At 40.5% G+C, this 72,089-nt stretch overlaps 1 protein-coding gene across 2 annotated transcripts; it reads right to left on the bottom strand.

The window, feature by feature from the left end:
- Positions 1 to 22,266: 22,266 nt before the first annotated feature.
- On the bottom strand, positions 22,267 to 55,865 carry WDR36 (WD repeat domain 36). Of its 2 annotated transcripts, none has more exons than XM_074570153.1 (23): positions 55,624 to 55,865; positions 53,618 to 53,645; positions 50,648 to 50,748; positions 50,037 to 50,154; positions 49,009 to 49,141; positions 47,317 to 47,371; positions 46,344 to 46,476; positions 44,522 to 44,697; positions 43,817 to 43,937; positions 42,261 to 42,326; positions 41,216 to 41,299; positions 39,255 to 39,409; positions 37,991 to 38,105; positions 36,529 to 36,694; positions 36,133 to 36,241; positions 35,256 to 35,335; positions 31,215 to 31,322; positions 29,947 to 30,044; positions 28,311 to 28,453; positions 27,545 to 27,661; positions 27,227 to 27,308; positions 24,682 to 24,869; positions 22,267 to 22,878 (listed from the first exon to the last, which is right to left on the bottom strand). In XM_074570153.1, exons 3-23 carry the CDS (start codon positions 50,702 to 50,704, stop codon positions 22,729 to 22,731), a joined length of 2,454 nt encoding a protein of 817 aa, XP_074426254.1. In that variant the 5' UTR covers positions 50,705 to 50,748; positions 53,618 to 53,645; positions 55,624 to 55,865; the 3' UTR covers positions 22,267 to 22,728. The 2 variants fall into 2 exon arrangements, with proteins under 2 accessions (XP_074426254.1, XP_074426253.1); XM_074570152.1 differs by lacking the exon at positions 55,624 to 55,865 and adding an exon at positions 54,692 to 54,914.
- Between the last annotated feature and the right edge of the window lie 16,224 nt (positions 55,866 to 72,089).

Raw genomic sequence — 72,089 nt, 5'->3', positions numbered from 1 at the left:
ATTTTTGATTCTTGAAAATTTACTGCAACTAATTTAACTCTCAGGAGCAAAACCAGGTTAGTTAGGCACCACATCTGCTCTCTGATAAGCATCCACATAAAGACTTTTACCCTGTATTTATTACAATTCAAGAGTATTTACTGTAAGTCAAGAGTGTGCACAGGGATACCTTACACTAAGCTGCTGATGAACTGCAAGGTCTTATTATTCAGCAGCTCAGAATCATTAAACCTGCTGATAGAGGTGCAGGGTTATATACATACAGCATAGATAAATTCTGCAGTTTTCATAAAAAAATGACTTTTTTGGAAATACCTAACAAATTCAGTCATGATTCAAGATCATAGGAGATTATACTTCCATAGAAGGTATGCTACGTCCTGTAAAACAAAAAAATCTGAATCCCTCCAAGGCAAAACAGAGCTTAGCATTTCCCAGTCATAGCACTGTAGTTTCTTCTCTAGATAATATATGTTTATATTCTAACAAGTTACACCAATAAAATTGTGCATTTCTAAGCACAAGAGATGAGTTTTATTTGCACTTTGTGAAAATCAGCTGCAGTTCATTTCGTAGAAATTCTCATTTAGCTAAATTTTTAAAATCTGTCCCCCTTATTTAATTACAGTAGTGGGAATCAACAATGATGATCACATTTGCAGACTGAACAGATGTATTATTTTATTACTATTTTTGCCCCTTCAACTACTGTTTTTCCAATAAAATTGGACAAGGATTAAAGGAAGAATTATAAAGCAATCTGGTAGAATTTCCAGTGGAGCTAGGTGAATATCATGTATAGAGACTGTATTTCAGAATCTCCATCTTCATGTCCCAGCATGACCTTCCTAAGTCAAAAGCAAAGCAAAAAGCAGAACAGTTTCATTGCTTATGTAAACAGTTCTCCTTGTTTATTTCCCACTCAGTAGTTTGCTACTGTATATACCCTTACCATAGCTTAGACCCTTGATTTATGTAATGTATCTAAAAGCTTTGGTAACATTTGACTTGTACAACGCATTTTGCTGGACTTATAAATTCCTTTTATTGCCATTAAAATTTTTAGACGCACAATTAGGGGCATTCTTGTTTCCTCAAGTAGTATTTACGATTTTATTTTTTTTTAATCTGAACTGAAATGCAATCAGTGAAATACTGAACATTGAATTCAGTGAAGAACTCTTCACTAAATCAAAACACTATGATCACAAATTAGTATATTGTTCAAATGAGTCGGTCCATTTTTTTGCTTAAATATTCATTGATGTTCAAAATATTAAAAATAAATTAAAGCTGCACTGGGCCAGTCTTCATGGCAAAGCTGAGTTCACCCAGAGGATATAAATGATCTTTCAGTAAATGACAAGATATATATGTATGTAAAAAATCATGCATAATTTGGATGCACGTAATTATTATAGGTGTACAGAAAGCTTTTGTACTTACAAAACAATTCCTCCAGCTTCCGTAGAGCTCCTGTGCAGCAAGGCAATATTAAAATCAGTAATCAGTATATGGAAACAAACCAAAATATTAAGCGCTCTCCAGGCTTATCCTTGCTGCATGTTTCTCAATGCTTCTTGCCTTCTGTCTCCTAGATAGAGGCTTTTGATACTATTTTTTTTGTCTTGTTAAGGGTTAAACAATTATTTGTGTGATTCAATAACACATGAGAAACTGCTGTTGGTTTTGTTTATACTTATGCAATGTCAATGAGCTCTAAGCATATCAGCAGATATAAGTGAAAGACATATTTGGCCAGACACTTTGCAGGAAGTTTAAGAGTGCCAGCAGTTCCCTTCCAGTGTCATCAGTTCTACAACAGATCTCGAAAAGGATGGGATTTTTTGCAACATCAGATGAACGGTGCACTGATATTCCTATATCTGTCTGCTAACGAGCTCGTCTTGCCTTTTCCTACACAAAGTTTCCAGAAAATAATCACACAAGACTGCTTCCATTTTACTTGCCACTTTCACATTTCTCTAGGAGCTGTAGAAGACATGTTACGAAAATGTCAGCAGTTACGTAGATAAGCATCTTAACTCATATGGGGAAGGAAATGTGAGCTATCTAAAGTGAGCTGAGGAATAGCAGAGCTCATTATGTTTCACTGGCTGCATTTGGAAAGAAGTGCTTTCAATCTGAAATGAGAGAAAACAACAAAGAGTCTCTTCGCTCTTCAGCAGAGTGAAGACACTGTGTGTGTGTGTGTGTGTGTTTGTTCTTTGTCTGAGACTCGGTCTGCAAGAGACTTCCTGGTTGGTTGGCCAATCCCAACCAAATCCCAAATCCCACAAACTTATTCAGGGCAACTCGAAATTAGTATTGTTGGGTCTTGCAGCAAAATGCAAATGACTTGTTTCAAGTAATCAAAATACTTCATCTGACTCAGTTCTGGTTGTCTCTTTCAATAGAACTTTTATAACAGTGAAAGTTAGTTTTGAAGCAAAATGTTTAACTTCAGAAGTACCAACGCAAAACACTTGACTGTTTCCAGCATTGTTTTTTAATACAAAATTATTTACTGAGCTTAGCTCAAAAAGTACGCTGGGTTCCTCCCAAGGCTTTTTTTCTGTGGAGAAGCTGTTGGTTAAAAAAGTCCCCATTTCTATGACAGACAAGCAGCAGCAGCACACACAACTAAAAGAAACTTCGTTCCCAGCAATGTAGAGCTTAAAAGACAGGAAAGTGAAGAACCATCTGTTTGGTAGATTTATCTTGGCTGGCTGTGGCTTTTTACATCTTTCAGAGTCATGCAGCTTAACATGGCAAAACACAAGACGCTTCTCGGTAGCACTCGCTGCCATTTTCTTGCGTAGTTCTTCCCTGTTGGGAAGTCAGTGGGAAAACTGTTCAGCGGGTCATGAGAAGAGAGACCAAGGAAGCCTGCATCAGCCACTGCAACATTCAAGCAAGTGGAAGTAATAAAAAGAAACGTGAGTGCAAGTGCTGTGAAGGTGTGAAGGTTTTCCAGGCGTGATGGTATTTAGAGTTTAAGGGTAATCCAGTTGGGTTAGCACCTTGTCATGAGAAGGACCGAGTGAAGTGGATGCTGTAGCATCAACATAAATACTACATCCCCAAATAGTATTTCTCTCAATAGATCTACAGTTATTAAGTAAGAGACTGATTTAATACTTTGGAAACCACACAGGTCATCTATATCTTGATCCATTAGTTAGCCTTCCTCTGACCCTAAAATTGTGCAATATTTCTGAGCAAAGTCTTTAAGTTCTTACAGGCAAGTTAACTTGGAGGCCACCTCAGTCACCCTGTTGTTAGAGGATAAAGTTAGGCAAATAGAATACTGAAATTCAAGGTATTCTTGGCTTTACAGCAATTGACTTAATTCTATATGGGATGCTTTTCTCAAACCCCCAAACTTACATCTGGGCTTATATCTAACCTACCAAAACCAGAATTTTCCTGTGAAAGTCACTGTGACATGTGTAAAATGTTTAAAACAAAGCAAAGAAGCTAGGTCTGAAGAACAACAGACCAACCAGGAAGACAGGTAATATTGTCTTTATTCTAACTGGACCATGACAATAAGCAAGCTTAAGATACAGTTTTAAACGTGTACGTTGTGTTTATGATCAGCTGCTCTTAAAGAATCTAGTTTTCCTGTTGTACTATTGTCAGATTTGTAAATCCTCAGCAATTTGGTCAAGAAACTTAGCAATTTTGTAGAGCAACATGGCAGTTTATACACCTAGAATGACACGCTTATGCAGAACTCTAATACTGTTATTATATCTTGGCAAACCCCAACAATTTCAACACAAACTTTGTTCTCAATTAAAAAAAAAAATACCAGGGTCAACTCTTGATTTAAGACCACTTAAGGAAGTGTTTTTCCTCTAGAATTCCCACTCACCACGACGTAGGTATTTTCAAGGATGCAGGTTATACCACTGATACTAGACTAGGGATAGATTGTCAGAGCAAAAACCTTTTCTTTTTCTCTAACTGAACACAAAAATCACTCTCTCAGCAAAAATATAAATTTTCTACTACGGTGATGCATGTAGAAAAAGACAGCGCCAAAGGCTGCAAATGAGAAGAGAAAAGTGGAATGAAGTTGTGATAGCCAGACTAGAAAGACAGAACAGAAAAGAGACAAAGAGCACTTCTGGAACACCCTGTATGCAACGTGTGCCTGTGACAAATTAGAGCCAGGCAAACGGGAGGCTGAATGCCTGGTCCCACTCACGTCAGTGGAGTTTGTTGCCATGGACTAAGACTAAAATGACGGGTGTAGATGGTATCCGTACAGACCATGCATAGTTTCATAAATACAGGCGCAGGTGACCAGCTCTTGTAAACAAGCTAATCTGCTTTTGGTTTGGCCAGGGCAGCACAGAAGACTGTGCTAATCTGCTGAAACCACGTGCGTTGGTTTCAGTTGAAATTGGATCATGACCCAATCTGTGGGATTCTGGGAGCGCACCTGCGTTATCAGATCCCCTCCCTTGTAATCACTGGCAATTTTTTCAGGATACGTTCTTCCCAGAAATGCTTCTTTAAAGTTTTTACCACAGGAACAGACAATCAGGAGCTTCAATTCCTTCTGACTGATTATAGGTGTCTAATTAGCATGTACCACACCAGGAATAGGGCGGGTTCCCCTCTTTTCAGCTCCAGTTCACTTCCACTGCATACACGTCCTGGAAAACAGGCTCTCATTCTAGATCTAGTGTCTTTATTTAGCAAGGCATCAAAAATGGGCTTCAATTCATGACATTGATTTTATTGGAACTTGAGCACAAGTGTAAGCACGTACATCTTGCTGAACAAAGTCAAAGGCTAAGTAAGTGGACTGGTGAATACAAATTTAGGTCCTGACCTGCCCAGTATCAACATTTTCAAATTTTAAAGAAACAGATTTAGTTCCATGCCACTGTTCAAACAGCCTCCCCCATCAACGTCCTAAAAAATGCAGATACTTTAAAACAGCAGCTACATGAACTGCAAACTTTTTTTATAGACTACAGAAACTTTCACCCACAACCAGCAGTCTCTACCATGTTTTCTTAGATTAAAAAAAGTGAGCAAATATATATACACATATATATTTAAAAAAAAAAACAGAAGCCAAGAAAACAAAAAGGCCTCTGCCTAAGTAATATGTACGTATTACAATTTTCTGAAACAATCATGTTTACATACTGAATTCTTAAAAATGCTGATTTAAAAATGGAAGCACCGTCAACCCCTAAACAGGGCAGAAGCAGCAGGAGCTCATATCAATTTCGGTGTGGAGAGACTCCAGGGACTGGCTCTACTACTTACTGTACACATTTGCTGGATAGATGTTCTCCATCTCCAAGATTTAATTACTTCATAGTAGTTCTAATTCATTAAAATACATCTATGAACAATCAACCATAGTTCACAGACTTGAAGTACAGGCAGGTTCAATTTTTCCATGAAAAGGATAACTGACATACAAATAGAAAGCTGCTTCTGGAGCTGAGTCATTTATATTTATTATTGAAAACAAGGAGTCCTGTGCGACGATGCCAAATTTATTATGGTGTATTCAGCACATCAATACAAGACAACTATTTTTCTCTGCAGTCTGATATGGCAGTGATGCAATATATTGTGCAGGCCACGCTGGCTACATTTTAATTTAGAAGGCTAGTAGTTTGCAGACTGAAGAGGTACAAATTGGAAACCGGCCGAAAAGGCAGGAGGAGCAGACCATTGCAAGCGACAGAAACCCATTCCCAGGCCCTGCCCTTGCTGCTGGTGTCCTCTGGCTGCCGCACCAGAATGAGCATCCGCAGCTCAGAAAGGCAAGCACGATGTGGCCAGCCCCACCACCCCCACAGGGCCATGAGTGCCCCAGCCCTGCCTGGCTCTCGGGAAAGAAAAGGGGAAAGAGGCCACCTCGGATGGGAGCTAATCCTGGCAGCGGGAAGGAGAGGTTTTTTGGTGGAGGACAAAGAGGCTGTGGAGGGACACAGGTGCTGAGACTGCTGTGACGCTCCATGGGGTAGGGGAGAAATGTTCATCAGGGACCTCATTTGGGAAACAAAACAGACACTACGACAGACCAAATCTAAACTTCTTGGCCCTCAGTGTGGCTTTGGGCAGCTTCCAGTGGCTGAGAGTCTGTTCCCCATGCTGGTCTCCCCCACGTGCTCTTAAACTGCTTACAGTATACCCAAGAGTTTTATAATCAGAATGCAAACTAGCAGATGAAAGCAGAAGGATACTAGCGGATACATGTGAGTTACAAAATTATCTTCAAGTGGTATCTCGTTTTCTCATTAAATGGTAGGTCAAAAATATCTGTTGCCTCCTGGCAATGTAAGGAGAGTACCACCAGTTAGATGCTATCGACATGCTCTTTTTTCCCCCCGCCTTCCCCACCCGGAGCTTCCTGATCAATTTATCACATATGGTTTATCATTAAAATCTGGCAATCATCAGTGAATTTACATTTTTGCATTGCAAGCCTGCTTAACTCCCTGAAAAACTGTAACACTCGCACTTAGTGCTCACGTCGTTGCTATTACCGACACAGCACACGCTCCTTTTGTAACAGCGTTAGCTAGCATGGAATTTTATTCCCAGCAGGGGTCAAATAATTTATCGTGTGAAATTACCAAATACTGTTTGAGACTATGAGATAGCAGAGTTGCTGAAAATGTTTTATAGACTAAAAAAGATAGAGGCAGAAAACATAATGAGTTAACATGGCTGCCAATCTTTGCTGCCTTGCAGCAGGTGAGGTTCCTTTAATTTGCAGACCCAAAGATTTTAAATGAGTGACGCTCTTCTCCAGTTTAAAAACAAATCCTGAACAGATTTTAGTCTGTGAACACATAACAAGAATTATCTAACACATGGCAGACAGCACACAGAGCATTATTAAAAACTGACTAGGTACACAAGCTTGTCATTACCAGCATGACTGACTCTTGCGGTATTTTGTCTTTTCCCTACAGCTCCAGAAGCTGCCACTGGACTGTAACCGAACTCAACTTTCAATTTCAAAGAGAAATTAAAAAAAGGAAATTTTTATGGTTGTGAGTGACATTTATAGGAGAAAAAATTGAAAAGTTAGAATCTTGAACGCAAGAAAGAAAAAAAAATCAAGTTGTTTTATAAATCTCAAATGTTTTATAAATCTCAGGAGCCTTCACTGAGGATATGCTCCCACCTCCCCTCCGTCTGCCACCTCCAATTGAAATGAACGGCAATCCCCTATTGAGTGATACGTCTTGGGTTAGGTATCCAAGCATGAAGCTGGCTGCTAAAGAGACCACATTTTCTTGTTCAAGCACTACAGACTTCCTTCTGCTATTATCACTTTCTAACACCAAATTCATGACGGATTAGGTTTTTTGCATTCAGTATCACAGACAATGCCTGACCTCCAGCTCCACTATATCCTACGTCAGATTTTCCTTTTCTTTCTCAGGCAGTATCTCAGCAATGGTGAAGTCATTGGCTTTTGCAAAGTAATCCAATTCCTTCACGCAGCTATAAAGTGCCATAAAAATATCATTCTTAAAGCACGATGATGCTTACAACACTGGAAGAATGTCTGGACTTTTTTTAAACTAAGAAATTAGTCCTGGACAGACTGACCACATCTCCACCAAAGTTAATGACTTTTGTCCCTGAGGATCTCCTGGACTGGATGTACCAACGGTGGAAGAAACTGCGCAGTGATTCAGTGCTGTGGGCAAATACATAACAAGAACTTGTCTTAATCATCAGAAGTTCCAGATGTAAAGGAGAAATGGGTAGGATGACAGCAAGGTGTTACTTGAAAGGCCTAGGACCTTCAGAGCAGATGGGGAAGCAGGAGAGCTGCCTGCCACCTTGTGTGTCAAGAAGAAGGAGCGGAGCTTACAGCAAGTCATTTTAGCAGATGGCTTAGGAACTGAATGTGTTTTTTAACGCCTGATTTCTTTGGATCAAAGCACTTTCAGACCAGTCCTCCTTGTAGATACCTTCTGAAAGACAGAAAAGACAGAAAAACAACACCACGTCTACTACCTGCTACCTGCTGCTAGATGGCTACCACATCTGCCTGCCGTCTGGGTCTTATCTATGACCCTGATCTCCCTGGCTGCAAAACACACTGTGTCTGTCTCGCAGATTCTTCCCAGATAGTATTTTTGGATATGTTTTTTCCTACCTATGCATATAACCCAAACTATTCATATCTCAATTAATTCAATTTCTGTTCTGGGCTTCAACAAATGCAATGTAGCCCTACTCAGAATGGTGCTGGTAGAAATCATTTCCATCCCAGACTGTTGGTTTATTATATAACTCCTCTAGTTCAAGCCATCACAAATGAAAATTACTTGCTTGTGCCTCTGGGTCCCTTCAGAGCCTATGACCACACTCTTCACACCTCTCACTCACCATAAAAATGACAAGTCCCCCCCTAGCTAGAGAGGATCAGACATCGACATTCACTGATTACGTCCATGTAGAATTTCAGCACTCTCTCATGTTCTGCCCACATGCATGGGGTGGCAGTCTTTTAACCACCTGCCATCAGAAGATTATTTCACTGTCCATAATGCAAAAGGCCAAACATTAAAACGATTCATAAATCTTAATATGCCTAAATTCGACACTTATGATCAAGAGCTGCCACTATGAATTTGTAGCAAACCATATGCTTGTCTGGTTTGAGTCAGGTCCAGTGATGTTTCCACTAGTTCCTGTAAAAGAAATTCCTGGCAAATGTTTTTCTCCACAACACACTCAATCTGAAACAATCCAGGTTATTGGGAAAAGAAGGAGCCTTGGAAGGCATCCAAATTACTCAATCATTCTGACAGTTATGGGAGGCCAACTGCTGGAAAGATTTTGTGAGAACGAAATGAAACTGTTCTAACAAGACATGTATAAGCACAATATGATACGCCGGCATAGAGGAGGCCACAACCTTTAGGTGCCAAAGTATTACTTGCATGTTGAGCAGGATGTTCCCTTTTAGTCTGCCACTTTGTTTTGCTCATTTTTTTAAAATTCCCTTGAATTCCTGTTAACAGTAACACACCGAGCATTGCTTCACTGATGAAGGAACTCAGGAATACATTACTGGTTTATTTATAGGCACTGAGAGATGGTGACTGATCTGAGAAAAGAACTTACAAGTTTCTGTTCCAGTTTTGCATGCATCACAAGAAAATTCTGCTTTTCCACAACGCCAGTCTTAACTGCAAGTTTTTACCTCCTTTCAACTTGCTCCTTCTTGTGGTGCCGGCCTCGTGTACTTGTCCTTACAGGAGTGGAACTGATCATGGGAATTAGAAAGACTTTAGGCAGCTCCAACCGCTAAACAGATAAAAAGATCAGACAAGAGCAGCCTGAAGTGCTACTGAGAACAAGTACCCTTAATGGGAACAAATACAGACCATACTCTGTAATTTCCATTAGCTTTGGGTCAGCACAGAATCTAGCATAATAAATGTCACATATAATTTACCAATACCCAGCATTCACTTTACAGCACTTGAACATTAACATTGAATATGATTTTTAAAGTTCGTACAGAGCCTCAAAGAAGTTAGTGGGTTCTCAAATACCATAAGTGATCCCATTAAATAATAAAAACATTTAAACACGTATGCAAAAGAGAGAACACAATAAACTATTTATACTCTCAGTGATTTTTCTACCTGTTTAAGTGTTAAACACCAGGTCCTACTTTGCAACACGGGTGCTTTGAGTTAACAGTCCATGCCAAAACGTGCTTCACCAGCTGCCAGCTCACTCCTCTACAGTGATGGAGAGAAAGCGTGCATTGATCGTGGCATCCCAAATGGCACCCTCCACCATTTCTGCTAATGGCTCCATACATGGCAGAGAACCTGCAAAAGCACAGTCTCCGTCTTTGCGAGGGTCTGAGCAAGGTGAAGACCTGCCCTCTTGGGCCAGGATCTCATCCAAAGCATTGTTTACAGTAAAACTTCCAAGGAAAACTACTGTTATTGTGAAATGGTCTTCCCTGCAATGAAATGAAATGGAGACTTTGGAGTTTGACAAGCTAGGGCATATTACTGACGAAAATGTTGATACATTCTGAATGAGGTGTTTTGGTTTTTTGCTCGGTGGTTTTTATTTATTTTTTTTTTTATTCCAGAAGCGATAATTGTTAGTTCATGAAGTACCTGAAAAAAAACAATTTAAGTTTGTTATGTGCAGTTTGTCTCTCATTTGCTCCTTTGTGAACTCTTTTTTAAGATACATCTGAAAACCAGGATACAGATTCCGAAAGGTTTGCCTGTGTTTTCCTTCCAGATTAATACACTGCCAGCTAAGAGGATGATGCAGCCAGTGACTTACTCTCTGATGTTATCCCAAGCTGCCTACAACTCAAGAAATAATCAGCCTTCGTGACTGTTTATCAAAGCATTTAAACCATGAAGTCATATAAAAATTATTTTTCATTTTCTAAATAAGATTGTCTACGCTGCTCAGTGTTCGTACATACTTATATCTACACTGCTTAGGTAGAAGTTTTTTCCTCCCCTTTACAAGGTCATCTTTGCAACCATTTACTTTTTAATTTTACCCAAACTAAATAGCTAGGAAGTCAAGGGGGTGGAAAACCCAGGAGAGATAAGATTAGTTGTTTGCTGCTTTTTTTTAGTAAAAGAACTAAGGGGAATGAGAGTTAGCAAGCAGCCAGCCTCAAAGCAAGCAGGAGGAGGTAGCTGTGAGCAGGCGAGCTGTGGAACTCCTTGCCATGGGATACTGCAGATGCCAAAAATGTAGATGGATTCAAAAGAGTCCAGGCAGATTAGTGAAAGACAAATCCACCGTTCAATGTCCCAGAGCAGTTAGAAATCACCTTTGCCTCAGATAGATAGTCTGTTGATTTCAAATTGGTAAAGGCTGAGAAAGTATTTCAGAGGAAGTATTGGATATGCTTGCTGTCTTTCACTGTTCTTCGGCATCTGCTTTATGCCACTTTGGTCATATTTAACAGAGCCGTTATTATTGTTACATAAAAGTTTCACATTTTTTATCTCAGCATAAAGCAAAACTTAAGACAGCAGGTCGCATAAATATATGATCTTACTGAAGCGATTTTTCCTATAGGCTATTTTCCTAAATAACTTTTCAGTTCATTGCAACGCACAAAAACTTTGTCCAAGAAAATCTCCTGCTGTGTGGGCACTTTCTGAAGACTGATGAGTTTGAGTCACAGTGAGGCATTTGCACAGCTAATTAGTTAGTTACTAATTGTTTATGCATATATCCTGAAGCCCACCAAATTTGGAACTCCATATGGTGCCTCAGTGTGGCCTAAGAGTCGCAAAGAAGTCTGCCATGGCGTTTCGGATGCCCCATGTTACATGTGTGATTGAAGTTACATGCAACTAAACCCAGATGCTTAGGGGAAATGTTAGGCCGCTTTAATAATGCATCACACTACAAGATTCACAGATAATAAATACCCTGAACACCAAGCACACTAAAAAACTCAGGGCATGTGACAAAAGCATATCTTCTCGCTTTTTTTTTTTTGCTCCTCCATGTACATTTACAACCCTTCATTATATGAACTCTGGGGATATGACTTGTGGTGTCTAAAGTGAATAGTCAGGGCCCCACAGCACAGAAAGGGAAGTACATGCACGGCTACATTTCATCTTCAGCTCTTTGTCCCCATCACTTAAATGTAAACTTCCTTTCATCATATGTAAAAAGAGTGAAATGGCTGAGGGACAGGGACACACTCTTTACTGTCACTTTGGCTATCCAGATAGCAATCTTCGTAGGGGAAAAGGAGAAAAGAGAGGGGACAGCTTTTAACAACATTATGACTAGATTTGTCAGCACTCACATGACAACACGATGACTCACATGACTGAAGTTGTTTGGATTCAGAGGGCAATTCCGCATTCATTGCATTTCTGGCAGAGTCAAACCCAGAGGTTGCTACCTATCCGCCTATGAATATGAACACTACTACATGAACCAGTCTTACTAGGAGCCAGACTTGACCGTTTAGTGTTCTTTTATTCTTGCTAGAAAGAAGTTGGCTTGAATTGAAGTAGAGTAAAGCTGTAAGCCTTTGACTGGATGGGTAACTGATTTTGCATAATGGTGATCTATCACTCTATTTTCCCTATAAATCTAGAAGTGCTTTTTGGAGTTAATACGGCACGGAAGTCTTTTGCCAGAGATGGAGAAGATAGGCTGAGTTATTAGGAACTCCTAGGTAAAATGCTTGAGCAGTGGATATTCACAAGAACACCATTGGTCAGATCTCAAAAGCACAGGTCACAACTTGGAAACTAAAAGACGGGGTTTCCTCTTGTTCAGTTTACAATGAACGCAGAAAGCTTCATTTTCACTACTCCTCTTTCTCTACCCCCAATTTTCTCAAGACAGGACTAATACTGAACGATAACACAAGGAACCGAGAGTTGGAATTCCTCTGTTCTGTTCCTGGTCATTCTGATGACTTGTTAGAGGACATTCAATCAAGACTGCAGGATGAAAAAAGCAAGAGATAGCCAAGCTAGCACCGAACTATTTAGGCCTGGAAGCCACAACTGCGAATCCAACCTCTAGCTAACACTCCTACATGACAACATACAGCTATTTCTACATGGTACTATGCTACGTGGTCCATTTTCCTACATATCACACAGTTCTGACAACACTTACCTATATTGATGGGTTGCTGTCAAGCTAAATTTATCCAAATCAAGTGCTGTAAGTCTTTGGATGAAAGGACCTCCCATTCAGCAAGTGGAAATTATTACCAATATTATAAAATGCGTGGGTGCTGCTTAGACTGAGAATTAGCTCTTCATAACGTGGTTGCTAACGAAATAACAATGGGAAAAGAAGCACTTGCCTTTCAAGTTAGTCTCTAACAGGAATAGAAGCAGACTTAACAAAGGATAATTGTTACAGTTTGAATCCTAGAGTGGAAATTAAAGAGATTAATGGAACAAATAAGATTTTTTCCTTTATTTTAGTATAATCTGAGGAACAATCTTGTCATTTTAGTAAGACACCCTCCATTTTAGTTGAAGGAGAAAAGTATAACTAAGCAGTGTAAAGAGAGAATGTTGCTTATGAATATGGAACATAGATGAGAAAAGGCTGAATTGACCAGATGTGTCCACAATGTTTTGTTCAGCCCTTAAAATTTCTGTAGATGATACATGGAAGCAGTGGGGTGAAGACTGCAAGAACAATTTCACAGAAATTGAGAGAGGATTGGCAGAAATAATTGGAAAGTTCACCAATTAATGCTAGTAAATCTTTGCTTTTCTGGTTTGGGGAGGATGATAGTTATAGCTAAGAAGAAGATCTCGAGAGTGTCTTTTGGGAAAAAAAGGTAAAAACAGATTGGAAGAGGAGGAAAATTATATAATTCTCTTAAGAACAGAATTTTAATACTTTATTAGATTTAAAATCTGTTTTCATTTGTCTGTTGCTATCTATACGTATTTCCAGTACATAGTTAGGTTAATATTTGTGAGAGGCAAAAAGCCTATGTCCATGTAGACTCATTTAAACAGAACAACAGAGACTGGAACATCATTCAAAGCTATCACTTGTCCTTTTCTATTTAAAGGCAATGGATTATTTCATTTAATATTCTCCAATGTACAGTTACTTAGATTTTCTGAATGTGGTTCTCAATCATGATTAATTAAGATTCAAGGACTTTATTTAGCAATCTTGTCTTCATAAGCTTTGCAAAAGTCTCTCCTATTTAAAGCTTTTACCCCAATCCCTTTTCAAAATAACATACTATTTTGTTATGGAAAGACAGCAGAAAGTTCATTTATGGCTTATTATAAAAAATATTATTTTCCCCTGTTATTACAGCAGACTGTCTTGTAGCACAGACGCCTGTTTCTTGTCAGTGGCTAGAGATTCACTGTAGATATCTCTAATCAACAGGAATCTGTCATTTTAATTGACAATTCACTTAGGGATGCGAGTTATTAAAAGAGGAGAGCTAACACAGCCTAACAGCTACCTGGACTATGGCACCTCTTTTAGGATTGTAACCAGTATTTAAAAGAGCATTTAAATCAGAAGAACAAAAAATCTGGACTAGCATATAAAGCTGTACTTCAGAGAGGCTGTTGTAACCACCCTCTTGCTGGTGGAACACACTGAGATGATAAGAATATTCTACCGCCACAGTTTGGATTTGGCTCCCTCACATCAGCATTAGCATCAACACTCCACTCCCAGGCACCAGCCCACAGCTCTTGCTAGATTCATTCAAATGAGGTTAGACTCATCTTATCTGAACCATTTTCAGCTGACGCCACAGTCACTGCATTATGTTTCTATTTGGGCTGACCAGGCATATCAAGGAGCTTGCGGTCCATGTTTACGTTGCGTATCAACCTACAGCGTTCTGCTAATCACGGAGCTCCAGCTCTGTTTCTTGGTCCAGAGACTTAAGTGGAGTTGGGCTGATAAAGGCAGGTTACTTTGAGATTACTGGTAGCATCTGTAATGATCTGGGGCTCCAGGATTTCCTCCCCCAACACATCAAGATCATAAATAAGCTGAGGAATGACTATCTGAGCTCTGCTGTGGTTCTGCTTGAAAAAAATTCACAAGATTTTTCAAAGCCTCTCCTTTCTGCATGAAAGGAAATGGCATGTGCCAGAAGAACAGCACCTCCTCAGTCGTGTCAAAATAGTCTGATTTATACGTGTATGCTATAATCAAGATTTATTCTTTAACTGCCAGGCACTAGGCTCAGTTAAGAAATATTCTCATACACATGGAGCAGAGAATCTAACATGGTTAAACTTTCATTAGCACATACTGTTTTCAGTGTCATTATCCCTTAGGATTAAAGTTTACTTCATCATTTTACCTCGAATATTTAATTGATTTTTTTCTTTCAGTTTGACAATTTCAGTATTTTCTTTCTTTACAAAGTAGATTAATCAAATACTTATAAAGTAGGTTAACAAATTTTCCAAACTCACAGAAACAGATATTTTCATGAAAAAATACATCTTATCTTAACCTCTACTTTGTAAAGACAAACCTGTTCGGGTCTTGACAACCCTTAGAAACATTCAGTATATCTCACTAATAGCTTCCTGAAAGGGAAAAATCGGTACATTTTCCACATAATTTCATCAAGTAAATGCTTTGACAATATCTTTGTATTTACCTGCTACATCATTTCTTTCTGTCACCCTTTAAGATCTTGACATTGGCTATCACAATACCCAGATACGAATCCCAGTTTATATAGAAAACCAGCTACAGTTCTCCGACAGGCTGAATTCCAGCTTTGGCTCCTCTGTTTACGAGGAAATCATTCCTCTCTGGTCCCCTAAGGAAGGCCAGGAGACATCTTGCAACTTGTATATGATATCCTCCATGTTTAACGTTAGCCAGCTGGGGCCACTTTTGGAGTCTGCGACCATGTCTAAGCAGAATTCCCCCTAGGAACTATGTAAGGCAAAGGGGCAAGCTCTTGCAGTCACCTTGCTGTGAAGGAAAAGAGGGCTTCAACAGCATGGCCACAACGCTAGGCAGGGAAGGGGAGGAATATGTGGATGCCTGTCTCTACCCACTGTGGGCTTTCAGCAATCAGATCCTTACTCTCCCGCAGGGTCACTGCTATTTACTTCACTGCCTCCCATTCCTCCTGTGTGAAAAGAGACTCTGCGCTCCTCTCGACCAAGCAGGCTTTTTTGTCCTAACTCCTGCTCTAGTATTCAGGTATCTGTTCTGATATTTTCACTCATTATTGTGGAAGATGCTGCAAAAGGGACAGCATCACCAGACAGGACATCCTCTCCTGGGCCAAGTACCACTGTCCATCCTGACAGCTTTCTGAGCGCACAGGTTCTTTACACCACCTCAGGCGTTTTCCTTGCTAAGGAGTGACATTTAATTGCAATAAGTCCCCAGCTCCTGAAAAGACATATCCCAGCCTGTTTCTTTTACAATTTTGAGATTCCTACTGTCTCCAAGGCTAAGCAGCAGAGTCTCGCTCCACAAATACATTTCTAGACACTACCTTTTCCCTCAGACAACAGCACTTTGTGTCTCTCTCTCAGCAGGCTACGTGCTTTTACAGTCTCTCTTAACAGCCTTTCTTGGACCTCTCACCATTCCCAGACTAAGTGCCTTGTACCCTAGGAGCCCTTGTCTTTGCTCAAGCACAAATTGTGTTACCAAATGGTTACAAAATAGTCAGGCTGTAGAAGCTATTATAAAAAGAAGAAAGATCTATAGCTGCAGCAGGGGACATAATACAGTAGTGATACAGGAGAATGAAACCTCCTGTGATAAAAGGCAAGAACTTGTAAAATGGTCAAATGTGTTGTGGCACCCACCAATTTTAGAATAATTTTTATTATTATACATTCACTTGAAATACTTTCAACCCGTTTGGCAGTATAATTCTTCTACGCCTCGCTGCAAATCTCTCGAATGCCAGTGGCGTTATTCAACATTGCTGCATCTAATTTATTGAGCTTCTTTGATATGGGATATTTAACAAAATAATAATGCATTAGGCATAATTAGAACGTGACTAAATTAATTTCTGTAATGGCAATTATACTGGATTACTGTAAAAGTAATTCCCACCTCTATGCTGTAGACCTAATATCATCCATAAGGCAGCTCACTGTATAAAAGATACACGGTGCACAGAATGCAATGAACCAACACCAGAATTTGCAAAATCTTAACTGAGAGCACGCCTGTTGACTTTAACAGTAGCAATTTGCAATGTTTAATAATAGACTATTAGTAATTACATACTGTTGTACTTGCAATGAATTTTATCATTAAATTCACGTCTCTTCCTTTGTCCACCTAACCAGTCATTTCATCCTAGAAGGCAACCAGCTTGCCTAGAAGACAACAAGCATGGCTTGCCCTCATGACTCTCTGCTGGTTGTTGTAATCATTTTGCCCTTTGTGCACTGCAGATGGATTGCAAAAGTACATGCAGCACGTGCTCCACGATTGTTTGGCAGACTGAGATAAGTTTGATCAACCAATAGTTCCCTGGATCCTCCACTTCACCTTTTTTAAAAACGGGCACAATAGCCTCAATCCAGTTGTCAGGGACCTCCTCAATCAACAATGCTTTTTTATAGCTGGTAGGCAATGCTATTGGGTTGGACAGAATTTATGGTACGCCCTGTGAAGTCTCATGGTTGTAAGGTGACCTCAGAGCACAAACTCTAAAGTCTTTCTTTCTAACCCACTGCTCCCCCATTGTTGGCGTCGCCTCTCCTTCAGAAAGGATGCTGGTACATGCAGAAAATGGAAGCAGGCTTTACCTGTGAAGACTGAAGCAAAAAAAGGAATCAAGTATTTCTGCCCTTTCCATATACATCAGTAGGATGCCATCCTCAGTCGCCAACACGAAGGGAGCTTACTGATGTAAGCACTGCTGAAATAGCTTACGTTTATTTTGATGTTGTTGAAATGGAATTTTTCAAAGAGAATTGGGCAGTCACCCCTCACCCTTTCATCAACCCAAAGCAACAGGCAAATATAACAGTTAATCTCAAACGTGAACAACAACCATCTGCACAGCCCTCTGTGATCAAACCCTATGTTCAACAAAAAATGTAACCGGACACACTCTGAGAAGACTTTTAACTGGGCTTTAGACTTTGCCCCACATGACAGGAAGGATCACATTGCGATACAACAGGCTGATGACTTTTCAGTTCCAACCATGCCAAAGCAATGCTAACATTTCCAAAGCAGTAGCATCACTGGTTGCAAGAGAGGAAAGTCATAACCACTTTTTAGTGAGCCAAGTTCACAAAATCCTTTTGAGACATGTGAATCTCAATAACCCTTAAGGAGAGTTCAGGGTGATAATGGATGGGATAAGTTACTAAATTCACATCTTATTATGAGAGCAACATTGGGCACGTCAAGAGACAGTGGCAGATCTTCAGCTACGTAGCTGTAAGGCAACTAGCAATTTGGCTACAGGCTAACACAGGATGAAGGAATCCTCTGGACCTAATTTAAGTCGGTTTCTTTTTATTTCCGTAGCCTTTACAAACATAGCAACTGAGTGAGGATTCTACAAATACATTATTTTATTCTACCTTATTCTGATTTATTCAATGGGTGATTTCAGGTAGTTGCCGATCACCGAGCTGGATCTGATCCTTCAAGGGGATGACCCTTCACACTGGCACACTCTAACACTCCCAGAGCCAGCACATCAGGCCTTTTAACACACTGGAGAGTCAGGGCAAGAGCACGTACCTCCACTTAGCCACATGGACTGTTCTGTGAACCAGCAGTACACACACCAGTGGAGAAAAGGTTATCTTCCAGAGACTGCCATTAACTGGCAAAGCTCAGTGATGCGCAACAGTGTCAGAGAGATCACTCAGTCCTTCTGGGGAACATGTAACAACCAGGGTAGAAGGATCTTAGATATTTTGTCCTTCATTTTTCTTTCCTTAATTTACCACTGCTTCCTAAAAAGAAAAGCAGAGGTGCTAAGGACCTTTAACAGCAGCATTTTTTTCTCCTCTAACACGTACTGCAAACTCATTGAAAAAGTAAAGCAGACTCCTTGCATTGGCATCAAGTAAGGCACTGATTGTATTCCTCATCTCTAAAAAGTTAAACTATTGAAAAAAAAAAATTTTGATCAAACAAGTCATTCTTAAGAAGCACAAGTTTTACAACCAGTGATGTGCTGAAAAGAGTGATATGCTAACATACCATGCTCAGGAAACATCTGCTGATGTCAACAGTCAAAAGGAGAAACTACTTACATAATGGCAATCTTCAAACAATGCTAAACTCCTTCAACTCGGATCGTCAACAGAGCTCAGATATGCCAACAAATACTTCAGCTTTTCTACTTCACAGAATGTAAATTAGTATCTTCTGGTTTCCTTACTCTGGGTCAATGACACTTGCATTTTGACAATTTGCACCGACTTGAAACCTTCCCTAACATTTCTTTTAGAGGAGCAAGAGTTAAATTTGAAACATACAAAGTGTTCAAGTGCTTCAAGTCAGTGGTCTATGCTGGCTGCTGAACAACATGTAAACACTTGCATCTGTTTACTCTCACTTCATATTTGCATATTTTTTCTCATAATACCTCTATTTTTACTTAAAAATTAAAAAAAAGGAAAATAAAAGATTGCAGTGAAGGCTTATTATGGCTCGGAGAAGAGCCAGCTTCACTTCAGAGTTTGAATCCAGCCAGCAACAAACTCAGGGAACGAGGTCCATCTAACCGGTTTGGTGTCAAAACAACCGTGAATACCAAATCAGTCTGGAAAGCACAGCACAGTCAAAGAAAACAGTGGAAGTACTGAGACCTAACTTCAGCACTGCTGCGCACAGGAGTTGCTAAGAGGAGCTGCTATGCTCAGAAGCCAAAAAAGCAGAGAAAATCACAATGGAAATGGAGCACAGGAACCCAGGCAGGCACAGGCGAGTAACAGACCTGGGAGGAGTGCTGTGGCACACAGTAACGGGGGAGAATAGCAACAGCAAGCAGCTAGTCAGAGCTAGCCTAAAACAGGCTTGGCATTGTGGAAGAATGGTACAAATTTCAGCAGTTGCCCTGCTTGGAAGCAAACCTAGAGTTAACAACGGCTATATCCCTTAACCCAGATAATGATTTTTCCTCACAGCCTATTGCATGTGCCATTACAATCCCAATAGGCTACAGCAAGTTCTTATGGATAACGTGAAGCCCAGTCTATCAAATTCAATTTTAATGTGTCTTGCCACGTATAATCAACAACTTTTGACTAATATCACAAGATACTGTCCTTGACGTCTTGGGTGAAGGAAAAATACAGGAAGTAGCAGGTGAAATATCCACTTGCATCCACTAGCAAATGGAAATTATTTTTTATTTCTGATGAAGTTATTAATGGCAAAAAGTTGCTCACCATTTTGATGGAGGGGGGGAAGGCCAAAAGAAAAGTCTAAAACCAAGAAGCAATCAGAGCTACTGCTGTAAGACTGGAACGAGCTTTAAAAATAGTCAAACGCTCCTGAAATAGCAGTGCTGTCTACGAACGTTAAGGAAAAGACAAAAGAATAAAGGAGGTGGGATGTCAATAACATCTAAAGGAAAAAACTGAAGTGTTCTAGGTAGACTGTATAGATATAAGAAACCACATTAACATGTTTAATGAGATCATCCAGACTGCAAATACTGTATCAACAATGTTACACATAAATTGTTTGCAAAATATCTTGCTTGTTCTGCTTTCAGAAGAACGGCCTGTTTGGCAAAAATTACGTACTTTTTTCTCCCGATTAAATCAAGTAGTTCAGAAAAAAAAAAAAAAAGAAAAAACCTCCTCTACAAATCTTACAAGTTTTGTACACAAATCTTATACAGATTTAAACACCTGTGCCCAAAAAAAGTTCTTCTATGTCAGTGAAAAAACATATATGTGCACTCAGTAAAATGAAGTATCTCCTTCACAAGTACTCCCCTTTCACAACTGCTCAGTGGCTGTGAAGCAGTGAAGCATGAAGACTAGAGCACAATTATTCTCTCTCACATTCAAGAAGTAGGAGGGGCATACAACATTAGAAGATAGCAGGTCTGGAGAACACAAACAGAAATACATTATTTCCCTCAGTATTTAATTAAATTGTAGGTCCCATTACTACAGGATGTTGTGAAGGATAAATGGGTTCTAAAAGAGATTACAGGAACTCACAGAGAACAAACAGGTCTGTCACAGAATATTAAGCGCAACTGTTAGATACATCTGGGTCATGAATTACCTAAGTAGCTGCCTGCTGAAAGCTGGTGTGATGTGCTCGAGAAAGGATCACGTTATACATGACCTGCCTGCTAGACCCTTCGTAGCTACTCCTTGCTCCATCTGGAGACACAACACGAGACTTGACAGACCTTTGTTCTGATCCAACAGTAAAGTTCTTTATTCACTGTTCCTTCTTCTACTAAGGCTGATCTGCAAGCACTGACTTACTCATCTTTCAATATTCTAATGTCTTGGTTCCAAAAAAGAAGATTCTTTAAAATCTTCTAAATTAGTTTCAGTAACGCCTATAAGCTCAGAGGTTTATCATATATTACACTGAAGTTTGCGGGACTTGGACTGCTTCAGATCCATTCAGGAAATTGGGAGTAATGGGTTCTTGAGAAGCGCATAACCAGAAGCTCATAATTCTATGGTACAAAGGATTTTCTTAAATCTCAGTAGTAAACTTCATAAAAAACCCTCAGGTGTACATCATTCCCATGGACTACACGTTCTCAGTCCTAACTGGCGGGAATGCCACAGTCGTAAACTTCCATAATATTTCTCTCTTCTCTTCAAGCTTTAACATGAGTCCAAGTTACGGATAAAGAACAGCCAGAACAACACAGAAAAACTGTAAAAGCTGACTTCCCATCACCTCTGCAGTCCTTTGATAACTTTTCTTGCAAATTTGAGCAGCCAGGAGGATGCTGATCTCATGATACATGTGGAACTGTCGCTTGTTTTAAGCGGTATTCCATACTCTACACTACATGTACATGTTTGCAGATAATTTGTTCCAGGAGACATGACTAAGAAGAGCTCCATAATGTGATGGCATTAAAAAAAAACACCAAAAAAAAAATCACATATACAGAACAAAGTCACACTGTTATTTCAGTCTTATGCCAAAGGCAATGAACTCCTATTTTAACTTTTCTCATCAAAATTGCAGAGATTTGTATTAGTTACTCTGTGTTTGTAGCCGTAGCATGTGAAATACAGCAAAGGCCTTGTTTAGGAGATTCTTCTGCTGTGAGGCAGTAATCTCAAACAGCAAAGTTTTTTTAAGATAATCCCATTCATGAAGTCCCAAACTCTGCCCAAACATTATTTGAAAACTAAATATCAATTCATAAAAATAACATCTGATTCAATTAAAATTTCCCCACAACTCAAACCTTTTGATCTAGTAATCTTTATCTCATTAAAAAAAGAATCCTAATGCCTCCAAAATTAAGACCAAGAAACCTGGTTATAAGAGAGGGTGGGTTTTTTTGGATTAGTTTTGGTTTTTTTCAAGGTACATCATTTGTAGCGCAGCTAGAAATCTTAGCTTTCAGAAATCGGTGTCTGAGGCAGAATAGTGAACACAGCTTACCAAAGTGAGAAGAAAACTACTTTCACAAACTTTATAGGAAAAGCACTCTACTTGCAGAAGAAAGCAATTTTTATATTCGTTTGCCTTAAGCTAATGTAAATAAACTGTTAATAATTCAGACTTTTTATTTTTGCATGAACAATAATTGTTTATTAAGCACAATATAGGTTTTGGTCTCCTGCACAGACATTACATTCCCACTTGTTTGGGGTTTTTTTTGTTTGGTTGGTTTTTTTGGTTTTTTTTTGCAAGTCATTTCTTCATTCTGATTTACATTTTTGGCCATGAAAGCATAAGGTAATTAGCTATATTACCTATAGCTGCCCAACTGTTTGTTAACTGACCGCACAAACTAATACAACATGAATATTTAAACTGCACGTATTAATTTTTTGTTCCGACTAATGTGAGTAAAAATACTCAGTTATGCACATTCTAAAATACTTTCCCATACAGAGATGTATAAAATATAGTATAATATACAGATGTATAAAATCAGAAGTCACAGTATAATTCTTGGAATCCACTATTTTTGGTAATAAATTGTACTATCATTCTGAGGGGAATTTTATGCAGACAAAACCCTGGAGTATTTTACAGCAAAGCACTTTTCATATATGTTAACACACACAGACTCTGATTGAAGAGAGTCTGCAAATGAATCCAAGTTTCCTCAAGTTGTGTTGACAATCTGGATACTTCTTCCAGTAGGTTTGGCTCTGATGACAGAACCTTAAGATGTAACTGAAAATGAAAACAAGCAGTTAGTGAAACAAATACAGATAATAAAAAAAAAATAAATTAAGAGATGAGTTTCCTCATTCAATTCCAATACTTTGCTTTCAGGAATGTCCCAAGTAAGAGAAGGACTCTTTTCCTTCAATTAATTGCCTCTGTTTAATGCTGCCTCCCTTTTCTAGTCTTTTACAAGCCATTTTACTCCCACATATGTATTAGATGGAATAAGGCAGCAAAATGTCTTAAATATGTTATTGCTTTACAAGATCTCCTGCTGCTGCTGAATCTATCCTTATCACACACTTCTCTAGAGGGTAATTTTCTCCTCTTTGCAACCTGCATCACAAATTCCTCTTTAGGCTAGTACGGCTAAATAGATGCCTTGAGGTCAATCAGGATTATTATTTTAATTATCCATGTTGCATAAAGCAAGAAGAATGATGGTGGCACACTTTATACTGATACAGGGAGATGATGTCTCTCTCTGTAATAAACAGCAACCTTGGTAAAGATAAAGAAAAGAAACCTCTCAATCTTGTAGAAAAGCAATACATTATTACCACTTAATGGATGGAATACTTATTTTCCTGGCTACAACTTCACTCTAGGAGTCTTGCTAACCTCAGAGCTGTTTTAGTTGGAACCTACAACAAAAGATACTGGTGTTCATGTGTCACAAGCTAAGTTTATATTATTCTACTGTAGTTCACATCAGGGGTACATTTCTGAGTCAAATTTCCTAGCTGTTCCTAACCTACCCTGCAAGACCTAAATTTCTTTTGTATGAAACTAAACATAAAGACAAATTCTAACATCTAATATTGCAGCTATTAATCATATCCAATCCATGAGACCAGACTAATAATAAATAGACTGGATCAAAAGCCACTGGTGAATGAATATCAGGACCTCAAGCCTAAATGTTTTACTCTACAGATCTACTCCTATTCGTCTGCACTGCTTGTTCCTGTGGAAGCTGCCTCATGCGTTCCATTTAACCTCAACAAAAGGAAAAGAGCAAGTCATATTTCTCCAGCATTACACTCTAACTTTAAAACAAATCCCTTCAATATTGCTGTTAAGAAATATTTAGTTAAATAGATAGTATTACATGTCTGAATGTTTATAACAACTTTTTCCTAGTAAACTGTAATTAATTGCTTTCTCAGAGTTTCACAAATCAGAGTATCTTGACAAGGTAAGCACTTGTACATCAAAAGGGTTTCAATCTTCTGCAGAACCACTTTCTCTCTGAGAGTAACTGCTACTATATTTTATCACAACAACTTTCTAACCTCCACACACCTGGGAATCATTTCATTAGCTCTGTGATGCTTTGCAGGTAACAGAAGAAAGGCAGCCCACTGACATGGGAAGTAAAGTCAGTCAGCCTTGCAATGTCTAGTGATAAGTCCAACAAAATGCTCATTTTACTTCCCCAAACATTGTGCACTGAATTATTTTCTTACTTAAGACATAGCGTATCTCATCTTAGCAATTAACAACCATTAAGAAGTTAGGCATATTACAAAAAATACCAACAATTCTAAGTAGCAAATAGTAGAATAAAACCTGTCTGGCACGGTCCTCATCACTATCTGGTTTTTGCAAGTTTCTCTCGACTGTGACCAGATGAGTTGTCAAATTATCCAGTGCATTCAGTTAGTAATTTTAAAACCATCCCCAAGAAAAAAATCACTTAAGATAATTCTTTTGAGCAGACAATTTACATTCTTTTACTGGACAACAATCATGGACAACCATCATTTTAAACAGGACTAACATAAAATTTTATAAGAAAATTGTTACCTTTAAAAATAGCGCAAGGTATGCCTGAGCAAGTTCAAAGTTGTACTTCTTGTTCAGCATCATCCCAATCATTCTCAAAAAGCTTAGCATCACCTCCATTGAGCCACCACTTTCAGGGGCCAAACCCCTTAGTTCTATCTCAATATGAGACGGTCCCAAGGTTTTCAGTAAGTTAAGTGGAGATGTATCTGTGTTAAAGCATTGAGGGATACATTATCAGGAACATTTGAAGAAAACAATCTTACAAATCCTTCCAAAATTATTTTGGTATATTCCGAAATTCTTGGGCAGTGACTGTATGTTTCAAGTTTCTACTGTTCCCTTACTTTTTTGTTTTACACAAAATGCCATCCTGCCTTTAATTTACCCTCCCATCACATACTACAGAGAAGTACATCTCTAAAAAGACAGTTGCATTTTATTTCTAAGTTCACCTTGAAAAATACAAGTAACAACTTTGTATTTGTATAACTTTGTTTTCCCATTTCTGTCTTTTAAGCTGAACAAAATTTCTTATTAACGGCATTAACGTTGTCATTTTACACCTCTTGGCAAAAAGAACATATATACTTGGGACTTCAAGCTGTTACTGCAAATATATCCTAGAAGAGACAAGGTATTGGTTTTACTAGAAATCTTTACAGTGTTTACTCTTATCGAAATTATGCTAAATTGAGGATCGTCTGGTGCACCTAAGGTAATTATTACTTTAAAGTCAATTCTTCCTGCTTTTCCTGGGACATGGTGCGTCGTAGAGTGGGGGAAATCTTTTCCCTGATGGAAACGCTTGCCATTTACAAACTCTTTCCTCCTCTTCATGAATGTTCTTCATCAAGATTTTTACAATCCTACCTGATCTTTAAGAATTCCATTTGCTTTAAAAATGCAGAAATAAAAATATGTATGGTTGCAAACACAGCTGTTGGTAAAAATATTTTTAAAAAGTCTTCCAATTAATATTTATTTTGCTAAGAAGAGCAACTTCTTAAAAGTCTTATATCATGGTAACTAATGGTATCAGGCTTTGGCTACTATTCCTTAGGTGGTATAAATCCGTTTCCATCTGTATTTGATTCCCGTGAAAATCATTAGCTAGTTTTAAATATAATTGTGATACTAACAGTACTAAACAGATGCATTAAATCATTTTTATGCCGTGACATTAAAAAGCCAAGCTTGGAACATACGATGAAGTTGGCATCCATACGATATGGAAAAGATGCCCAGCTCAATCTATGTTCCACAGTCCTAATCTGAGATACCAATCCCTGTCTCCATGCCAATGGCAAAAAAGCCATCCCAGGATGGCTTCTAGTATACTACTCTATTTGCAAAGCCTAGTCACCTTTAGAAGAGATGCCTGCAAACTAGCAAGCACAGAGCTGTGTTACACATCAGAGGCTTCCCGAGTCAGGATCAACAGGCTCCCTGGACTGGGATCACAGCACACAGTGTGGAGCACACGTGCCTTACAGCAGAGGTGGCCTGAGGAAGGCCCACTATTGCCCACTACTGCAATGCATCACAGAGTGTACTTGCTCCCTGGTATGCCCAACGTCTAGGTGCTTCATTAGGTTTTTAAATATTCACCTGATGTTTCACTCTTCTCTGAGCACCTCTGAAGCAGCTTAATAGAATACTATCAATCGAAATACTAAAAACACAGCATAAAAACACACCTTGTTTGTGATGAACAATAAGATTCTGCACACAATATGTTTGAAGTGCAGTTGACTACGCTGGTCATCTCAAAAGCGTTTAAGAAGGGGTAGAAAAATTCCCAGCAGAACTGCCTTGTGGTCAAGCTACCAGTGACTGTCTGTTTACACTTCCAAGCCAGCTATATTGGCAATCATTTACAAAAATCTAAATTTCAATGATTCTGTAGCAGCGCAAGTTAAACAGGGAAAACAGCAGGTACATTCCACAGGCAATTTAAGTGACTGAATTTCAAAGTGAAATTAATGTTAAAAGAAATCCAACAGCTTATTTTCATATAAATTATTTCTTTTCAAGCTTTAAATTGTAAAGCAATCAACAAAAGCTCTAAGTTTGCTGAATGTTTTGTGAAGTAGCCCTTGAAAATAGAACTTGTTATGCAAATTACGTTTTTCATGTTTCCATGAATCACTCCAGTATTCCTTACCAGACTATTCCCTTCCTTTCTTACCCTACAAATAACACATAGCACCTTTTCTGGGTGAGATCATCACAATCTCCAAGAAAGTCTAACCATCTTATGAATGTTACCTTCTTTCTCTATATGGCTTTTAGCCTGAACTAGGCTCCATGCTGCAGGCAAGCTGGAATGCCAATGGATCTTTGATCTAGATTGGCTATCTATGTAGTAGTCAGCTTTATAGCTGACTATATATCTATATGTGTGTATCTATCTATCTCTATCTAACTAGAAAGGCTCTTTGCCTTTGCTACTGTAATACACATATTTTTTTCCTCAGACATTACAATTCTGGCATTAGAAATCCAACCCATATCAAAACGGTATTAGCACCTACATTTGTAGTGAAATGTCTTGTCAACTTACATTCATTAGTGCTCAGGGCTTCTTCAAGACGAATGTAGAAATCTGATTTCTGTGCCAGAACTCCAAGGTTTACTACCTTTGACTAGACCACAAAAATATAAGAGAGTGTGCATGAATACACAAACATATTTTTACATCTCAATTAGATTCTTTTCCTATTGACAGAATAAAAGACTTTAAGAAAAAAACATTAATGCAAATGTGTTAAAACAGCTACTTTAAAGTCTTTAGCAAGATTTCACTCAGCACTAAAAAGCACTCAAGATTTTCTTGTAAAATACACTAGATAAAAACTATTGTATTGATTCTTGGGTTTACCTGTGTATCATTTTCTTCCTCTGGAGCAACGTATCTGGGTATAAGTCCAGGAACCGTTGGGATGAAGAAAGGGGCTGATTTGGGAACTTTTGGTGGCTCTCTTGGTTTATTTTTTTTCTGTTAATTAGATGATGATTATTTTAATGCAAATATAGTAACAACATGTGGGGATTTTCTTTGTCAAGAGTTTTTTTTTTAAAATACTATGAAAACTGTAAGGACTAACTGAAAACTAAATATATAGGTAAAATGTTTTACCACTGAATATGAAGCTACTATTTAGAAGAAAAAACAGCCGCTCTCCCAAATCCCAGAAATTGTGAAAAGCACCATATAGTCTTCTACTGCAAAATTTTAAAAAATACCTGAAAAGTGGGATCAAGTTTTGTGATTTAAGTAAATGCAGCTCATAGAACAAGGGCAAATATATCTGGCTGTATACTACTATGTTTTGCACATTCCGTCTTGTTCCAGTTATGGGAATGCCCAACAGTGATTTGGAGACACAACCTAGGAACAGCTTTACAGGCACTTCTCAGCTGCATTGACATGGAAATATCTGCCCTCAGGCAGCTATTTTGCATGTTGCAGAAACAGTAATGTCAAAAGTTATGAAACACTTCCTCCTTCTCAAGATTTCTCGAACATCCAAGTTAACACAACTGTCTGCTTTACACTACAGGAGAAACAGCCCTTATTTTGCCTTCTTAAAAACTACAATCCAAATACTACAATAGATAAGCAATGGTGTGCCTAATATCGTTACCTTGATAACATCAAGACTGAGGAGATTTTTCCACCTTGATTCTGGTAATGAGGAAAGGGTCACTAGCTGCTCTCCCAGCTGCTCAGGTGAGACATATTCTATCATTTCATCACAGGTTTCTTCATCTCCTGACACATCCACATCTTTCGAGAACAGATATCTTATGAACATACATCTTATGAACATACATACTTCACATTTATTTTTTTAAAAATCAAAACATGATAATTTCTTTTGCAATTTTTGAAAAAAAACCATGCATAACAGCTAGCATAACATATAGCTCAAAAGCTACAGAAACAATTTTTATTAACCCTATTAAATATTAAAATGGCACACAATTATAGCTAAAACATAGAATTGGATAAATAAAATTTTAAAGACTAACAAGATTTATCCACTTTGGCTGAAATGATATAAATGCAATTTATAGAAGTCCTAAAGGAAGAACAATGGATTACTTTTAAACTGTTAACCGCTGTAAAATATATACACAGCAATTTTAGTTCCAAGTTACAAATCTGTAAAATCCTTGCATTTAAATACGTACAATGTTCACAATCTGTTCATAGGTATGACTGATGTGGCACATGAAGATGAAGAAAATCTCAACATTAAAGCACAACATCACACAACAAAAGATATGCAGTTTGTCATTAGGTTATCTCTAGACTTCCTATCTGGTCTTGACCAAACACCTTGACTTTCCCTTTCTTTTTGCAAAATATTACATGGCTGAAGACATGAATATGATAGAAGTCAAAAGAAACAAAAAAATGTAAAACCATTTAAAACTCTGAGCATCTAAACAGGAACTTTACATTTGCTGAAGACAGAAAGCGTATTAAAGTGTTCAGCCAAAATCAGTTTATAGGATTAAAACATTCAAAGTTTTGGGATGAAATCCTGTCTCCCTAACTTAAGTATCTAAAATAAGTATGTGCTTAATAAAGCAGTCATCATTAAGCACATTCCTCACTCTTCTATAAGGTCAATAGCTATGTGTGTTTCTCCTCCAGATGGAGATCAAAATGCAGGTACTGCTAAACTTGGGCAGACAAGATCTCCATCTAGAGGCTTAACCATTTATATTAAACGTATCAAAAACGCAATTTAGGCCTTTCTTTCACTGGCAATCTAGCACAGGTACGTAGCAGGTCAACTGAACCCAATTCTGTTGCAAACAAGACAATATACAGCAGAGAAACTACCATGGCATACAAGCAGACAAAAAAAGTTGGAGGGAAGTGGAACAAAGAACAATTCTCTTCCCACCACCAAACAGTAATGTTAATTTCAAACTGGCCTCCCAGATGTCACAACAGAAGGCATTTACGCAAGTCTGGGATTAAAGAAAGCCAGCAAATAGCACAGATGTTTTTATTACCTACAAAATCTCCTTGAAGATGTGGAGATCACCACAATGTAATTCTTTATGTCTGAACATAGAAACATGACTAGATTTTAGTAAATAATATTAGCATATGAGTAACTATGCCAAAAATGGTTGAAGCAATAGAACAGTTCAGAGAAAGACTGCCAAGACACAATGAGTTTTCACTGAGGATGCAAACCATCTTCTACTTAAAATATAATACCAAACTGAACATAAAATACTCTTTCATCTGAAGATTACCTTGCACAGGGCAGGTGCTAGGGAGTGTCACCACAGAAGGTTCATAATCTGCCGGAAGGGGCCGTAAAGAGACAAGTGAATATAGAGAACGGTTTGACCTGAAAAATAAGACAGGCATTTAGAACCAATTGTCAGGAGAATGGGAACAAGTATTTTAGACATAATTTTTACTGCAATCTAATACTACTGCATTACAGCAGTTCACCAGATTCTATTCAAGATTAGTTTTCCTCATCTACCAGATAAACAAGAAACGAAATGCAGCAATATACATAACCTGGAAGTCTGAAACATAAAAGTTATGCTGAAGTACTATTGCCAAGAGCATTTAATACATATGGCACTACCCGGTATGATTACTTTAATCATTGCCATTTACTATATTTACTCGAAATTGCAAAATTGCCTACCTAAAAAGTTTGCTTTGTACTTAATATGTACAATACGTTATGCAAACATAAATGATTCACCCTGCTTTCACAGAATTTCAGAGTAGTACTCAGCAAGTTTTCCTGAGGTCTGGAATACACACACAAGTCATTCTGGCAAATTATTTTTTCTGTCAATATGAAATAGGGCTAGGTAAAAACCTTTGTCATTACTTACAATGAAGCACTTTTACTTAAGCATAGAAAAGTCTAACAATTGAACACCCCTCAGCCAAAACTACAGGCTACAAATGTAACCTGAAAGATCGATCTATCTATCAAAACGGAAAAAAACCCCACCAAATCACTTAAAAGGTGTGTTACTTCAGTACTGGACCTTAGCAGTCATTTGTTTTAAAGCTGTATCAGTGGGAAATCGAACCAAAACAGATTTTACATCTGTGCTGATCTATCATTAATAAGCAGAAATAATTGCACCTTCTAAATTCTACTCAGAAGTCTTAGACAATACTGTATACCAGAACAAGAAGAAAAGCTCTTCAGAAGTAGCACTATACAAGCACTGACACTTCAAAAGGGGTAAAACAAAAATAGTAGAGTCAAAGAAAAACTTTAGGAATGACACAGAGAGAATTCTTTAACATAGAAACATTTAGAAAAAAAGAGTTCATTTAATTATCAGAATAATTTTTTAACTGTGAGAGATTTCAAAGTTTATGAATCACAGCAATACAGAATATTTGCCTTAATTAGAACCAGAGAACACAAAACCCTGGAGATGATATTTTGCAGAACAAGTCTCTATTTGCGATAAAAGTGATTAAAAGAATTCTTCCCCATCTGAAATTCTGTGTAGAAACAGATGTAACACATACTCACCACAAATAAATTCCAAGATCATCCACATGTGTTGAAGCTAGAAAATCTCCTGTAGGAGACATAGTAAGGCTCACAGCTGCAGAGTCTACCAAAAAACAATCTATGAGGCTAAGTAGAGAAAAAACAACAGAGAAATTCTCAGGAAGATCAACTTGTTTATCTGTGCATATCTGAACAGCAGCACAAATACGACTGAAACCAAGCACAACCCTGGAAGCATGTATACAAACTATCGTATTAGAAGTATTCAAATACGACATATAAACTTAGCAAATGACAAATAAACTTAAAAAATGACACTATGCAACAAACCACTCACCTCTATAAAATTCTCTAAAATCGACTAAAGCTGGTACATTTATCCTAGACATCCACATTCTGTGGAAAATATGATGAAACACCTATCCGCATTCAACTCCTTATGCCTAACACTAACCATTTTAGTGGCCATGTATTTTGTACTTTCAATCAGCTCCATGGTGCTCTGACCTCATCTTTTAGTTCTCTGCCATAATTGTCAATTCCCTTTCTAAGAATACTTCATATACACCTGGTTAATACTAGGACCTAATGTTCCTGAAGTAAAGAATGAACCGTACACTGCAATATTTGGTTATCTGCAACAGTTTGTTTTGACATTACCGTATCTTCAGCCTGATATAACATTCCTTCATCATTCCTTTTACTATTGCAGAGAACTGAAAAAATTAAAATATTCAGTAGTATGTGACTATTTTAGTAATAAGCCACTTTTGAGTTCTGGATGATGCCACAAGTCCTGTATGATGCACACCCTTGTAGACATGCACTCAAGCCCACATCATAGCACTAACTTGTCACTTGTTGAGGTACAAATTTCAGTTATTTCAAATTGCAAGAAACAGTTAAGTTTGACAACTAATTAAGAGAAACAAAAAATGGAGACCTTAAATAATTTGTTATTTTTTACAGACCAAAATCAAAAGCAAAGTGAGAAGTGATGAGAGCAGCTACTTCTACCACTCTGTTCTGTTCAGTACACATAGAAAAAAACACTGATGTAACAAAGCAGTCCAAAAAGTAAAATCTTGTGGCCAATGTATTTTCTTAGGTACCGAGCACTCCTGTGATTATCTGACAAACCACATTAAAAATAAAAGCTGTTTTTTCCCCTGAATGGAATGGTTTTTTCCTTCTGCATGCTGTTAGATGCATGTTACAAGTCATCAGGTAAGAGCCACATCATTCATCACTCTCAACATAAAACATACAAACACTAAATCCACAAATGCCAGAACATGTATCAGTTACACTGATTTTTGCACACAGAGCACAATGGCTAGAAAACTTAAATACAGGTTCTAGTTTCAAATCCGTCCTTTTACCAGTGAGAAACACTGCTCAAGGAAACAACCATAAGGAACAACTGCAAAACAAACTTTAAATTTTTCTAGTTATGGAATTTAAATCATGATTAAAAATACAGACTTGGGGGAGGAGAGGAAATCAATCCACTATAGGACAATGAGAGACATGCCTGTAGTTTTTACACAAAATGTATAGTAATTGCTAAATTAATCCTGCCTGGGGGCTGAAAGCATTCATCTTTACACTTTTCATCCAACTGCAGAAGTGAGACAATGGAAAAGTATAAAATTGCTGAGCTCACAACACCAAGAAGTTTCTTTCACCATTGTGTCTCAAGTATCCTGTCCAAACTACAAACAGTCAGCTTGTGCCCTTGATTCCTTCATTTGTCTAAAGAAGCTGCACTGCAGAAAGAAAAACTTGCATAATGCCAAGGTTTCTGCTTGTAACTCTCTCTACATAAATTGGTAATTTTCTTCCCAATTCTCAAAAAGCCCTACATAAAAAACCATATGCTAGGAATACTTGCATTATATAAGGACAGTTAAGCAGCATTCCCGTTTATAAACAAATGTTCTCTAAGTAAATGGCATGACATCTATTAAAGTCAGTTGGTATTTTTTGTAACATAGTACTCAGTCATCTAAAAAACATGTTTTCCATCCTTCTCTAAGGACAATATCAAAGCTGAGTCTTTAGAATACACAGTTTATAATTCAGTTCTTCTATTTATGAGCAAATATACCACAGCAAAAGTAAAACAAGCATCTGGCTTTTTATTAAAAGCTGTTCTTCCTTTTCAATACAATCCTTTGCATATGGTTATGGAAAAACCTTTCCTTTAAGTTCTAGAAGAACTTAGCCTCATTACTTTCAAAAACAGGGTTTGTCATGTACCTGCCTAGATTTGAGCTTGACTGGAATTTCTTGCAGTTACTTAGAGAAGAGACAAAATATTTACTTACGTGTTACATGCAGACAAGAACTATTGTTAGATTACTTTTAAAGAACAGTATGAATGGATTCTTACTACAAAGTGTTATGTTACTAAGGAAATGAAAGATACAAGTAACATTTCTGAAGTGTTATAATTAATGCCGTAAGTTTTTGTAGGCATATCATTTGGGAAGGGAAAGAGGGTTAGAAAGATGTAGTCCAAACAGAGTGTTAATTTCCCTCCCCTTTATACTGGAAAGATGACAGTTACTGTTCATCCTGTCCCCTTTTAGACTAGTGTCATTCATCATGTAAGAATAGGTCAATTATTTGTTGAGATTCAACACACTTTTCATAGTAAATTGAAAACTGTTACTGTATACAAAATTATTTACCAAACCACATCAACAAAAGTAATCAATTGAAATGCAACCATTCAGTGCCAGGTATAACCAGAGCTGCACAGTGCACAGGACTACTTTTAATTACTAAAAATCTATCTGATGTGCTGCTAAAAGAATGCACTGGCAGAACTCCAAGTTACTTTTTCACCTTTTTTTTCTGGGCTCCTGAACCTCTTGCATGTACTTCTCCAAATTTCATTCTGGGAAAAGACTACTCACAGTGGATCATAAAAGCGTATTTTTGGCAGTTGCAAGGATGCCTAAGTGAAAAATATAACTGAAGTAAAGCCTTATTGTGCTGCTAAAATTAATGTAAGCGAGAACAGGTTTCTACTTAAAAAACCAACTGGAGTAGTGCATCCAACTCTAGGGCAACCAGCACAAGATAGGCATGAAGTTTGAGCAGGTCCAGGAAAATAATCAGAGGGCTGGAACATGTTTCCTGTGAGGACAGGCTGAAAGAGTTGGGACTGTACACCCTGGAGAACAGAAGGCTCCGGGGAAACTTCCTTGTGGCCTTTCAATACTTAAAGGGGACTTATAAGAAAGACTGAGAGAGACTTTTTAACAGGGCCTATAGTGACAGGAATCATAGAATGTGTTGGGTTGGAAGGGACCTCTACAGGTCATCTAGTCCAAGCCCCCTCCATCAAGCAGGGACATCTTCAACTCGATCAGGTTGCTCAGAGCCTCATCAAGCCTGGCCTTGAATGTCTCCAGGGATGAGGCCTCCACTGCCTCTCTGGGCAACCCAGGAAAAGGGGCAACAATTTTGAACTGAGAGGAGGTAGGTTTAGACTGGATACAAGGAAGAAATTTTTTACTATAAGGACGGTGAGACACTGGAACAGGTTGCCAAGAGAAGCTGTGGACAGTGCCTCACTGGAAGGTCAGGTTGGACTGGGCTTTGAGCAACCCGATCTAGTGAAAAACGTCCCTGTCCATGGCAGGGGGGTTGGACTAGACCTTTGAAGGTCACTTCTAAATCAAACCATTCTATGAATACTTCAGCATATCATAAAGCAATTCACCTTAAGCAATCTCTTTTTGTTTAGGTTAGAGTGCTACTTCCAGACAACAAACTCACACTCATTCACACCACATGAGAACTCCAGGATTCACCATTAGATCTTCAGGGCATCGTTATTTTGTATACATAGAAAAAGGCACACATTGCTAGCATCACATTCAACTGAAATACTGTGTACTTGTTTGTTATACCATGTACAACTTTGAATACCACATAGTACAGGTTGGTGACAGATACTCAAGCTAGAAGGCTTTTTGCCGCTTAACAGACAGAAAGGGGATTATAATAAATTTCTTGCTGCTGTATAGTTTTTAAATTACTCACCATCCAGAGGGAAGGTCCCAAGTCTTAATGGTACAGTCCATCGACGAAGTTATTAGCCAACGGCCATCAGGACTGAAAGTCTAAAATAAAATAATCAATCCAATGGCACAACTGACAAGTCAGTCCGTACAGGAGGTCCCCTTTTACACATTTCAAGAATAGATTGCTCCCTAACATCAGGACGAAGTGGTCTGGCCACAAAACAAAAATTGACCTTATTGCCCACCTTATTGAAAGCGATAAAAGGACAAAAACGGAAGCTATTTCAGAACATGTTTAAATACATGATGCAGGACACATCTCATTGTTAATAAAAGCACTTTGGTCCTCACTTTTATGTTAATGATGAAAACCACTGAGCATAAAATTGAAGAAACTGAACAAATACTTCTTTACTAGCACTTAGAATTAAATCAGAAGCTAAAAAGTATTTCAGTGAACACTACAAAGCACTATTACACAAAATGTAAAACAAGGAATTATCAGTCCATTGCATGATCTCAGAACTGTTTATACCTTTTATCTCCCTGTAGCATCTTTTCAGTATATACAGTTAAGAGCATTGCACAATTTCGCCCCTCAACATGCTTTTGGTTATTCTTAATGCTTTATTTTGTTAAACCCAAAATTAGATTGTTGCAAATTTATATATAGTAAAATCCCAAAGCACATCAAAAATACATGGCCATTCAAACACTATACACTTTAAGTTGAAAACTATCATGGCGAAAACTGCTGTAGAGCTGAACTACAACTTTACTATTCGTAGCTGAATGTAATACTCAGTGACTTAGTAGACACAGAGAAATACACCGTCTTTAAAATTAATTAGGTATTTGTACACATCATCTGTTACAGAAAATGAGTTAACAATTACCATGTCATTAATCCGTCCATGGTGTCCTGGGAACGTCCTGACAATCTTCCTGGTTTCTATATCCAGAACACTAATACTGAAGTCATCAAAGGCAATTCCCAGAATACCACTGCCAAAAATCATTAGCACATATGATAGTGAATATTTGGAGATAAGAAATAAAAACAACACCCTGACATTGCTCCAAAAATCTTTTATCCTGACATAATCTCAGAAAAACAGTTACATTCCTTCAGTCTAATAAAATAGCTCATGGTCACTTTGTTTTGTCAACTAGTAGTCAGTTGTATTTCAATGCATCAAAAATTTAAACTTCATTACAATATTTGGTTGCCACCCTACTCTTACGTACTTGCAGCAAAAGAAAATCCACATGAAATAGCTTCAGTTTCTTACCTGTCCCTGTGAAGCAGAATTCCACTCGGCGAAGAAGAAAGCTCAGTGCAGTAAACGAGATCTTTAGTTTTGAATTTCCAAAATTTAATTAATCCTTCACTACCAGCTGTGATTATCAGCTGATTTAATCCATCCACTGCTACCCCCCTAATGGTCCCCTCATGTGCTGCAAATAAAAGGAAAAGAAAGTTGTATTTCAGAATTTGAACATAGCATAGAAATCAGCAGAATGCCACACACTATTCTGTGTGTCTTCACCTAACTGCACTAAATGAGCAGTAAGCATGTGACAAACAATTCTAAAGCCACCTGGCAAGGCGGCTTGAATATTATAAGTTTCTTTACTAGTACAGAGCCAAACTGCTTTCAAGTAAGCACCTAGAATACAATACAAAAGCTGTGAGTAATTCCAGGTGAATATTAGCTTTTATTTCTGCTTTAAAATCTGGGGGGCTTTTTTTTGAATGTGAAATTTGAGGGACTTTTTGAATCACTTATGGAATACCTCCAGGAGGCCCAACTACTCCACACAAAATTTACAGCCTCAGTTTTGGCACAAAGACTGGGAGTTTTCCTAGGATGCTTTACACTGCAGTGTAAAGATGATAAGGCATAGCTCCTCTGGTTTTGGATCAATTTTATATCAATTTTATTTCTTACTATATGCCTAGGGTTACTGACCAGTAACCAAACTCATAAAATTCATCCCACTATCAAGCAATGATGTCATTAGGAGACCACTTCACATTTACTATGCTAAATGGCTTTTAGGAACCCATTAAGGTTTACAGGTTCATCAAGACTCTTTCCTTATTTCTATAACAACAAAAAGAAAAATAAATCGGATCACAAGGTCCTTATTATAAATTGCAGACTTACAAAGCAACAGCAAACATACATGAGAATACATGACATGAAATATATATGTACGCAACCATTGAAAGAAGTCTGAACGTTGACACTTACATTAAGGGTTAAGTTTGCAGCTGGGTTATTGAAAATAATAGCATACGCAAAGAACTGGACTTGCTTAGGATTTCAATTTCCCATGCATGTAAAGTATTCTTTCAGTTTTAAGCAGAGAGCACAAAACAGATGGCCAAATTTATCTCAGAGATAAAACCCTATAACATAAAGCTAAGTACTGGAAATGTGATTATCTCAGAAAGAGCTGAGGCCAGAGGATCTCATTTTAGTGCTAACCATTTTGGTAACTGACAATTTTGTGTTAATTAAAACCAAACATATGCTAACATCGGAGCTGTTAAAACTAGCAGGGATCCTGTCCTTCAGAGTATGTTTCAAATTACTTCTGATTACAATACAAAATAGGACAATGTAGGGTAATTAGAGAAACTGAAGACATTCCCAAATTCAACTCAGAAGCTATGTTAAATGACAGAACACCAGTTTGTCACTGTTCTGTTAAGAGTCAGTATTTTAAAAGTGTAGCAATTCTTACCTCTTTCTTTGCCGTAACACCCTCTGTGAATACCAGACTGCATGTTATACACATCTACCTGTCCAGTTGACAGCCCAACTACAGCAAAGTTCCCACATGAGGTGATGTCAACTGCCTTTCAAGGGGAAAAAAACCACAAATATCTATGAAAACAATTTTTTAAGTGTATATCTAATTAGCAAAGTTGTTAGAAGATATATAACGTATCAGGAATACAAAATACCAGTGTGTTTTTATTAAACTTCTTCAAGGAAAACTGCACAGAACAAACAACAGTTTACACCTGAAAAAAGTAGAGGAAGGAGCTCTTAAAATAAGCAAGTAATCAACAAATAACAAATATGGCACTGCATGCTTATGAAGCATAATGAAATACTGACTTGGTGATATCCATCAGATTTCATATCTAATAATATCAACACTGTAACCTAAATGACTAACCTATATAATCAAGACATCCACAAGTTTAATCCCTAACAAAAGTCCAAGCATGCCAACTGCACGCCTCTTTCAATGCCCGTATTGGCAACAGCACCCTAAAACAGGGTAAGTTCACACAGACTTTAAATAGTAGAGAAACAAAGATCTAGATGTATTGGGAAAGATTAAATCCAAAGAATGTAGTACTTAAAGCCACCTTTACAACTGAACTGATCTCATCTACCACTTAACTACTAACCATAAGGTCAGAAAAACGATGTATCACAAGATACAGTAGTAGTATTAATGCCTAGCACATGAAGTATGCCATGGTAGCTACTTGTCTTGCAAGCTCGTAAGCCTCAGGAAACATTTATACCTCTTTCATCGAGCGTTAGACTTTCATTGTGTCCAGATCAAGTTGTAAAGCATTTTAGAGGGAATATCCTGGCTGCAATTTGGAAATGCATTTTTCTGTATTGCCAAAAGGAAGTATCTTCCACAATTTGCATTCACACAGCAAGTTTATCATCACAAGCATATAGTCAACTCTAGATCATTATGACAGATTAAAGGAAACACCAACTACCTATGTGAATCAGAAAATAAAATCTGTGCTTAACCTCGATGTTTAAGGAAAAAATGCATAGGCAGCATTTTTCTTAAGACCATATACATTACAGAACAGCTACGTGGACACACTGAGCTGGCAGAAAGCACTTTGCAAAGCATCTAAAACACGTCTAGATAGTGCTTTTGCATTCTAAACATTGCTTCTGTACAAACAGAAATCCAAATAGCATATACTGTAAGGGTAAAGAAACATTATCTTAAATAAACTTACTGTTGCATATATATCAATAGGCTTATGTTTGCCAAATTCTTCTGGCCTCAGTTTATGAGCTCCCATGGAAGTTTTCTGATAGTTCCAGGTTGTACAGGTTATATACCCTTGATGGCAGGCAACAATACCATCCCAGTCACTCTGATGTGCTATTTCTGCAATGTAACACATAATCCTTTTAGAAACATCATTGTAAAATCAAATAAGCTCTTCTGATTTCATAAGAAAGAGTACTTTGAAATACCTTTAGGCAGAACAGTTCATATTTAGTGTTCTTGTTGGACACTCAAAAACCTACCATTCAGAAAAAACACCTGGCAAACCGTTGTGCATTTGATAGCGTAACTGAAATGCCACCAAAACCACGAGCACTTTTTTGGTATGTTATATACATATATGTGTATATATACATATGTGTGTGTGTGTGTGTCTTCGTATATTTGAGTATATGCTATTTGAAAAGCATATTTAAACTTAAATGGTGTAAGGGGACAGGATCTTTTCAATGGTGCCCGGGGACAGGACAAGAGGTAATGGGCACAAACTTGAGCACAGGAAGTTACACCTAAACATGAGGAGGAACTTCTTTACTTTGAGGGTGGCAGAGCACTGGAACAGGCTGCCCAGAGGTGGTGGTCTCTCCATCTCTGGAGACATTCAAAACCTGCCTGGAGGCGTTCCTCGTGTAACCTGCTCTAGGTGACCCTGCTCTGGCAGGGGGGTTGGACTAGATGATCTCCAGACGTCCCTTCCAACCCTATGATTCTATGATACTGCTCAATCTGTACACATTTCCAGCTGAGTCTCTTAACTGTTTCTTCAGCTGCTGAAGTAGCAGCAGCCACTAGTTTAACAACTTAAAGCAGGGTTTAAGAGCTAGGTCCGCTTCACATAGCAAAAGACTTTTCTGCATTTGCAGGAAAATCGTTCCTCAAAAGCTCAGTATCCAAACTTTGCAGGAAAAATATGATATGCAGGGATGTAAATAATGAGCAAGTCTACTTTTTTCCCCCTGGAATTTACACATCAAAAAAATTTGAGAGCACGCAATTAGGTATTTATAGAACTTCAAAGAATAAAACAACTAGATACAAACCGGTTCACTTCACCAACAAGGACAATATAGCAAAAATGAAACAACTCCAATTAAAATGTACTTAAATAAACATTTTCTTCTGTCACAAAACATACTTAAGGTAGTTCTACCTTAATTCAATCAGGCAGGTCTAATATTAATTTAAAAAGTGCATCTATATGTATATACACACACATTTGCGACAAGTATGTACAGATGGTCTCTATCACTGAAGTCTGCAGATATAAATAGTCAAAATGGCTACACAAAATTGTTAATTCAAACCTTTCAACAAATGAAACAATCAACCATCCTCAGGAGGCAAAAGAATAGCTACACTTCAGACAAAACCGATTTAAAGTCTGAAGAAAAGGTCATTAATTTAAAGAAACACATTTTGATGAAGCAAAGATAATCGCAATTCTGCTTCAAAAAGGTAGGTTCGCTGTTTGCATACTGAATTACAAATTAACAGAGTAATTGAAATTTGACTTTGAAAAGTGACTCAAATAAAGGAAATGGGGAATCAAAATCCGCCACTATAACCAAGATTTCCTTAGCTGACAAAAGATATTCATCCCTGCTAATTGCTGGTTCTCCAGACTGGGATAATATGTATTATTATCCAGAAGATTCTGGCTCCCATGATGGAGATTTTAAAGCCAAAAGCCAGTTAAAGACGTTTGAAATGAAATGCTCTTTTTTGAAATAATAGAAAAGTTTACCAGGTGAAATATAATTTTCAGCTGTCACTCAACAGCTCATGAAGGGCCACAGAATCTCAATAATCTCATCTTGATACAGCATGGGCTTTCAAAACAGTAGTGTCTCAAGCATTAAAAGGAAAACCTGATGAGTTCGGTAACGTATCTCAAAGACTACTTACCTGAAGCAAAGACTGTAATTGGTGGAAGTGCCATCGTATCAAGCTTAAGACCTTTCTTTTTCGATTTCTTTTTGTTAATCGAACCTTAAAAAAAAGACGTTAAGTGTCTCAATCTCATGGCTAAATCTGAGAATGCTTTTAAAAGGATTGTTTACTAAATGTAAAGTTCCTATTAAACTTAGAAAAATTTGGTTTACGTTAACACAGCATTGCTGTTACCTAGGGTTAAAAGAGCTAAGAATATTATATATAGAGTTTCTGTAAAAATTCATGTGATGCTGAGCAAATCTCTAGCCAGTACAGTTGTACTACTAAACCCATTTGTTCCAAGACCTTGTGCTGACATCCTGAGGCAGAGGTCGCCCCATTACAGCTAAAACCATGGTCATACAGACATGGCTACATAAGTAATACACAACACTCTTTCAATAACCAAAGAGTCAGGAATTTCAAATTTATGCCCGAAGGATATATATAATCAATTAACCTATGTTGGTCTATTCAAATCTATCTAAATACATATCTATCAATTTATAGATATAGATATTTAAAAATAAGGATTATCTTAGTCTTTCTGATTCTTGCTCTCTGAACTGTCCCTTAACCACAGCATCGCGTGGAAGATTTGTTTTTTAAATTAAACTGTACATTAAATCAAAGGAACTAAAGTCAAGAAATACAAATAAACTAATGATTTAGTCAAACAAATAAAGGGAAGTGGGGTAAAAAGTTGTAATTACCTATGCTCAAATGTCAGCTACTGCTTTACACATTTGTAATACAAAAATCATACCCAAAGTTTCCCATGGCAAAATAACACACACTGCCAGGCTAGAGAAATTATGTTTCTTACGTACAAACAAATCTGACAGTACACTTTATATACATCAGGAAGGACTGAGTTTACAGAACAGCTGAGGTGAATAGTTTTCATACAACAGTTGAAAGTGAAAATAAGGCCTACCTAATGTTTTAGCTCCTGTTTACATAAATGCTTTTCAGGGCTTTTTTTCACCAATATTTGTACTTTCATTGAAATACTTACCACGTCCTAAACTTTTATTGAACTTTTCATGCACTGTTGAAAAAGACTGCAATGTTCCATCTTGACCTGACAAAATATTAGCAGAGAGCAGTGAAAGGCAAAGATCAACTTCTGTTTATTTATAAGCTATCTGAGCAAGAAAAGCAGAAGATTAGCACTAAGAAACCTCAAGCACCATAAATAAAGCATTTACTAAAAATTCTGATCCAAGAAAAAAAAAAAAAATCACTATGAGGCTGGTGAGGCACTGGCGCAGGTTGCCCAGAGAAATTCTTGAGGCACCCTCCCTGGAAGTGTTGAAGGCCAGGCTGGATGGGGCTTTGAGCAGCCTGGTCTAGTGGGAGGTGTCCCTGCCCATGGCAGGGGGGTTGGAACTAGATGATCTTTTAAGTTCCTTTCCAACTCTAACCATTCTATGAGACAGCTTTGTAGGGGAGACATGGGCAAGGCAGAAACAAAAAGAAAATGAAACTGCATAACACATGTAAAATTAAAGGCATTGACATGATTTTTAAAAATCCAAAGAACCACAACACATTTTTTCTAGGCCACTTTAGTGGTTGCCTCTGTGCCCTCTCCATACGTTTCACTACAGTTAACAAAGCAGTAAACTGCAAAAGCAAACGTGAGGATTTGTTAAGCAACTCCTGGTTGTTACTGTGGTTCATCTGGTGCGAGCTGAATTACTGTCAAGTAATTAGTTACTTAAATCCAAGTTACCAGTTGGAAGACCAGCAAGAGATTTCAGCACAGGTGGGTTTATCACAGTGTACTGCTGTGCCATATTGGGTGTAACATTCATCAAAATGTAGTGTGATGTTTTCAAACATTACCCATGTAGACAATTTCATTACTGCAGAGTAATTAAAGATGAGGTGAAGAGTCTCCATTATTCCATTACTGAAGTGTTCTGGGCCGCAAAATGTTCTGATCTAGTACTTAATTTCCTAATCGATAGACTTCTAAATATGCAAGTCTTTAAGGAAGGGTAGTCACTTAAGCATTTTTACACTTTTAGATTAGTATCTTGGTAAAAAGTGACCTTGGGAATATACGCTACAGACACAACTGAGCTTTAACTACTTAAAAAGACGTTGTAACTCACAAAGCTTGCTCAAACTAGTGGAAAAAGTGGATTGGCTCCTCTTAAGCTACTAAATGATTATGCTGCTTATTTTTTCTCTGTCACAACAGAATTTCCCTAGTTGTTACAGGTTTTCATTTTGACCAGCTGATAGCTCCTTAGGAGATAATGAAACAATTTTTATTCATCAAACATATAAATAAGGATGACAAAAGCAGCTCCTAAGCTCTTCTGCCTGTAACTACTTTTCAGCCTACTCACTGACACATGTTCCTCTAGGGAAACTGTAAAACAGTTTAATACAGTACTAAATTATACTGTCTACCCTATCACTTACTATGCTTCATAAATACACATACGTAACACAGGAAATATAATCTACTGTATTAATAAAATAAAGACATTTAGCTCTGCACGCTTTCTTTACCACAGCAGGAAATCAGACTGAAGAATAAGAATGAGAATTTCATACCTGCACTAAGAATTTGCTCTCCATTTTGCCCATGGTATCTGATCTTTGTTGGTGGTGCACTATGTCCCATACGACTTCTCAGAACACGTCCTGTACCACCAGGTCCATCAAAAATCCACACCTGCCTCCCAAGAAAAAGCAGAAAAATGAAAATGATAAACATTGCTCTGCCAATAATTACAGCTCTTGGCAGTGAAACAGGCTCAGCTGGGAGTTCGTGCAGCAAACTACATGCATTGGCTTTCATCCTTGATCCTAAAACCCTGGAAGTTTCCACCACAGCAGCTGATTGTTTCCCGCTGTTCATTCCGCCCCTCCACCAAAGGCTAATGGCATCGCAGGACACACAGCACAAGGGACTTTTATCAAGAGAAACTGCTCATGATCCAGAACATTATAAAAATACATCAAGATTTAAGAGAGTGCACGAGGATACAACGTGTGATTCTGCAAAAGTGGATACAAAGCTTTGGTCTTCAAGGCTACCATGAAATGACACATGAAGCAACGACACCACGGCAGCAAATCCTTAAACTGCCTCACTACAGATTAACTCAGAGCCAGCAACATCATGAACTTGAAATTTGTTGTATTTGTTTCATTTGAGAACTGCTACTTCAATCAACTAAACATTCACAACTGGGAGGACTACAAGAGGAAAAACAAAAAACATAAGAGCAGATAGCAGTGGCTATTGTAACTTACCCGTATTGCGTTATCAGCTCCATTAGTAATAAGCAGTGGCTCTCCAGGGACAAATGACATACCAGCTATTGCTGTGGAATGGGCATCTTGCATCTGACACAGTACTTTCTTCTCTTCTAGATCCCACAAAGCAATGTGTCCAATTGGGCTACCAGCTGCCATTACTGGGTGCCCATCTGCTCCAAAGACAAAAAAAAAGTTCAAAAGGTTTGCGTATTGACATTCAGTTCATCTTTACTGACTTCTCACTTCTTAAAATTGATGCAAGAAAAGGCTGCAATCACAAGAAAAAAATATTCTCAGGCTGATTCTAAAAATAGGGTATTTTTTAACTGAAATATTCTAGTATTTCAAATAGAAAAGGAACAAAATTCAGACAATAAAAAACCAGGATTTTTTTCGTATCAGATCGTAACAAATGTATCTACATCTGACACTAGAGGTTTTGCTTGAAAGCGCAAGAGATATTGCACCTGTACCATTTTCAAAAGTTACTCTATACTCCAGATTCTTCCCCAAACTTATTAGGCTTCACACTTCAGGATGTTATAGCTGATGTATCACCACTCTAGAAGTTATCAGTCATTTTTTTAAATCCTCTTAAATTTTTGGCCAAGCAACTTGCAAAAATAAATTCCAGAAGTTGATTATGTGTTTATTCAATCATCCTAACCAATAATTAAACCTCAATTCACAGAATTTCTGATTTTGTTCTATTTGCTCTATCCTGTCTAATATTAAGGAGATAAATGCATCACACTAACTTCTAATAACATCCTACAAATAATATGGTAAGTTTTAAAACTTATTATAGTAAGATAAAATTCCACCGAATATCCTGCATAATTGGTAATTAATCTTTTCGCTACAACAAAAGAAAAAGTCAGCTTCCAGTTTGCAATTACACATATCATAGATAACTAAACCAGACAGGGCTAGGGTTTTCTTTTTCAGTACAGCTTCACAGATATGGTAATTTGCCAAGTTCATTTTAATTTAAAGACCACTTTGCTCAAAGGCTGAATTAAGTAAATGAGATGAAAACAGCCAGGTTACATTTACACTAAATTTTCTAACTATAAAGACAGAAAGAGAGAGAGATGAGAGAATGTCTGAAAGCCACGCATTCAAGCAGGCAATGGAAGTTATTTCACTTTATTATCATTTTGACTTAAACAGCTGACACAAAAAGGCGCTCTTTTGACTTCTCACAAGTCTTTCCACCAAGTCTCTCCAGTAGCATTCTTCCTCAATAGGGTCTGCATCAATCTATATTAAGATTTGCAAGTTTGGCTATTCAAATGAGATACTAGATTCAGTATCAACAGTATCCTAGGCAGGATGAACATTAAAGTAACTAGCTTTAGTAATCATTACATGCTTGTTAGAGAAAAAAAAAGTTCTGAATATAAATAGTGTTCCCCTGTAACAGTTAACTATTAACACGCTAAATTTGTTCTGGATACTAACACTATAACATACTGATTACTCTGCATTAACTCTGATAACTGTGTACTGTGTTAGCTCTTGGCACATTGTAAATATAAATTGTCTAACTTTTCTTTGCAAAAGGAGTACTGTACGTCACACTTCCTGTGCACTGAGTCAGTACACAGGAAAATGCAATAAACCAGCCAGTATGATGAAGATGCATGATCTCCCTTATTTACTGGTAACTTTTCTAGATTATCTGCAGCCTTTGAAGACAAAAACTCTCAGCCCGAATTTTGATTCTCAAACGACTTATCAAAACATATTTTCCTACCTTCCACTTAGCGTTAGTGATTTTATACGTATTTTCACTAAGAATTCTAAGACTTACCTGTACGAAAAGATATTGCTGTGATGGGACCCCAGTCTTGTTGAAACTTCATCAGAGTTTCATCAAACTTAATATTATGTACAATGATATGACCAGACACAAGACCAACTGCAACAACATCCACTGCTGGAGCCTGCAAGATAATTGAACAGCAACTGAATAAAGAAAAGCTTGTTGCTACACTACTAAAACCAATACGTACAAGACAATGTATCTAAGACCAGGAAAAATACTAAAGAAACAAATAAGGCATCTTGCATGAAATCTTTGGTCTATATTACCAAACACATGACTGAACATCTGATTAATCTAAACAAAAAATGAAAGATGCAAGATTTTGTGCTTAGTCTCCATTGGATTAAATAATTCTGCTTCCAGAACCTGAAACTCCTTTAAAAAAACACCTCACTAAGTTTTCAGTAGTTCTGGTAAACCATTATACACCCTGCCACACACCCCGATATTTACAAATTTTATCTAGGACAACTGTAGACCATTTTCGAAGCTGTCATCAATGCTACCAAGAAGTTTTAATTAATTTTTATATCTACACAAATACAGCAAATACAATTACAAAATCTTTTATTGAATCAGAAAAATCTACGTTTTATTAACCTCCAAAGCAAAATAGATTTTGCAAAAAGCTACCAGTGTAACAGAAGTTACACGATACACATGCATCTTGCAAATGAACTGTTTCTGTGAATTCATTATATCATTCAGTGAATAAAACTACAGACATGATGAACACAAACCAGCTAAGATGCTAAATGCAACAGAACTAGGACTAGAGGGAAGGGTAGACAAAGAAGCCTTCAAGTCTACCTCTCTTCAATGTCTAAAATGCCCAAGAGAGGGTTATTAAAATTACTTGAGAGAATACACATCATCTTTATTGATGTAATTTTAAACAATATTTCGCCTGTTATTCCTGACCAGTTATATAAGAAAATAAGATAACGAAAATACTGACTTGTTCAAGAGTTGTGACCGCCGAGTGCCATCCTGGAAACGAGTATAAGAGTTTGCTGGAAAACAAACAAACAAAAACCATAAATCAATTAACCCTTGGGGATTTTCCACAATAAAAGGGATGCTTTATAGGCACTTACACAGAAAAGTACACTGGCTTTCCATCCTTCTAAATTAGTTATAAGGGAAAAAACCCCGTGACACTAATAAGTTAGGTTAGGAATAAAACTTATGGTTCATTTTTATGAAGAAGTTAGTGTTGTGCATTAATACTGCAAAGGTGACATAATTCCACAGCATGAATAGGGAGGAAGACTCCTTCTGCACCAGCTGCTCCCCATACATTTCTGCTCTGAACGCAACTCTTCAGAGCTCTTTACACTAACATAAAAAGCCATTCTTGGTCTAACTTCTAATAAAAATCCTTCATTTGCAGAGTAACTTCCCTACATGAAGACCCTAATGCATATTACAAGCACAGCCCATCTTGTTTCCTTCACAAATAGTAACAGCCAAAATGTGAAGCAGGACTGTCAGTGACAAGGCAATCATGCAGTACTCATTAAGGGTGCAATTATGAAGACCGTATTTAAGAACAGACATGAATAAAAAGCTATTCCTTCACCACAGACTGCTGGCAGCCATGTGTTACCACCTCTCACTTTCCTCTCTTGCCAGAGACCATTAAACTTTTCCCTCACTTCTTCCAATTCTCTTGTCTAATTGTGCCCATACCTATCTACAAAATAATCCACTTAGGGAACAAACATACTGCTTAACACAGCAACATTGCTGAAAGAGCAGTAACAGTCCATAAGTTTTTACACAATTAAAAGAGAAACTAAGGAAGACTTTTTGCCATCTAGGATGTATTGCATCTCAGATGCTGCAAGAGGCATCAAAGAGACATAAGAGTACTATGAGTAGAGACCCTTACTTTTTCTGTATTTTTAGGTTATTCCTACGTCCTGATTTATATACCATATACGGCATATCCAAAACTTTAGCATATGAAACAAAAAAATTAGCAGTGACATGACTGAAATTATACAGTAGTCACAAGAATAAAACACTGATCTATGCAAGCTGAGCTAACACCTATTTGCAGTAGGTACATTAACATGCACGGAAGTTCACTGTAGCTGTAACTTCTATGAGCTAGAAAAGCGGCTGATCATGGTAGGCATGAAATACCATTATAGGTGGTGCTCTACTGGGACATGCTCAGAGACAACTACATGTCTACACATCTCTTATTTGAGTAGAAGGATCAAACGCTAGTAATTACCTCCACACTACCTGCCAGCACTTCCACAACAACCAAAAAATTTAGCTTGGAAGAAGGGAGGCAGAGGGCCTCAACATGCATTTACTATTAATTATTTTCATGGGAAACCTATGGGATTCCAAGAAATAATAAAAATAACAACGCAATTATAAAAAACATTCCTGAACAATTCCTGACACTTTGCAGGGAGAGTAAACAACACGCAACTTGAAAGGCATCAGCATTCAGGGAGCAGCAACATTCTTTGTTCCTGGAGACAGACCAACTGAAAACTTTTGCCAAAGGAGTCAGTAAAAGATTCCATGTTCAAAACCTACTGTACTGAAAAGTATTATTTGTTGCATATGAAATTGCTTATGAAACTACTTGGAGCATGAAGTATAACCGAGTTATTAAGAATCTTACTTGGATTTTATATTCCATAGTTGCAAGCTCCCTTGTTCACTCCCAAGGAGAATTTTATTCAAATAGGTGCTGGGATGCAGAACTGCAGAAACTGCAAAAGTGGCCTTATCAAAATCCACTTGAAGATACTGCTCTGCAAAAAGTAAGAAACAATGTTAGTGTGGCTACCCCTACAAATCTGCAGGCTCATCATCCTTTCGCAAATGTAAAGGCAGAACTGATGTTTACTCTGTACAAATCCCATAATGGGTATTTCTTGCATTAAAGGATTAGTTAATGTGTAACAGTACAGGCTAAACTTGTCTGCGTTATAACATCTGTTGGCTTGAAGGTATATTTTTTTCCCTATAAGCATACCTAGCACAACAACAATGCTGGCAAAACTGTAGTGATTTCTATCTTTCTGAAGGATTCCTGCTCCTGCCTGAGCAAAACACCTCATCTGATTAGCATGCCTTTTGTTTGTTATAGCAACTTCAAATCTCTAAAGCCTGAATGTAGCCACTTTTGAGATCCAGCATCCAGGGAATGACATTGGTCATACCAATGAGAATACTTTCTAAAGAAAAAAATTCAGGGCACTGAGGCAGGATTTCATAAGGCACTTTACAATGGCATGAGAAGATGTCGACACAATCAAAAGATTATTCATAAGAATTTATTCGTACCCAGACTGGTAAGTATCAAGGAACTACAGGATGTCAGAGATGGTGCCAAAACTGCTGTACCACAGTCTTTACCAGAATGGTAAACACTAAAATGGAATTTCTGTAAAAGCATCTCTCTTTACACCTATCTGTAACCTTACTGGGTCTCCGCATGTGGAGCAGGATCCATTCATGAAAAATTACTGCAGGATTAGGCCTTCAGATCACCATTTACGTAGCACTACCATTTAAGGATTTTTTCTTTTTAAAGAATAAACTACTTCTGAACACACATTTAAAAAACCCCTTTTTTTAAATTACTGAATGTTTAACACTGCTATCCCATAAAGCAATAAAAAAATAAAATAAAGTGTCTCTCACCTTCTGACTGTATATTCCAAACAATAAGAACATTATCAACATCCACAGAGATGACATGATCACCAAAAGGCAGCAGAAGGTGTATCCTTGCCTTGTGACCTTCATAGGTATGAACCACCTATAATTTCAAAATAGAAGTGTTTTCAATATAAGCTGTTCAGGTGGCATATCATGTTAACATAACACCCAAGGACAGCTCAACACGTCAGCAACAAGTTTAAATAAAATACAGGGAAAGGCCACACAACTTTAAGTGGAAGATACACAATTTTCCCCAATATTTAAAAATGTTGGCAAAAACATTTTAACTAAATATTTTTAACTATTTAGTTTCATTTAAATTCATTTATGTGAATTAACTATTTTTTTATCTTTAAGTAACTACTTAATTATTATAATTAATACATAAAACACAGGTCAGCCATTACAGAATTTGCTCTTACATTCCCCTATTTTAAGCTTTTTATTCCTCCTTCCAGTTTTTGTTTCCCTAAAATTTAAGTTATTAAACATCTATGGAAATAAATGTTCACAGAAAATTAACTGTCTTGAAAACACAAACACTACACAACTGGTTTGTACTACTAAGCAGTAAGTAAACTGATAAAAACCTCTTTGTTCCTGGCAAAAGCATGGAGAATATTGTCGTATGAAGCAAATATCAACATGCGATCTGCTGCCAAACATGTAATGTCTTGTGGCAACGCATTACCTGTTAATCAAACAGAAGAAAAGTTTAACCAGTTTCAGGCTCATAACAAGAGTAAGCCCGACAAGAGTACTTTTTTAGCGTGGTGACCCACCAAGAAAGCTCTCCTGTTGAATTTCTTAGACAAATGCACTCATTTCAGATGAATGCAAATACTACCATAAATAATATCACACCCGTAACAACAACGTAAGTAACATCAGATTGATAGATCACAAGACGGTTCTTTTGAAAAACACTTAATAATAAATTACTGAATTGTCACTGTAAGTAAAGGCACACGTTAGCTTTGTGAGGGCTTATAAAGAAGTTATCCCAAGATAACACTTCTGCGGACAATGAGAGCCCCACAGCCCACTGGACTGGAAACACAGATGATAAATCGAAGTCTCAGCATTAGCAACGCCTATTAGGTTAAGCCATTCTGCAGACCTGGAAGCTAGTGACCCACTCCTGCACCCATTTTCTAATTACACCTGAAGACACCAAGAATTTACTGTTCTAACAATACACCTCACTCCCCACCTTGTGACTGGTGCAGAAAGAGTATCTACTATTGTGATCTGCTGCTTTACTACCCCAAATGGTAAGAGAGCCAAAGCTCCAGATCACAATTAGAAGCTCCTGGTGTGGTCCCAAATGGTGGAAAGCTGAAAAAAACACTCCAGAGAAAAATACTATCTACGAAAATATAAAAATGCAAATGACAGCACTTAAAGATTGTACAGAGAAACACCAGATCAAAAATCTGTCACTGTGAGAGTGCGCCTGTGATACAAACTTACATGATCACACAGCAGCCTTCTCTACAGTGTTGCTTTGTATTATGAATTACTATCAGACACAAGGAATCCTGTACTCTTTGCTGTACGGCAGCACAGCTTCAACGGGAAGAACTAAACTAAGAAATTAAAAGAGGTTGCACTTTATGAGAGGTTTGATTTGTTTGAACACATTAGACATCTTCCCATAGAGCCCCTGAAGTGACTTAGGCCCACAATCAGGTTACAGATACCTCGTTCTCCGCATGACCTCTATGCAAGTCTGCTTAGGCCAAGACAGTGTTTGAGGCACACCCCAATTAAAAAGTTCAAAGCACTAACCCCATCACATCAATAAACCAACAACACTGCACATCGTTCATCAATCACGAGTTTATATGTAAGCATCTCAGTTTCTCAAAAAGCTTAAATGATGACATCACTAAAAATATGTAGCCCACGGAAAAGGATTTCACAGAATATACCATGTTTTTATGATTTTGTAAGCTGAAAACAGAAGTTACATCAATGGGTTTACAGCTGCAACTATTCACCGCTGATCTTCTAAATCTAGTCCTAGTTGTGTGACAGCTATTCCCAAGTTTACAAGTGCTCTGTTAATGACAAATATTTTGCTTTATGAGTTGTGTGTAAAAACTTTGTGGTATACAGAAGTAAAATACTTTTCAAGACTGTGTGCATCTCACTGAATCATCTAAATGTCAGTTACAAGGGACCTTTGGAAATCATCTAGTTCAACCTCCCACCCAGCTCTTCCCAAAGCTGAATCATCACCAGTACTAGATCGGGTTAACTGCAGCTATGCCCAGCTGAGTCTCAAAAGCTTCTGGGGAAGGAGCTTGCTCAAGCTCTACACTTTACTACAGTTACCTCTTAGTCAGGGCCATTTTCCCTAACTCCCACTGTGACCCTCTCAAGCTGCAATCTGTTGCTGCTGCCCCTTCTTACTCTGTCTACCACAAATTCAGCTCTGCCATCTTTGTAACTGCTCTTCAAGTACGATGCTGCCTTCAGGTCACCCTGCATTCTTCCCTTTGCAAGACTACACAAATCCATTTACTTCAATGTTTCTTCTCATACTGTAGGCCCTTGACACTCAACAGTTCCTCAGCATCCCCCCCTGAAATAAAAAGGGGAGGGGTGGGAGGGGATGAACCACACTAACTGGGTATCGCAGTCCTCACTGGCATTAAGTACAGGAGAATAACAGCGTTCCCTGATCTGCTGGCCACGTTCCTAACGTAGCTCAGTACACGGCTTGCTTCACTCACAGTTACTGCATTGTTGGTCCACGTTCAACCTGGCACCAGCACAGTCCCGGCTCCTTTTTAGCAGGATGCCACGCAGCCCATCAGTTCCTGGCTTGTTCTGTCCCAGGTGCAGGATTTTGCACTTGCCCTCACTGAACTTGGCGAGGTTTCTGTTGGCCCAGGCCTAGCGTTTCGTAACACCTCCGCGGACTGATGCTCTGCCATTCTGGTTGTCAGCTGCTACTCCTCCTAACATATTCTGCAGATTTTATTAAGACTGCACACTGCCTCATCACCCAGGCTTGTTGGTAAAAGTGATGAACATGGGCCCTCCTGTTGACATCTAGGGCACTACGCTTTTTACCAACTGCCAACTGGATGTCAAGCCATTGATTCACACCCTTTGTATCCAGCAGTCCAGCCGATTTTTAACACTCCCTGAAGACTTTTAGTCCCATCCTCACCTATTCTGTTCCTGTAATATTTTCCTCCTATAACACTGCCTTCTAGTAACCCCAAAAACAACAAACCAGGCATCTGGAATTAACAGCTTTATTCACCACTCACTCCTTAAGGCCTTGGGGTGCTCTTGGAAGAACAACATGACAAGAATGGGAGTTTCATAAGCTATATCCCCAAGAGAATTAAATTACAGTTGCAACAGCTGTCTTATTTCCAAACTTATACCTGATATTTCCGAGACTCCTTTCAACGTATTTCAGTGCAAATATTAGTACACAGAATTAATTTTCCATTTTTGAGTTGAGAATAAAGTGCAGATGTCAGATGTGTTAAAGAAAAACCCAAACAAACAGGAGGGAACAATCTGTGCATACTTACTCACAGCAACAAGACCAAGCTTATTCACCTGCAATGAAAATGTTAAAAAGGCATTTTTAGTGACTGGTTACAATGAACTTGATATAAACAGAAATTCAAAATTCTAGGAACCAACCTAGATAAGGAATCTGCATGCCTCACAAGACAGAAAACTTATTCTTTTTAGTTTACAACAATATCTACAGCAAAATCCACAGATAGCAGGTCAAAAAGGAATGGGACAATGTATTTGCCAAAAGAAAATCATTCAGCAAGACAGAGTTGTGCTTCTTGATATACTCCACCCTAATGTACAGAAAGCTAAGCACCTGTTTAGACACCTTGCAGAGCAAATTTGTTTTCACATCACCCGCATTCACACCACATGATTCCCACTACAACCACACAATCTTATCTCTGTTCACACAGAATTTGCTTCAGGTACAGTCATCTTTACCCAGCGATGATCATTACTAATTTAGTTCAAAGTCTGTGGAAAAGATTGACAGCAGTCAACACTGAAAGACTACCATAAAGGCACAGGAAGATCTATGCTAGCAGCACTCTGCTGTTCACTATAATCACTTGATGCAGTTCTGGTTTGTAAATGTTTCTATGTGCTGAAAATGCTTTTATCATAGAGCAAAAAGTGGGTCAATATTACACGTTTTCATCTTGCAGAACTGGATTACCCTCACCTGTTTCCCTACAAGAGAAGTTTTAATACGATCTAAGGAATTACACTCCGCCTCCCCCCCCCAACCCTGTAGCCCCCAGAGGCTAAGCCGCAGCCATCCAACCTGCAGGTAAGTTTTGGTTTATCTACCAACAAGGGGAAAGCTTCAGCACCCGGCGACTCCTCCGCCCGACGGACGGGGCTGCCCTCCCACCCGCCGGGGCTCCTTAATCACCGGCCTCACTCCTCCCTCACAGCCACCCGCCACGGCCTTGACACCGGGATGCCGCGGCCCTTCTCACGGGATCCCGCCTCACCACGGGGTGGGGGTTCGGAGGGCAGGCGGCGGCCCCTGCGCCCACGAGGCCCAACGCCGGCCCGGCGGCGGGGTGGAGGCCGGGGGAAGGCCGCGTACTCACATTGTAGGTGTGGACGCTACATCCGACGGCCACGGCCAAGTAGAACTGGCGGTGACGGCCGTGGTAGCGGAGGACGTGCGGGACCGGCCCGCTGAACCGGCCGAGCACGCGGAAGCCGGCGAACAACCCGTCCCGCGCCATCGCCGCCCCACGCGCCCGCCGGCAGGAAGCCTGAGTGTGTGTGTGCGCGCGTGTGTCCCCGCCCGCTTCCGGCTCACGCGCACGGCACTTCCTCCTCCCTCCCCCCCACCGCACCGCCCGGCGTCCGGCGCCGAAAGCGGTCCCCGCCGCCGCGCCGTTCCGCCGTCTGCCGGGCTGACCCCCGCCGCGACCGAGGACCGTCACCCACGGGCGCCTCTACAAATACCCACCACACAGCCACGACTGCTCAGTTTTTTGTTTTTGTTTTTTTTCCTTTTATTCTTCTTTTTTACCCCCCCTCCGCACAAACCGGCAGCCCCCGCCGCAGAGGCGCGCAGCGGGGGTAGCGCAGCGCTCGGCGGACCGGTTTCCAGCGGCGCATCCCGGTGGGGGCCCACCGGAGGTGTTCGTTGGTTGATTGGGGTTTTTTTGGGGTGTATTTTTTAAAATAAATTATATATATATATATATAAAAGCCAGACGACCCGCAGGATGATTTCTTTGCGATGACTGCACGGCGGACAATAAATACTCAGCAAAGTCCGGGGGGGGGGGGGTCCGGGGGAAGCCACCCCCGGCAAGCCCCCTATCCCAAATTCATGTAGCTCCTCCACACCGCCATCAGCTCCCGGGCCTTGCTCTCGTCGCACGGGCCACGGCTCGCCTTCCCGGCGGCGGCACCCTGCCACCGCACACGCGTTAGCCGGTGGCGGCGGGGCTGCCCGCGGCAGAGCAGGGCTGCCTCGCCGCCCCGGCACCGGACTCGGCCCCAGCCCCGGTCCCGCACCCACCTTTGGCGGCCGGTACCCGGGGCAGTGCCGCTGTAGGACGGAGAGAGTGCTGCGCCAGCGCGATGGCTGCCGGCCGCAGCCCCGCGCCCGCTCCAGGACGCACTCCAGCAGCCGGCCCGCCCGCCGGGAACCCTGCGGGCAGGGGGCCGGTCACGGCTCCGGTCCCGGTCCCGGTCCCGGCCACGGGCCGCGACCCCAGCCCCGCCGAAGACATCAGCGCCCTTTCCCTTCAGCGCCTCCCCACGCATCCTTAAGAAAAATTTGCCCACCCATCCCTCCTCCCCGCTCGGTCCCCATCCCCGCCCCCTTCTCCCCGCTTTCCCCCCTTTTTCTCCCTCCCGTTTTTTCCTTCCTCCCCCCTTTTCCCCCCTTCGCCCCTTTTCCCCTCTTCCCCCCTTTTCCCTCCCTTTCCCGTCCCTCTTTTTCCACCTTTTTTCACTTTATTCCACCCCTCCTTCTCATCCCACCCAACCCGACCCTTTTTTTTTTTTTTTTTTTCATGGAAAGGAGTGCCACCTAGCCGCCGGGGGATGCGTGCACCCGAGCAAACCTCGGACTGCTGCGGGCCCGCCGGCGGGAAGGGCGCGTCCTCGCAGGTGTGAAAATCGAGTTGTAGCTCCTGGAGGGAAAAAAAAAAACAAACAGGGGATGCTCGTTAAAGCCACGGCCCCTGGCGTCGCCGTCGCCGGCTTCCAGCTCGCCTCGGACACCCCGTGCCAGATGTCCCTACCGCCCCGACGCGCCGCCGCACCCCCCCGGGGCCGCGCAGGTTGCGGGCGGCCGCGGGAGTCGGGCGGCGGTGCGGGGCAGACGGTGCTGGGCTGGGCTGTGCTGGGTTGTGGTGCTGGGCTGCGGTGCTGGGCTGTACTGTGCTGCGCTGGGCTGCTCGCACGGTGCATCTCCCCGAAAGCCGCCGCCTGATTTTTTGCCGCTGAGCGCCGGAACTACCCGCGTAGCTTCTAAACCGCTCATCACCTTTGCAACCGTGACACCGTCTTCATCTTTCAGTCCTACGGGTCTGCAAGGCGCCGGGAAGTGTCGGGTAGCGCTCTGGCAGCAGCCGCCCGGCCTCCCGCTCTCCGTCCCTGCCAGTCCCCGGCTTTGGCGAAGCACATTTTAGGAAGGTCGCCGGAGGAGAGTACGCAATAACTTTCCCGTCCTGTTTCACAGGCACCGGTTTACTAAACTAGCCAACTCCCGGCTTGCTAATCGGGACTTTCAGAAAGTAGCTGCTGGCGGTCAAGGGTAAAATCGTGAAGGCAGTGCCGTCCCGACAGTTTCCCTCCGATGCCACCAGAGAATCCACCAACCTCTTTTGTAAAGATCCGCTTTAGATCCAAAGCGTTTAGGAGATAGTCTTGTATCTGGTCGTGGTTACAGAGGCTGAAATCGTAGGTGGAACCCCGCGGGAGGTCGGCGATCTGAAGAAAGATGATCAAGCCACAAAAGACTGTGTAAGAAAAAGCCAAAGGTTAATTCTCCTGCACCGCTATGTGACCCGACAAGGCACGGAGGACAGATCTGAAGAGAGGGATGCCGGTGCTTCGGGAGCACTAGAAAAACTAGTTGGTTACCCTTCTGATTATCCATGGTGTCTTTACAAGTTGTTTTTCTCCTGCCGGCTTCAGATCGTTGCTGGCTTCATATATGTACCTGTACGCCTACGGAAAGGAAGGTTTCCAATTCCATAACCGGGGCTCATTTGGACGTCTCATGCACCACTTTCCAGAACAGTAAATAATAATTATTCAGACTTGAAGTTGTGTCACTGATTCGAAAAGAAACCCGGGATAATGAATAATAATCAAACGCAGCATCCAAACCCTAAACAAACCAGACCAAAAAAAAAAAACAAAAAAACAACCAAAAAATCACAACAGCCAATCTTGCACGAAACAAGTGTGAGTAGCCTTCCCAATCACGACGTGGGGTCCACCTTCAGCGCGGACTAGTGCAGCAATATGCGATTTTCTCTCGAAGACGAGACAAAGCGCTTCAGGGTACCTGCAGAGGGACTGCCCAGGGGTGGACAATCCTGTGTCCTGCCTCCACACCGATGCCGCAGGGGCATTCCTGGTGCATCGTTTTAAGACGGTAGCGCGGGAGCGGGTGGAGGGTAGTGGTCATTTCCCTGTGCCACCTACAGTGTTTTGTTGTGTTTTGTTTTTTCTCGAAGGTGAATGTTTTACCTCATAAACCACTTTCCCCCGGGGAGCCCCTTCGCTTGTGCAGGCTGCAGGGAGTGCAGCCGAGGGGCACTTGCCCTGTCTGGGCACAGCCTAGCTGATAGGGCAGCCGGCTGCCCCGGCTACTGGCGCCCAGGATGCTCGGGACGTCGGGGGCCGGGCTGCCTCCGGCACTGGCGCCCAGGATGCTCGGGATGTCGGGGACCAGGCTGCCCCGGGCACTGGCGACCAGGATGGTCGGGACGTCGGGCGTCGGGGTCCGGGCTGCCCCGGGGACCGGCCACCAGGCTGGTCACCACTGGCGACCAGAATGCCTGGGATGCCAGGGCAGGCTGGCAAGAGGAGGCATGTCCCCCCTGCGTCCCTCGACCCAAGGAGCCCCCAGAGCCCTTTCTTCGACGGCGGCCGGCACCGACGCCTCTGCCACGGTCCCTACCAGCTATTCCCAGGTCCCGGGAAAGCGGTTCACGGAAAGTGCCCCGAAAGCCGCTGCGGGAGTCCCGGCCGGGCCGGCGCGGCGGGGCAGGGGCGCGGGGCTCGCACTGCAGAGCCCAGCAGAGCCCAAACGAGCCCCCCGTCCCGCCGTGGGCACGGCTGCCAAGGCTTTAAGCCCAGCCTCAGCTCAGTTTCAGAGAAAATTCCTGTTCATTTACGGGGAATGCTTCTCCAGCTTGAGTTATCAGGGAAACCCAGGAGGACTGCCACCGCCGCGGGGGAAAGGGCATTTTTTGGCCAGCTGAGCTGGGCACGGGCCAAAGCAGATTAGTCAACGCTGCATGCCCGTCCGCCTCAGTGGGTTCCCCGCCGCGCCACTCCCGGATCTCTTCCTTCTCTCCCTCTTTTTTTTTTTTTTTTTTTTTTTTTCCCCTTCCCGTCCCTCGTCCCGTAGCCCCGGGAGCGACTCCGGCTCCGCCGCGGGGAGCTGCCGGTGGGGGGTTCAAAGGGTGGCATCAGCCGTGTAGCTCCGTGTATGTGTATGTGTGTGTGTGTGTCTGTGTGGATATAAATCTAATTCCAGTCAAACCCGGTGTTTTGAAATCTATGCCTTAAAAGCTGTTGCACGGATTGAGATGCAGTTGCAGAGCAGGTGCGCTAAGCTTTAGCCCAGCTCGGGTAGCCCTTAGCACTTGATAGAATCTTGTCAGGGTGCTTCCCTTCATCACTCCCACAGTGTTGCCAAATCAACCAATAAAATCCCAGTTTCCTAAAGAATATCTTCTATTCCAGAAGCAGTTGGGATTTTCTTAACTTGCAAAGTCGTGCTCATTCATCTTTCTCCAGGGCTTTTTGTCTGAAGTTGCTAATGGGCTTCTTAAAAGTTAGGAAGTTAATAAAAACACAATTCTTCTAAATAGCTTTGTGTTTCTCATTTTACAGCTGCATAAACAAAGGTGCACCCCAACATAAAGGAAGTAACTTCAGGTGAGTTATATTGTACTCCTGAAAACTAGCCCCATAATTGATGACAAGCTTGCTCCTGCCATGAATTCGGTGTAAAACTGACCTAAGGAAGGAATTCAGGACCAGGAACACATTATTTTTTACTTTCCGTTGTTCATTTGTCTTTACTAAATGGGACACAACAACCCTGTGAATTGTTAAATAAAGGTGTTTATTTGTCCTCACTAAACAGGACATGTTTAGTAACATCCTGTTTATAGGTAAAGGGTACAACTTGTTTTAATGCAAATAACACTGGGTTGAAATTCTTTTCCATCACTACTAATATGCACGTGTTTTTATTTCCAAAGTGTCTCTGAAGTTAGCAGTAGAACGAAGTTGCAGCAGGCACTGGCAATATAATCAGATCAGAAAATGAAAAATGTGGGTTTTTTTAGAGGAAGCACAAATGTACACAGCTATAAAAGAAAATTTTTTTGTTCAAATCATGCTTGTAAGTAAGGTTAAATGAAAGATTAATAAGAAAAAAGGAATTAACTTACTTTTTCTTTAATCACTTTTTTGTATGTGAAAAGTTCTGTGAATAAACAGTATGTGTCAAAAACTTTGCTAGTCTCTTATTTTGACCTACGAGTAACCTCAGAAATAGCTAATAATGAACATGTTTTAAAGATTGCTTTCTATTTTAACCTCTCCAGAGATACAGGTTCAATTACTGAGAGGCAAGAGAGGAAAAAGAGGAATTTAGAAAAATCTGCCATTTTTTATAACTATAGCAATACAAAACATTTAATTTTTTTCTTGCTCCAGCCATAAGAATGCTGAGGCCTCACTTCTGACAGCAGCTTTGACCTGAGCAGTTGGCCAAGTTTGGGGCATTTGGAAGTGATTTCCATTAAGAGAAATAACTTGTGACAAGAAGTATTTTTCTGATGGAGCTTTACACTTACAGCACATTTGCTTTCTTCTCTAATCCCTGCTGGCTGGTTGCCTTGAAGACCTCACATTTGTGACTGTGCAGCAGAAAGAAGGGATTGAGAAATAGCTGTTGCTATTTCCCTGCAGGTTGAGATGGTATCTGTGTGGGTGGGACTGCTGCCAGCCCTCACTGGGAGAGGAAGAGTTCAAAGCTAAGAAGAAGCTGGTAGGCATTTCTGATCAATATGATTATATTACTGGCATTATAATTTGTCAGTTTGACTTGTATTAGCCGAGCCAGTTTTTGATTGTTACATCTTGGTACATGTGGCTGAAAGGCAAACCTTAGACTTTTTTTTTTTTGTACCCATGAGCAACATATTCCTTTCTAAAATACCTCACTGGTACAGAAATGCCATCGTATCCAGGACGTTTAACATAATTATACTTTGGACATGTAGGATTTGGGAATTTCTTAAATTATGAAATTATGTACTTGGAAAGGAGAGGTGGGGGAGAAGGTGATTACCTGAGGTAGGCTGGGGAGGTGGGAAGGAAGTGGGTCGGTGCTTGAGGACATGCACGGTGTATGTCACAGCCTGAGTGCCCAGCACAGGCTGCCCTGGGGCGATGCAGATGCACACAGCTTGTCTGTGACCTGCCCACCCTTCCCAGCAGGCACACAAGGGGGAGACCCTCCTTCTGCCTGGGCAAGCGCTGCTCAGGTTTTCACGTTCATGGATCAGGCTGTGGCTGAAAAGTTCCCTGATGACCCCTCTGCAGGTGCAGAAGGCACCGCACGCCTCAGTGGTGCCCCGCACCGTCTAATCGCTGGTGACAGCATCCAGCCAGCTATCCAAAAACACCCTGCCTGTAGCAGCTTCGGTGTGTGCACGTCACCATCAAGAAACCTGTACTTAAGCAAAGATGAAGATGATGTTAGAGATACCCTTCATGCACACAGCATGGGAGTGAAAGCTCAACGGCTTCACGTTTTTTCATATGTTTTTATTAAAAAAAATTATTTCAGAAAATGATGTAAATTTTTTTTTTGAAGTATCATAATTTCCAACATAATGTAAATTCAAAGTGTTGGTCACATTTTTTTTCCATATTCCCACCTGATGCCTGTACCCTGCTCTTCCTGGTCCCAGACATACAAGCCTGGCTGGTTGTCGCTACGCGTGTTTAGGAGCTTACCCTCTTGAACACAGGCAGCAGCTGAATGCTTGTGATGACCTCCACAGGACACTTGGAAGAGGTGTGTGCATCCCCACCAGGAGCACCTGAGGTTGGCTTGTGGCTGACAATGAATAAAACAACACTGAGAGAGTGCAGCAGCTGTTGCTTTTGGTACTCCTTAGCTTCCCCCAGAGATCAAAAGGCATGTCCGCAAAACACAGAAGTATGCCTGCATTATTGGAAAAAAGCCTAACCCTTTTGATCTAAATAGGCCGTGATGATGGCAAGCTCAGGAATGATAGGTCCCAACAAAGAGGAAGTTGGGCAAAAATGCCAGGAGGCCTGCATGGATGAACAAGGAGCTCCTGGAGAAACTCATACACAAAAAGGAAGCCTACAGAGTGTGGAAGCAAGGACAGGTAGCCTGCGAGGAATACAGAGAAATTGTCTGAGCCGCCAGGGATTGGGTTAGGAAAGCTAAAGCCCTGGTAAAATTAAGTCTGTCCAGGGATGTCAAGGGCAACAAGAAAAGCCTCTATAAGTATGTAGGTGATAAAAGGAAAACTATGTAAAGTGTGGGCCTTCTCTGGAAGGAAATGGGAGACCTGGTTACCCAGGATATGGAGAAGGCTGAGATACTGAATGACATTTTTGCATTGATCTTCAGCGGCAAGTGCTCTAGCCGCACCACCCAAGTTGCAGAAGGCAAAGGCAGGGACTAAGGAACCACTCACTGTAGGAGAGGATCAGATTTGAGGCCAGCTAAAGAACGTGAAAGTGCACAAGTCCATGGGACCTGATGAGACTCATCCACAGGTCCTGAGGGAACTGGTGGATGGCGTTGCTAAGCCGCTAGCTATCATATTTGAGAAGTCATGGCAGTCTGGTGAAGTTCCTGCTGACTGGAAAAGCAGAAACATAACCCCCATTTTTAAAAAGGGTAAAAAAGAAGACCCGGGGAACTACAGGCTCGTCAGCCTCACCTCTGTGTCCATCAAGATCATGGAACAGATCCTCCTGGAAACTATGCAAAGGCACATGGAAAAAAGAGAAGGTACTGGTGACAGACAATACGGCTTCACTAAGGGCAAGTCATGCCTGACAAATTTGGTGGCCTTCTGGGACAGTGTTACAGTGCCGGTGGATACGGGAAGAGCAACCAACATCATCTACCTGGACTTCTGCAAAGCATTTGACACTGTCCCACACAACATCCTTGTCTCTAAATTGGAGAAACATGGATTTGATGGATGGACCACTTGTTGGCTAAAGAATTGTCTAGAGGGCTGCACTCAAAGAGTTGTGGTCAATGGCTCAATGTCCAAGCAGCAACCAGTGACGAGTGGTGTTCCTCAGGGGTCAGTACAGGAACCGGTGCAGTTTAACTGCGCAGTCGTTGTTGGCAACACAGGCAGTGGGATTGAGTGCACCCTCAGCAAGTTTGCTGATGGCATCAAGTTGTGTGGTGTGGTTGACACACTGGAGGGGAGGGATGCCATCCAGAGGGACCCTGACAGGCTTGAGAGGTGGGCCCATGCAAACCTCATATAGTTCAACAGCCAAGTGCAAGGTCCTGCACCTGGATTGGGGCAATCCAAGCACAAACACAGGCTGGGCAGAGAGTGGATAGAGAGCAGCCCTGAGGAGAAGAACTTGGGGGTGTTGGTTAGTGAGAAGTTCAACGTGAGCTGGCAACATACACTTGCAGCCCAGAAAGCCAACTGCATCCGTTACGAGGGGTAACAGTTTTAAACTGAAAGAGGGTAGATTCAGATCAGATATTAAGAAGAAATTCTTTTCTGTGAGGGTGGTGAGACACTGGAACAGGTTGTCCAGAGAAGTTGTTGAGACCCGATCCCTGGAAGTGTTCAAGGATAGGTTGGATGGGCTTGGAGCAACCAGGTCTAGTGGGAGGTGTCCCTGCCCATGGCAGGGAGGTTGGAGCTAGGTGATCTTTAAGGTCCCTTCCAACTCTAACCATTGTATTATTCTATGGTATTTATTTGTGTAGCTGCCAAGTAGACCATCGGCATATCAGCAGAACTCAGGCATGTAGGTCCCGAGATGAATACAAAATATCTTCCTCTGAAACTTCCCAATGCTGGTGGCTTCTACATGGCACATAGAAAAGCCCAGGTTTGAGCAAGGTGTCTAAGTCCCACAATGTCAACAGCTGGCACATCCTTTCTTTTAAGAACTTCATACAGATCTTAACATTATTCTCATGACTATTTGTTTCTAAAATCAACTTCATGGCTCTTTAGGAAAGCCAACACCCATCAGGAAGAGAAGCTTCAGCACCAAGATCCAAACTGATGGTCACCTTGCTTTGGCAGGATCCAGGCTCTCAGCTGAGGTTCTTTCCATTCAGGCTGACTAATCATAGCAGAGGGGATCTGTTAGGCTCTGTGTAGGTTGGTTGCTAGAAGAAAAAAAATACATTCCTGGGAGGAGTCACACTGATTCATTGCCGGAAGAAGACTGCAAAGACTCAGCACACTTATTAAGGCCCTTAAGGAATTGTGGTCTGTGGGTTAAACACGTCTGTCCCTGCTGTCCTACCCACTGTTCTTCCCTGTTCTCTTGCCATCTCCATTTCATCTGTCCAAGCATCTCTGCCTCCACATCTCCAAAAGACTGAGTCTTTTACCCTTCCATTTTTATCCAATCTCAAACGTTTTCCAAGTCCACCCTTACATGCTTATTTTTAAGCTTTTATCTTTCCTAGGTAGTGAAAAATCTACCTGCTGTCAGATTCCTCCCTTGCTTTCTCCTACTCCTTATCTTTTGAGATCCCACGAGAAATTATAAACAAATGTCTTAAGAGACCAGCTGCATCTAGTCTGACCCAAAAAATGCTAAAATACCAGAATTGTAACCTTGTCATGATTTTGGGTATTCTCAGCTCATCTAAGTTAAGACTGTTGAGATACTTTAGTCTCGTGTGTTGTGGTGGGTTGACTCTGATAGGACGCCAGGTGGCCACCAAAGCTGCTCTGTCACTCCCCATCCTCAGTTATACAGGGAAGAGAAAATATAATGAAAGGCTTCTGGGCTGAGATAAAGACAGGAAGAGATCATTCAGCAATTACAGTCACGAACAATTAATTTAATTTATTACTAATCAAATCAGAGTAGGATAATGAGAAAACAAAAACTAAATCTTAAAACACTTTCCCCCCACCCTTCCCTTCTTCCCAGGTTCAACTTCACTTACGAATTCTCTGCCTCCTCCTCTGCAGTGGCTCCGTTGTTCAGTTTGGTTATGGTCAGTTCACCACATGTTGTCTCTGCCACTTCTTCCTCTTCAGAGGGAGGACTCCTCATATTCCTCCATGGGAGACAGTCCACCATGAACTTTTCCAACATGAGTCCTTCCCACAGCCAGCGCAGGCTTCCCATGGGGTCACAGCCTCCTTAGAGTGCACTCACCTGCTCTAATGTGGGGTCCTCTATGGGCTGCAGGTGGGTATCTGCTCCACTGTTAACCTCCATGGGCTGCCAGGGGACAACGTGCCTCACCATTGTCTTCACCATGGGCTGCAGGGGAACCTCTGCTCCAGAGCCTGGAGAATCTCCTCCCTCTTCTTCACTGACCTTGGTGTCTGCAGAGTTGTTTCTCTCATGTATTCTCACTACTCTGTCCATATGCAATTGCTGTTGTGCAGCAGCTTTTCCCTCTTCTTAAATATCTTATCACAGAGGTGCTACCACCATTGCGGATGGGCTCAGCCTTGGCCAGCTGGCCAGCGGTAGGTCCATCTTGGAGCTGGCTGGCATTTGCTCTTTTGGACATGGGGAAAGCTTCTGGCATCTTATCACAGAAGGCACACCTGCAACCCCCCGCTATCAAAATCTTGCCACGCAAACCAAATACATTCCACCCCTTGCCTCTGTGAACCATGTGTTTAAGAATTATCATTGAAATCCACATTCATGACGCAATCTTCAAAAACTTTGCTCATATCAACAAAAAAAATTCCCCACACCAAAATCAATATAACATCATCACAGCACTGGATGAAAGTGGACATTTTACATAAAATTCACCCCTTGTCCGTTCACCACAATTACAACAACTGAAATTCCCCACATTCATTCCACTCAGCTCTCTATCTGTGTTCAGGCCATGTTTTACTATCCTTATCTTGAATTCCTCATGCCCTATGTTGGGCACCAAAAAAGACTGTGGTGGGTTGACCAGGGGCCCACCAAGCTGCTCTATTACTCCCCTCTTCAGAAGGACGGGGAGGGAGAAAAAAGAAGGAAAAATTTGTGGGTCAAGATAAAGGCAAAAGCGAAGGCCGTGCATGGAAGCAAAGGAAAAAAAATAAATTATTCTCTACTTCCCATCAGCAGGCGATGTCCAGGCACTTCGCAGGAAGTAGGGCTTCAGTATACGGAGTGGTTGCTCAAGAAGACAAATGTCGTAATAACGAATGCTTCCCCCCGCCTCCTCTCTCAGAGCAGACATCATATGATATGGAATATCCCTTTGGTCAGGAATATCCCAGGATCAGCTGTCCTGGCTGTGTTCCCTCCCAAGATCTTCCCCACCCCCACCCTACCGGTAAGGGGGGAATGTTGGAGAGACAGCCTTGATGCAGTAGCCAAAAACATCAGTTCCCTACATTTGAAATATTTCACCAAATATCTGGTTTGCCTCATCCAAGAATTATTTCAGTAGAAAACTACTTGAACTATTGACATGGTTTGTCAAGGGAGAAACCCTGAGGCCCTTATTCATCAAGGTGAATTAAAAACTGAATTTTTGAGAAAGTCAGTTTCACTGCTGTTGAAAGCAGTAAAAGCAAAAGGACATCCTTGTCCTTGATCAGTCACTGGATCTACAACTTCCGGAGAAGCTGAAGAATTATATATCTAACCAGAAACATCGATTGCTAAATAACATTTCATATTTCTAATACACAACTGATAACCTTTAAAGAAACAGCAGTTGCCTGTTTCTTCTCCTGTATTTGCTCTTCCATGCATGTTGTTGCTTACTTTACCTATACAATGACCACGTTACAAAACTTTTTTGAACATTTCAGTTGCACACCCTTTATCAGGAATATAATCAGACAAACACCACTGTGAATTTGACATTATCGATGTAATTAAAGGGTACTCCAAAGAAAATGATGCATTTGTAAGATTTTTTTCTCAAGGATATTAGTAAAGTAAGTAAACGATTTTAATCACATGTGACTGAATGAGAAGGTAAGCTCTAAATGAAGTAGTAATAATACTGTGATATCACGTTCTCTATGGGGAACATCATAACCTTAATATTACAAGCAGCTCGCTACAAAACAGTTTCTTATATTGCCGTTCCTGACTGAAGGGCAGTGTTGACAAGCTTGTGCCTTTGTGCTGATTCAGTGAAAATTTAGATGACATTAAGCTTTGTATTTCTAGGGCTATGGAAATGATCATAATTAAGCTTCTTCATAATCAGCTGATCAGTTTTGTACCCAACTACAATATGCTCTTCTTTATATTAAAGGAACTCGGCACGTAGCTGAACTTTCTCTACCCCTACCCTCAAAAAGAGCAATGTGCCATAAATCTTGTTTATGTAAATAGTTCTGAATTATATTTTACGCAGAAAGATTGCCAAGTAGAGTAATGGATAGATGTAGTACAGCCTCAGGGAAAGCAAATGGAAATTCCTGCTAACTAGAACCATGAGGATGTCTAACTCATTTTACTCCTGGTTTAAAGTACTTTCACTAAGAATTGCAATCCTCAATGTAGCTGCTCAGCTGTTGCATATCCCAGGGATATTCAGTCCCTATAGGAAGCCCTCTATGCAGAAGTCTTCCTTAATAACATCCCAAATAATGTCAAGGACTCCCTGCATCTCATGGCCTTGGATTTGCACCTGGTGCTGTAAACGACCCATGGTTTCAAGACAGCCCAGGGAAGCTACAGCACATGGCAGCACCTTACAGGACACTGTTTTGAGCTGCACTACTTGTGAGCCTGAGAGACTTGGAGGAATATCTGCACTGAAAGCACAGCAGTTCATTTATTCCTGCGCTCATAGCTGCCTCCCTCCGTCACCAGACAAAGACTAGAGAGAGAGGCAAGCTGCCTGCCCCCACCTGGTGAGGGCAGTGGCATTTCCCACCCACCCTGGAGCCTGGAGCAGCAATGTGAGGAGCAGCTGCCTCACCTCCAGAGGTGGAGGCTTCTTTGGCATTGCTCCTGGGGGGACTGGACTCTGGAAATGGAGCTTTTGCCTCCTGCCAGAACCACTCCCTCTTGCTGCTACTTCCTTCACTAGCTGATAGCATGCTCCAAGATACACCTGTCCCAAAAGCCACTGGAGTATTACCTTGGATAAGGTAACCTGTAGCTCGTGTGAGGTTAGCAAAGCTGGAGTCTGGGTAAAACATGTATCCATTTCACCTTATTCACGTACTGTGTCCTGTTGGAAGTTTCACATCCCTGCCGATCCCTGGGCACACGCCACATCTCCGCGCAGTCCCTGCCTGCTGTCCCTGAGCTACTCCCTATGTCCCAGCCCGGCCCCGGGCAGCCGTGTACTCTCTCAGCCCTGCTGCTACCCCTGCTTACTCTCCCCAAAAGTCTGCTTTCAGATAACCCAAATGTCTCCCACCTGTCTGTCTTTAACTTTCCTCTTACTTTGCTGCTCATGCCATCTGTTAGCAGAAGCCAGGCTGGGTGAAGGTTAGAGGGTAGGGGATGTGGTGGCTTTCGCACCTGTTCCTGGGCAGGAAGCATCAGTTCAGACCTGGTGTGGGTTGGTTGCAGTTGTGGCTTGAATGCAGCAAAACATTTCCTGCATGAGTTCAGTGTGATTAGGAAACACGGCGTGTGGTAGAGTCATGGAAACAGAGCTTGAGCCCAAGACAAGGTCAATTTGGCAGAGGGGGTGAACCCCAGGCTCAGGCAAAAAAAAAGCTCAGGTCTCTGCACAGTCCTGACAGCTGCAGGGCGGAGGTGCCCACCTTTCAAAGCAGGGTGTGAAGTAAGTGGGATGGATAGGAAAATGAGACTTTGAATTTAGACCTGTGCTTAAGCAGTGCTAGGTAGAAGGTTCTTCCCTGCTGAGAGACAGAAGCCTCATCCCTGGGAACACACGGGAAGCACATTACCTCTTAGTGAAATGGCATCCTTTGCTGTCACAGTGCTGGGGCTCTTTTACTCCAAATGAAGCAGGAAAGAGGGAGGTCATAGGTAGAGGGAAGGGAAACAGAAGGCTTGGGGCCGAGTGGCTGGAAAGCTGCCCGGCAGAAAAGGACCTGGGGGTGTTAGTGGACAGCCGGCTTAACATGAGCCAGCAGTGTGCCCAGGTGGCCAAGAAGGCCAACAGCATTCTGGCTTGTATCAGGAATAGCGTGGCCAGCAGGAGCAGGGAAGTGATCTGTACTCGGCACTGGTGAGGCCTCACCTCGAGTACTGTGTTCAGTTTTGGGCCCCTCACTACAGGAAAGACATTGAAGTGCTGGAGTGTGTCCAGAGGAGAGCTACCAGGCTGGTGAGGGGTCTGGAGACCAGGTCATATGAGAAGAGGCTGAGTGAGCTGGGCATGTTTAGCTTGAAGAAGAGGAGGCTGAGGGGAGACCTCATTGCCCTCTACAACTACCTGAAAGGAGGTTGGAGAGAGGTGGGTGTTGGCCTCTTCTCCCAAGGGAATAACGACAGGACCAGAGGAAATGGTGCGAAGCTGTGGCAGGGGAGATTTAGATTAGATATTAGGAAGAATTACTTTACTGAAAAAGTGGTCAGGCCCTGGAACAGCCTGCCCAGGGAGGTGGTTGAGTCACCATCCCTGGAGGTATTTAAGAAACGTGTAGACTTGGCTCTTCAGGGCATGCTCTAGTGCCCAAGATTATTGGTTTGTGGTGGGGTGTTGTGTGTGGGGTTGTGGGTGTGGAGTTTAGTTGGTGGGTGCTTTTTTTTTTTTTTTTTTTTTTATGTGGTTGGACTTGATGATCTCAGAGGTCCCTTCCAACCACTAAGATTCTGTGATTCTGTGAAATCATGGGGATCTTTTCTGTCTCCTTCCCCACGGCATAGGAGACGCAGGATGCCTTACTGGGAATTCCCCTTGGGTGGCAGGGCCCTGACACCAAGGAAATTAAAAGCCAAATATTTGTTCAATTGCAGGTGCTCTGTGCCAGCTCATAGGCAGCAGGGACTAAGAGGAAACTGGTAGCCAGTCCCTGCTGCAGGCGGGAGTGGGGTCTGGTAGGTTAAACTAAACTGGCGGATGTTGTTCCTACAGCCTAGATGAGCAGGTTCAAAAATGCTGCTGCTGGGAAATGTCTGCTTACTCATGCAAGTATATCTCTGTTTAATGTCTCTTGACGAAAATTATGAGCAGCTGGAGCCAACTCATTTTGGCATTTTAAAGTTATAACTATTTGTGAGTTGGCAACCAATATCTTAATCACACTTTTACAGGCTGTTCTGAAAAGGATGTAAAGTCCTCTGGCATTGACATTTGTGTAAAAATAGCCATTTTTGTGACTCGTGAGTTGAAAGATTGAGCCAAGCTTTTTCCTGGTCTTGTGGGTCTTGATTCACTATGTGCTATGCCAAGTGAAATAAATCAAAGCTTCTGCTTTCCGCTCCAGCATCATTTTAAGAGAGCCACACTCTGATTTTCCAGTTGTGGGAGGAAGATGGAGAAACAGCAAAGCCATGATTTGTGGAACGGGGAGGGACCCTGTGGCCTGAGACTCCACATCAAGCAGGTACTTCACATGATGTGTGCCAGCTTTCAGTGTGTGCCACACACACATTCGCACACAAATAACTCGGTCAGAGACTGATTGACAACAGGTCTTTTGCTTTTGCAGTTCAAAATGCTCTTTTAAAAAAAAAAAACAAATACCAAGAAAAAAGAAGAAAAGATGATAGAAACTGAAACTCACCCTGAGTCTGTTCTATTCTATAAGCACACATGGTTTTAAAATAGCTACTGAAAACCAGGCAATAGTCAGGAATATCTGTCTGACAAATATCTAGAAAGATAATTGCGAAGTTTAGCATCATGTTGTATAGGGTTGAATTGCGCAAAAGAAACATTAATAAACAGAAGTACTGCATCTAGATTTAATAACTTAACTTCAAAGCAAGAGATACTAGAAATGTTAACAAATGTTGCCCAGAAAGTAACATATTTTACTGAGAAAAATATACTGCAGAGTATAAACTTAAGTGCATTGTTTCTGGTAAAATAGAGTGATATATATTACTTCAAGAATAAAAACCTAGGAGGCATTAGGGAATTCAGATGTGGTAAACTTCTCAGATAAAAGTATTTTTTAAAAAGTTAAGTTTTTTGAAGGAAGAGCCATCATTTTCTATGAGTATTTTCTAATTTCTCAGTTTACAAGTTATTACCTTCATGCTGCAGCTGACCAGTATATAAGTCTTATTTAGATGAAAACATTTAGAAGTTAATTGCCAAGAAATGTTTACAACAGATATTTTGCATATTGAAATGCAGTATTTCTCATTTATATAATAACATGGTAATGGTAAAATTTGTTTCTCTTTAGAGAAGAAACATAGGTGGCACGAATGAATTACTCCTTTTGTGCAGCTCTATTTAGTTCCAAGAAATATATGCACAAACTCATTTTCCTGGAGGCTGTGCAAAGAAGGTGTGGAAAGAACAAAAGAAAAGCTTGTGCCTCTGCTCTTATCTCATGATAAGGGTTAGAGCAGGAGCCTGAACGTGCTAGTTTTCCATCTGTCTCAGAACTTCCTTTTTTTCTCTTGAATCTTGGAGAAAGATGCTTAAGTAGGTCTCCCTCTGGTTTTGTACTAAGAACCAACCCTTTGGCAGACATGACTATATGGTTGTTATAATACCATACCTTACTCCAACTCTATCCATACTTTCCTGTTAAAGTATAAAGTTGACATCCCATCTGGTTTGCAGATCTGAAATTTTTTTGAAACATAAGTATGTGCAGATTTAGATTTGATGTCCTGATAGGCTATTCCTACCAACTTGGAACTTTGAAAATCACCTCATCCTGCTCAGTTTCCTTTAGAAATACAAGTATTAAGCTAAGAGTAATTGCCAAGACTATTTTCAGTTTTTGAAATGGTAAAATCAAAAATAGTCAGAGGCATTAATGCAGTTATTGAGACCCTGTGCAAAGGTTTTGAAGCAGGACCAGACATTATGAATGGGCCCCTATAAAAACCCTATTTCAGGAGTGCCTGGAAAGCTGGCAAGTCATGCACAGCCTCAATCTTCTTTTTATTAATGGGCAGACATTCTCTCCTCAGTATTTACACATCACAGTTTATTCTGGAACCATTACCATAGATACTGAAATCTGTTGATGGTCCTTCTCTCCCTTATAATCTTTTATGATATCTTTTAACATCTTCATCTTTTTTTTTCCTCCTCAATATTTTCCAATTGTCAGAAAGACTCAAGAGATTAATGACAGTCTGGTTCAGGTACACAAGAATGTTGATAGCTAAAGCTTCCCAAACCAGAAGTTGTAAAGTGGGTTTTAAGTACCTCACCCCTCTTCTTTCCGGAGTGATGAGGATGCCATCCTTTGTATTCAGTATTAGAGCAATTTTCTCGCTGTGAACCAGCTGCTTCTAAACTATTTAATTCATTCATGGTTGCAGAGAAAATAGCTATAAACTTCATTTATAAAACAACTTTCCTGGTATTTAATACATTATCTATCATCTGTACTTAAGTCCAGATAGTTATTAGTTCAAGTAGCATAAACTCTTGGCATTTTGTAAAAGTTCCAGAGGGCC

The sequence above is a fragment of the Larus michahellis genome, chromosome Z, assembly GCF_964199755.1.
Source record: "Larus michahellis chromosome Z, bLarMic1.1, whole genome shotgun sequence".
Lineage (NCBI taxonomy): Eukaryota > Metazoa > Chordata > Aves > Charadriiformes > Laridae > Larus > Larus michahellis.
This window is presented reverse-complemented; position numbering and strand designations above follow the sequence as displayed.

Bases quoted from the DNA above. Each gene is read 5' to 3' on its own strand.
- WDR36 (XM_074570152.1), bottom strand. From the start codon at position 54,832: ATGGCGCGGGACGGGTTGTTCGCCGGCTTCCGCGTGCTCGGCCGGTTC. The intron at 49,142-50,036 runs GTGAGAGACACT...TACTTTTTGCAG, and splicing joins TTGGAATATACAGTCAGAAG to AGCAGTATCTTCAAGTGGAT. The intron at 31,323-35,255 runs GTGAGTAATTTA...TTCTCTACTTAG, and splicing joins TGGGACCTTCCCTCTGGATG to CCTCATAGATTGTTTTTTGG.